Source organism: Microcaecilia unicolor, chromosome 1 (assembly GCF_901765095.1).
Source record: "Microcaecilia unicolor chromosome 1, aMicUni1.1, whole genome shotgun sequence".
NCBI lineage: Eukaryota > Metazoa > Chordata > Amphibia > Gymnophiona > Siphonopidae > Microcaecilia > Microcaecilia unicolor.
In genome coordinates, this window is record NC_044031.1 from 320387733 (window position 1) to 320459821 (window position 72089).

Genomic DNA, 72089 nt, shown 5'->3' on the forward strand with positions numbered 1-72089 from the left:
ACATTGAGCCTGCAAATAGGTGGGATAATGTGGGATACAAATGCAATAAATAAATAAATAAATTAGAAAATGTCTCTAAAATTAGGAATCTTTGTTTTCTTAATTTTTCAATAGCACATTTGTTTTCTGCAGAAATCCTGTTTCAGAAGCACTTCTGAGTCCTGGCTTCTATATATGCAAGAACATAATTATTGCTAATTGCTATTATATTTCACAGAAAACTCATCTAGCAATAGTAATGGAGGGTGAACCAGAAAAATAGCTTTCAGCTGGAATCCTTGATCACCAGTTTCTAGAGAGCTCTTCTGATTTGATTTCTATGAGGACTATGCTCTTAGTAACTTTTGCCAATGATAGAAATAAAAGAAAATGTATTTTGTGGGCAAGTTTTCTCAGATGTGGCTTGTGCTACTTAAGCAAGGTAGAAGCTTTTTGTTGCCCTGAAACTCAGACTATTTGTGACTAGGTGAACCTTTTCTTAAAGTTGATTTGCAATTGCCTGGTTACTTTCAAGGGCAACAATTATAAACTGATCCACTTCAGCTCCTCTAAGAAGTGAAAGTGACAGTGGATATCAGGCTGTCTGACAGCTGCAGGTATTATGGGCAAACTCAACAGAGCAGCAAGCAGGTCCCTGGATTTGTCCAGTGGTCAGTGTAGTGGAATATGCACAAGGGGACCCAGGTACATATCCCACTCTACTTTTCTCATTTGTGGTAGAAATTATGAGCCCTCCAGAACCAACCAAATACTTACTGTACCTAAATATAGGAGACATCTGCAGGCTGGAAAGGGATTGTAGTGGAGTACAATTAGATACAGTAGGTATTTTTCTGTTCCTGGAGGGCTCACAATACATCATACAGGAGTTATGGTGGGAAGTGTATCTGGGTGCCATTGTTTAAATTCCACTGCACTAACCACTAGGCTGCTCCTCTGCTCTGCAGGAACGTTTGTGTGACCATTTCTGTCAAAATGATGCCAGACAGACATTTTTGTGCCTGCTTTTTTGGCGTCCAAAAGTTGGATGTTTCACTTTCAAAAATGTTTCTTCTTTTTAGATGTTTTCAGGCTAAGACATCTCATAGCCCATTTTTAAACAGGAAGACCAGACATTTTTCCTGTTCAAAAATGGCTGTCAGATGAAGTTTTATTTGGATGTTATCGCAAAATCCATCATAAAGTAGCATAAAAGTTATGCTTATAAACTTAGGCCTGCAATTCAGTAGCTTAAGTTTACAAGCCTAGTGCTGACAATCAGTGTTAAGTTCCTAAGGGTATATGGCAGTCAGCTACTTTACAGATTTGACCACTACAGGGAGAAAAATACTTGGATATTCAATGCCAGGCCTAATCCTAGCATGGGTATTGATTATTTGGGTTATTAGTAGCTGCTGGAAATTATCAGAGTGCCACCCAATATTCATACCAATACCCAGATAGCAACCTGTAGGACTTTTTCCTGGACTGAAAATTGTCACTAAGGACTAGATTCAGTAATGGCACCCAAATTTGGGTGCTAAAATAATCCACGCAGAGCGCTATTCTTTAAATGGTGCACCGAATTGCATGCCATTTATAGAATAGCACTTAGAGCCAATTTCCATGCCAAACTTTGGGTGTAAGGATTTACACCAACTGACGTCTGATGTAAATCCTGGTGTTAGGTGTAGACACCCAGTATTCAATAATACTGCATGCATCTTTAATGAACGCCCCTGACCCACCCATGCCTCTTCCATGGCCATGCCCCCTTTTGAGTTGCATGCTAAAAAATTTGCATGCAAATATTTATAGAATAGTACTTAGCAAAATGCACACGTTAATCCAAATTGTTGCCATTTATTTATTTAATTTATTTCAAAAACTTATATACCACTTATAACTAAGTGGTTTCCATAAAAATATTCATAATAAAATAAACAAAACAAACATGTACACAATATTAAATAAACAGCAATAACCTTTTATAATCACTCCACAACCAAAGGAAAACAAATCCATGTGCAATCAAAAAACATAATCACAAACAGTTGTGTCTTCAGAAGTTTTTTTTTTTTTAACTGTGTAAAGCTGCCACAGTGGCAAAGCTGACCAGATAGTGCAGTCCTGTTAGTATTTGTTTTTATTATCTACACCAGCTCTGTACGATTCACTGTTATTTCTGTCAAGAAGAACTTGCACAGTTACTTTATGCTTATGTCATATCACAAATAGATTATTGTAATGCCTCATTCCAGGGCTTGCCAGCTAAAACCAGAATGCTGCAGCAAGACTTTTGACAAACACTGGGTTATGGGAATATATTTCACTAGTCTTTTATTCTTTACGTTGGCTCTCTATTGAAAAAAACATTGCCCGATATTTAGCCAGTGGTGGTAAGTGGTGTGGTGTCTGAGCCACTCACAGCCATCGGCTGAACTGACTCCAAAGCTGGGGCATGTGCAGCTCCCAGCATTGAATATCCGGGTCTCAGCAGTCACCCACAAGTTAACCAGGCACCAGCTGTTATTCAGTTAACTCTAGCATATAAAGTTACGACAGCCTTTTTGCAGTCCGAAGCAGTTACTTAGCCGGTTAGCAGATTGACCAGCTAAGTAGACGCTCTGTCCATGCTCTGCCCTCAGCTAACCTACCAAAGTTAAGTGCTGCTGTATGTCATGTGTAGGGTTGTTCGGTAGTGTTTAACCGGGCAGAAGTCTCTCCTGCCTGCTTAAAACCTTTTGAATATCAAGCGGTGTGTTTTTAAGTTACTGGTTTTGGCGTTTACATTTTTTCATGGTACAGCCTTGGGCTATTTTTAAGTAAGGTGCTGCTTTATGTGCCAAATTGCTTACTGTGTTTTTGTTATCCTCTGTGACTTGAACGAGCAAGATGTTGTTCTTATTCTCATGTAATTATCTTTTTGTTGAACAAAGCTCCTTCTTTCCTGTAGATCAATTGATGATCTCATGATGTTTATGGGAACTCTTAAGACTTATTTAATTACTTAGGTTTTATTTTAGGGGATACATGCTTTTTGTTTTACTGAGATTGATAATTCTTTGAGACCTTTGAGCAGCAGATTAAGTACTAATACAGATTGGTACACTAAAATGTAATGCGTTAATATTCAGCGGGGGAGGGGGAAAATTCTAGCTACCATGGCTGAAATAAAATATAGGGGGTGAAGTGCTTCAGTGTATGAAAGAAAAGCAGGACTTGGGGGTGATTGTGTCTGATGACCTTAAAGCTTTCAAACAGGTAGAAAAAGCAATGGTCAAAGCATAAAGAGAGGCATGACCAGCAGGAAAAAGGAGATGATAGTGCCGTTGTATAAGTCTCTAGTGAGGCCACATTTGGAGTACTGAGTACAGTTCTGAAGACCGCACCTACGGAAAGATATAAACAGAATGGAGTCAGTCCAGAGGGCGGCTACAAAATTAGTAAGCCGTCTTGAATGCAAAAATTATAGGGACAGGCTTCTGAACCTCAACATGTATACGCTGGAAGAGAGGAGACATGATAGAGACATTTAAATATCGCAAGGGCATTTATGTACAGGAAGAGAGCCTTTTTCAAATGAAGGGGAGCACTGGAATGAAGGGGCATATGACAAAGTTAAGAGGGAATAGGCTTAGGAGTAATCTAAGGAAGCACTATTTCACAGAAAGGGTGGTGGAGGCGTGGCATGGCCTCCCGGTGGAGGTTGTGGAGTCGAGGACTGTTCCAGAATTTAAAAAGACATGGGATAAGCATGTGGGATCGCTTAGGAACAGGAAGAATTAGGGGTTACAGAAGATGGACAGACTGGATGGGTCATATGGCCTTTTTATGGCATCATGTTTCTATGTTTCTAGATCCATATATTCTGTACCAGGAACCACTGCCACTATTCAGATGATGGCAATATATTATTCTGCTATCCAGACAGCTACCGGATGAAGCTCTTTATCTGGATGATGCCACTGAAAATACCAAGAGATGACCGCAGTCGGCGACTTATTCAGGAAACAGATGTGTCTACCCGGATAAACAGTTTTGAATATTGGGTTATTGTAGCTACTGGATTTGTCTGTACAGAGGCATAGAGAGAAACTGGACAAAGATAACGTCATTATTATTTTTATACGGGGCGGGGGGGGGGGGAGTGAATTCTGAATAAACTTTTCCTGCTGGACATCAGGGTGCTACACATGAAGGGCTCCAATGCAGATTATAAACTGGCACTGAAGTAGACTCTAAGGCCCAGTTGCACAAAGGCCCCCGTAAAGAATCCATCTGTATTTCTACCTGGGTAAAAATTACCGATTTGGAAATACAGAGTGATTCCCAAAGCGAATTGCATGCAAATCAGCTGCTCGCTGCTTTTGCGAACAGGCTCATTTGCATGCAATAGGGGAAAAGCCAGTCAGCTGAGCATGCGCAGAGCAGCCAATTGCTAAGCATGGCTGCTCTGCACATGTCACAGACAGCTTTCATACTCACAGACAAAGCTGCATGAATGAAAGCAGTAGAGGTAGCCTTTTTTTGTTTGTTTTATTGTTTTATTATTATTATTATTATTTTTTGCAAGTACAAGTGCCAGGGTTTTTGGATACAGGAGCCAGCATATTGACGGAGATGGCAGCGGGTGGGGCAGCGCTGGCGGGGAGGGCACCAGAGTGGATGTGCTGGCCACCCACTCCCTGCTGATAGAGTCCCGCTGAGCCTACAGAATGAATTCCACACCACAGTGGTGGAAAGTTACATTATACTCAACTCGTCAGAAGCAGCCGGGGCCAGCCTAGTGAAGTCACTTGCAATTATGCCTGCCACCGAGCAAAGCCTTCAAGAGCAAAGCTCTGACAGACTGATTCTTCCCTCCACTGTTTCAGCTGTCATTCTAGGCAGTACCAGCAGATCCTGACCACCCGTTACATTTTGCATTGTAAAGGTAGGAACTGCTTCTGTACATTTGCTTGGAAAATGGCTATGCATCGGTTTGCATGTACATTTGTATAGTAATTAGCTCATTATAATAACTTTGTATAGTAATTTGCTCACTATAATAACTATGCATACAAATTTTGTTAGCTACTACCATGACAGGAAAAGAGCTCCGAGGAACCTTTTGTGCATGTCTTGCTTAACTCCTTGCTCGCCAAACCAGCTAGAACCAGTATGAAAACCACATTGCTGGCTTGTTAGGTTTTGTGCATCATCTCCTGAGCTGTCATCAGGAAGGTCACAGAACAAATTAAACTTGCAAGTAAACAATTTGCTGTTATCCTACTCTAATAAACAAGTTCATACACATATCCTTACTCAAGCAGCACAAAGGATTCTACAAGACCTCTCAACAACACAGTATTCCTTAGGTAAGTCACAAGTGGAAATGCTTCTCTTGGTTGAGAGGCTGACACAGTTCACACTGATCCCTTCATAGCCATTGAAAACCGCATAATGATGCGATCTTGGCATTCTGGCAGCTGACGCTAATTAGGATTTCATGGAGTGAGAGAGCTTGAAAGCAAGGCATACCTATCAAGACAGACCAATAAACCCAATTAGTTTTCACTTAATGGCCATAAATTTTATTTTTCTTAAACTCAAGGTGTGAGTGAGTAATACAGTTTAATTTAGTCTAGACTCATAAAAAGAACTCATAAATAAAAGGAAGAAAGCACATGTGGAGAACAAGGACACTTTTATTGAAGTGAGGCAACAATAAACACCTTTTATCCTACCCCACTAACTTGTAGTATATACAAGTAAATTAGGCTTGCTTTGCTGAAGTAGGTTGTGAAAACTGTAAGGCTCTTTATAGCTATTCTGCATGTTGTTTTAGATTCTTTAATTTGTAATTTTTGGGGTAAATGTACATTGATTTTTTAGTCTTTCAAAAAGCAGATAGATTAGGGGGCACTCAAGGAAGTTACATGGCACTACTTTTAAAAAGTGTGCTTAAAGTTTAAAGTTTATAGCTTGTTGACAATAGTTTGATGGGGTTTTTCTGGCCTATGATGAGAAAGCCCAACCCCGAGTGACCTTTAGAGTCACGGGGTTTCTCGAGGCCTTTTCCTCAACACCAACAGCGGGTAGTGCGGTTGTTACTACGACTGTCATATCAAATAAGAGCACCTTTACACATATTTACTTTAATCTGAATGTTCAAGGTCCTCACCCCAAGCAACTTGTGATATTACTACTTTTAAAAAGAACAGGAGGAAATATTTTTTCACTCAACAAACAGTTAAGCTCTGGAACTCATTGCCAGAGGATGGTATCAGTAATTAGTGTATCTGGGTTTTTAAAAAGTTTGGACAAGTTCATAGTCTGCTTTAAGATAGACATGGGGAAAGTCCCTGGGATCAGTAACATGAATCTTGCTAGTATTTAGGATTCTGTCAGGTACTTGTGACTAAAGTGGCTACTGCTGGAATCAGGATACTAGGCTAGATGGACCATTGATCTGACCCTTTATAGCCATTCCTATGTTCTTATCTTTTCATTACTTTTTATTCTTTAATTTTTTTAGAGTTGCATTTTGATTAATATTTGTAGTTGTGTTTAATTGTGCAATTAAAGGTATGTTATTTATTTTTGTTGCCACTGTAGCTCCTTCTGACTAGAGAGCTGCACGGCTTCCGTCCCCGCGGGAATCCCGCGGAACCCGCGGGATTCCCGCGGGGACAGAGGCAATTCCTGCGGGGTTCCCGCGGGGATGGAAGCAGTTCTGCGGGGTTCCCGTGGGGACGGAGGCAGTTCCTGCGGGGTTCCCGCGGGGTTGGAACCAGTTCTGTGGGCTTCCAGTGGAAGTGTAAGCTGCACCTGCACCAGCCTCTCATCTACCGAATACCAATTTATTTGAGTGCTGTCTCCTCCTCTTCTTCCTTGCTTTACTAGCATAAATGTGGAAAGTCTTCCATTAAGGAGGTGGTAGAGTCACAAATGACGACGGAATTCAAAAAGGCGTGCTAACCTTAAATGGCTGCATGTGTGTGGATATGTCAAGTGACACTTAGATGGCGACTCTGGCTGTGATGAACTAGAGCTGATACCTGGCAGACTTGTATGGTCTGTGTCTCATACATGGCAATCTGGTGTAGGATGGGCTGGAAAGGGCTTAGACAGCAACTTCAGTGGCTGGAACATGAGGACAGTGCTGGACAGACTTTTATGGTCTGTGTCCCACATATGAGAACATGAATAGGCTGGAGTGGGCTTCGATGGCAACTCCAGCAGTTGGAACATAAGGTTGGGGCCAGGTAGACTTCTGTGGTCTTTGTTCCAGAAACACGAAAGAAAGACCATAATCAAGTATATAATATCACACTCGTTGATTTAATGATGAATTGATCATGAGTATGACTATTGGGCAGAGTGGATGGACCATTCAGGTCTATTTGCTGTCACTTACTATGTTACTATTAATCCTCTTTGCTCCCAGGCTGGTGCACAGACCTCAGCTCTGACACAGGCACGAGAATCAGATGTCACCTGACCTACTGGCGCATGCATATGGCGACCTCTCAGCACACACTGCCAGTGAATCAGAGACAAATCTTACATGTGCGCACCAGAGTGTTCCAAGTTCCAACTTCCGTTCCTTCCTTGCCTACAGTGCTGTGGCTCAAATCCAGAGAGAGACTGAGGGAGCTGACTGGAACTTTCTTTTATGTACTATTAAATTCTTACGGGGATGGGTGGGGATGGGCTAAATTCTTACGGGGACGGGTGGGGATGGGTTAAATTCTTGCGGGGACGGGTGGGGACGGGTTGGGATGGTTTAAATTTTTGCGGGGATGGGTGGGGATGGGTAAGATTCCAGTGGGGATGGGTGGGGACGGGTAAGATTCCAGCAGGGACGGGCGGGGATGGGTAAGATTTCTGTCCCCGTGCAACTCTCTACTTCTGACTCTGGGCAATGGAGGGTTAAGTGACCTGCCCAGAGTCACAAGGAGTGCAGTGGGGGAAAAAATAATAAGTAATATAACTTAATCCTGCAATTAATTGCAATTGAAATTATAATCACAATGTTGCCATAAAATAAAAGAATAATTGATTTAGCTGATGACACTGTAGAAGTTGAATTACAAAACATCTTTGTGTCACAAGGAACAGGCCAAACCTGTCCTATTATATTTTTGATTGCATGAACTAATGATAGTAAAATAAAGTTTATATTGCAATAGAATACATCTAGGCCTTGATCATCCTGACCCTGTAACACAGTGCGGCCCTTTTACTAAAGTGAACTAAGTATGTGCACTTACCGCACCTTAAGTGCAAACTTAAGGTGTAGTAAGTGCAAAGTTTGTGTTATTTATTTATTTATTTTATTGCATTTGTATCCCACATTTTCCCACCTTTTTGCGGGTTCAGTGTGGCTTACAATAAGTTGTGAGTGATAGAAATACAGTTCGTTACTACTCGGTTATGGATTACATTGTGAAGAGTTAATCGAGACAAACTCAGAGTATCATTAAGGAATATAACAATGGAAAAGAGCAGTTAAACATTAGGGAAACAACGGGAAACTAAAAGGGGTAGTACATAATAACAAGAAAGCATAGAGGCATACATTTTCTGTGAGTAGAAGTATGAGTGTGGTGAAATTACAGGGGATGAGAATTCAGAGTGGCTGTTATAAGTGTAAGTGGCATGCATCTATTCAGCATTTACTGCAGAGGGGCAGTCAGTTTACCACATGGGTTTACCACTGTGTTACGCTCATTCATAGATAGCACAGGTGCAATCACATTATCTGCCAAAGCATGTCAAGTGATGCTGGCCCAAACAAGAAAATAATCTGCTGTGCAGGTGAATCTGCACCCTCCAATTCCCCCTCCCCTCCACATAAACACATGCAAACAGCAATAACTCCCTTGTTCACCTCCCAACCTGATCACACCTTCCTACTCTGATCCCCCCAACCCAATCAAACCCCTTTGGTACCCCCAACCCCAATCACACACCCCATCAACCCTTCAACCCTAATAAATCCACAGCTCATCCCAAACCCAATCACACCCCCCTATCAACCTTCAACCTCAATGGATTTATTTATTCTATTTGATATATTGCCCTCCTGATACCAAGCAACCAGAGTGGCTCACAAAAGTGGTTCAGTCAATAACTTAAGAAGATCACGCCCTCATCAACCACTTAACCTTAATCACAACCCCAATCAATACCCAACCCTCATCAACTCTCCCCGGCACACCTCAATCACAGTCACAGACCCCCCCCCCCCCCCAAAAAAAAAAAAAAATATACACCAACCCTGACCTCAGCCCCTGTTCAACCCCCTGCCCTGATTAGGGTTGATCAGGGATGTTACTGGGTTGGAGATTGATTAAGAAGTTTGATTGTAGTGGTGGTGGTGGTAGGGGTTTATCAGGAAATGTAATCGGGGTTGAGGTGGAATTCATTGGTGAGGTGTGATTGGGATTGAGGTAGGACAGGGTTTTGATGAATGTTGATGGGATCTGTGGAGTTGTATGTAAGGAGTTAGCTTCCAGGGATGTAGCTGCACTACCAGAATGCTGGTAGCACAGTTTGACTTATCGTTACTTCCTGTGGCGGAATTAAGTGCAGTTATGCTATCTGTAGACTGTTGTCCTTTTTATAACTCATTTCAGCTTGGCCCACTGTCCTGCCACATCCCTTTTCTCTTCCAGTCCTATCAGCTATTTCATCAGGTACTTCCCCATTTTACTAAAGTAAGCATGTTTGAAATCCTGTACTTTGAGTTTTGTGTGTCAGCACTCTTCTTTAGTTCTTATATCAAACCAAACCATGTGATGATCAACACTGGCCAAGTGACGGAGGTTATGTTTCTTCTAAAGGAAAGATCTTTATTACTTACCAATGATAACAAGGCAATAAGGCAATAAAGCAATTAGGCAAAATAATCTGGCAAAGTAATTAGAGTAATCAGAATAATCAGAGTAATCAGACAAAGTAATCAGGTAATAACAAAGCAATCAGACAAGTAACAAATAATAAAGAAATCATGTAACAGCAATTTGTTACAGGAGGGAGAGAGGGAGACCTCTGTGATGAAGAGTCATCAGTTGATCATCTCAGCCCTCTGGCTAGATATGACACAGCAGTGCCTTATATACACTGGATTGAGCATCAATCCCCCTCCCAACTTGCAATTTCAGCTAAATTATGTGTTACATCAGCTAATTTCTGTCTCACTTTATTGTTTATATAGAATGGTACATACTATCTCAATGTTTATGGAACACCAAACAATGTTTATGAAACTCAGCATCTTATAATAAGTCCAAGGTTTCTTTTACAGAGGATTATAGACGCCATTCCGTTATATGGATTTCCCCAGCACCTAGGTCTTAACAGAGTATTATCTTAACCTTCAACACTCTTCGCTTTCAAACTGTATATTCATTCATGTGTCCTTTGTGATGTAGAAGTAGTGGCACCGGCTCTGCCAAGGTGGGGGAAGAGTGCTCCTTGCTGGGTCAGCACGACCTTGCAGCTCTCAGCAGAAAGTCAGCTTTCACAAAATACAGTTCTGAGGCATTTTGAGTCTTTATAGCCATGCAGTTCATAGGTCATAAATGACCTGTCAGTGGTCAGAAAAGTGCACATCAATTCAGCCTTCAAAGAAATGAAGCAAATTGCTGAGGCAAGACTTCCCTTGGCTGAACCCATGCTGACTCTGCCCCATTAAACCATGTTTGTCTATGTGTTCCGTAATTTTATTCTTTATAATAGTTTCCACTATTTTGCCCGGCACTGAAGTCAGGCTTAGTGGTCTGTAATTTCCCAGATCACCCCTGGAACCCTTTTAAAAAATCAGCAATACATTGGCCACCCTCAATCTTCAGATACTATGGACAATTTCAACAACATGTTTCAGTTCTTTAAGTGCCTGGGGTGTATACCATCTGGTCCACTTTCAGACTCATTTTTGAAAGAGAAGGACGCCCATCTTTTGACACAAATCGGAAGATGGGTGTCCTTCTCACAGGGTCACCTAAATCGGTATAATCGAAAGCTGGTTTTGGGCGTCCCCAACTGCTTTCCGTCACAGGGATGACCAAAATTCATGGGGGCATGTCGGAGGCATAGCGAAGGCGGGACTTGGGCGTACCTAACACATGGACGTCCTCGACCCATAATTGAAAAAAGGGCGTCCCTGACGAGCACTTGGATGACTTTATCTGGTCCTGTTTTTCTTATGACCAAGGCACAAAAAGGTGCCCGAACTGACCAGATGACCACCGGAGAGATTTGGGGATGACCTCCCCTTACTCCCCCAATGGTCACTAACCTCTTCCCACCCTCAAAAATATCTTTAAAAATATTTTGTTCCAGAGACATCGTAGGGGATTCCAAGATGGCGCTGTGAATGGATGCACCTGTGTTTGCTCCTGGAGGCTGCTGTGTTTGTGAGTTTTCCTCGGTGCCTCTGTAGCCTCGTCAACGATGGGGAAGCGGAGGGGGAAGGTAAAGGAATATCCCTCGGTTCCTGTGACCTCCTCGACGATGAAACAAACAACCCTGCAATTTCCCAGGCAGCAACCGGGTCCTCAGGGAATTTCGACCCCCTCTGCAGCTCTCGGCCCTTTGGAGTCGATCGAGAGTGGAAACGGGGCTTCCCTGAGCCCTGTGGAGCGAATTGCACCTCCCCAGCCTGGAGGAGAGTTGCTGGCTGATCAAACAGAGACAGACGCCGAAGTGGCTCAGCTGGTCCTGTCTGAGGGTGTGACTGCAGCAACGGAGATAGATTCTCAACTTCGGGAAACATTACTACAACAGGCTTCAAAGGTATTGCCTCAAGCTATTGTTTCCAAGTTAGCTCATGCTGACAGTCTATCTCAATCTCCTCCTGTGGCTAGTGGAGTGATTAGACCAGCAATTGTGACGCTGGAGTCACTATGGGATATGGTTTACAATATCCAAACCTCTATGCAAACTACTTTAAAGCAGAATTCTTCTGATATTGAAGTTCTTTCTGAGGCTGCCCTGCTTCAAGCACAAGTGACTGCACAGCAAACCCAGAAATTGGAACATGTGGATATCAAAATTCAAGAAATGGGATCTATAGAAACAGCTCTGGTTAAAGACAATAACTTCCTACATAAATGACTTGAATACCTGGAAAATCAGACTAAAAGACTTAACCTTAGGTTTCTTAATTTTCCCAAATCGCCGTTAATTTCTCCCTTGGAGATGATTAAAAAATACTTGGTGGACATTCTGGGAATGGACAAGAACTCACTCCCTCCCATTACACGGGCTTATTACATTGGGAGTACTGGAGTGGTGGTAGGAAATCCCCCTGTAATAGGGGAAGGAGTGAATCTTACCTCATTCCTAGAAAGCTCATTAGAAATAGTTACTCAGAGGTTAACTCTGCTTGTCACTTTTGCACTGGAGCCTGATAGGAATGCCGTACTACGGCTTTCGTTGAGACATTTAGAAAATCTGTTTTGTGCTCAAAGGTCCGTATCTTTCCAGATCTCTCACGGCCTACACAGATGAGACGAAGGGCCTTTTTGGAACTTCGCTCCAGGGTGGTGGCATTGGGAGCAAATTTTGTCTTGCGATTTCCTTGTTTTTGTAATGTGATGCTTGAGGGTAAACATTTTCAGTTTGTACACCCAAAACAGTTGAAAGAGTTTATTGATGCAAGAGTTGATGTGAATATAGTAAACCTTCCCTAATCAGCAGGCTGGGGTCTGAACCAGAGGAAGCATCTATTGATTGTTAATTTTTGTATTTTTTTTCCTTTTTTTTTTTTTAATTTCCTTAATCTTGGAATCAAATTTCTTTAACTTGTGGACAAACGGGCTGTAAAGATATATACTTATTATTTTTGTTTCCTAATGTTAAATAATGCCGATTGCATATTCACTTTAAGTGGTGATGTATTGGAAAATTTAAATAAATAATTAAAAATATATATATATATTTTGTTCCAGCCTGTATACCAGCCTCAAATATCATACTCTGGTCCATCACAGCAGTATGCAGGACCCTGGAGCAGTTTTAGTGGGTAAAGTGCACTTCAGGCAGGCGGACCCAGGCCCATCCCCCTCCCTACTTGTTACACTTGTGGTGGTAAATGTGAGCCCTCCAAAACCCACCAGAAACCCACTGTACCAACATTTAGGTGCTCCCTTCACCCATAAGGGTTATGGTAGTGGTGTACAGTTGTGGGTAGTGGGTTTGGGGGGGGGGGGGTTGGGGGCTCAGCACACAAGGTAAGGGAGCTATGTACCTGGGAGCAATTTATGAAGTCCACTGCAGTGCCCCCTTGGGTGCCCAGTTGGTGTCCTGGCATGTGAGGGGGACCAGTGCACTATGAATGCTGGCTCATCCCATGACCAAAGGGCTTGCATTTGGTTGTTTCTGAGATGGGCGTCCTTGATTTCCATTATTGCCGAAAATCAGAAACGACCAAGTCTAGGGACGACCATCTCTAAGGATGACCTAAATGTCAAGATTTGGGCATCCCTGACCGTATTATCGAAATGAAAGATCAACGTCCATCTTGTTTCGATATTACGGGTTTCCCCACCCCTCCACTGGGACGTTTTGCGAGGACATCCTCAGCAAAATTTGGGCATCCATTTTGATTATGCCCCTCTACATCACTCTTTTTGTCAGTTTGGTTCAGTACATCTTCCAAGTTCATCAAGATTTCTTTCAGTTCCTCCGCACCATCACCTTTGAGGTCTTTTACATCTTTTTCCATAAAACAATGTAGCAAATAATTCATTCAATCTCTCCACTATGGTCTTGTCCTCCCTGAGTGCCCATTTAGCTCCTTCATGATCTAACAGTTCCATGGATTCCCTCACAGGCTTTCTGCTTCTGATGTATCTGAAAAAGTTGTTACTATGGTTTTTGTCTCTTTGGCAAGTTTTTCTTCATATTCTCGTTTAGCTTTCTTCATCAATGCTTTGCATCTAGCTAGCCAGTGCTTATGCTGCTTCTTGTTTTCCTCATTCATCTCACTTTTTAACCATGTTTGCTCTGCTTTCCACCTTTGATAATATGTGGAATACATCTGGTCCGGGCTTCCATGATGGTAGTTTTAAACATCATCCATGCCTCATTTAAAGTCTTAATCTTTGCATCCAATCCTTTTAGCTACTTTTTAGCCATTTTCCTCATTTTTGTAGTCTCACCTAGGAGAGTTTCTTTCTTTCTTTCTTTCTTTCTTTCTTTCTTTCTTTCTTTCTTTCTTTCTTTCTTTCTTTCTTTCTTTCTTTCTTCCCTCTCTTCACTCTCTCTCTCCTCTTCCCCAAGTGTGACATTTCTTCCTCCCTCTATTCTGTTCTGCACAGTCCAATATGTCTCCCTTCTTCCCCTCCATGAGTCCAACATTTTTCTCTCTCTGCCCCTGCATGCTCTCTCTATCCCCCTCCTCACTCCCTCTCCCCTTCCCCCAAGTGTGACATTTCTCCTTCCTTTCTGTCCATTTAGTCCATCATCTTTCCCTCCACAAGTCCAACATTTATTCCTCTCTGCTTCTTGCATGCCCTCTCTCTCTCCTCTTGCCCTCTCCCCCCGATCTACCTTCATTTGTGGTCCAAAAGAAGCTGCAAATAGCAGGCATTCACATATGCTGCCCTGCTGCCATCCCTGGCATCTTCTTTCTACTGCAGCCCACCTTCTCTGATGTAACTTACTATTTCCTCAGAGGTGGGCCACAGCAGAGAGAAGACAGCAGGACCAGCGGAAAGGCAGGATATATGAATGTCTGGCGCCAGTGGCATCTTTTGGACTGCAAATGAAGGTAAATTGCAGGGGAAGGGATGGAAGGCAAGATGTTTGTTCTGGGTTAAGGGGACTGAAGGGAGAAAGACTCTCAAAGGGGGCCGATGCTGGGAAGCAGGCAGGCCGGTTGGTGGAATGATGCTGCTCCCTGACAAGTGCCACCTGAGGCCTCCACCTCAGTTGGCCTAATTATAGGACCACCCCTGGCTGTGGGGGCCCTGGGCAGCAGGGCAGAGGCCCTGAGATCAGGATGGACCTGGGAGTCACCCCAGAGAATACTAGGAGGAGGATGCAGATGGGCTGCAAGACCTCCTCTGAACCTGGTAGGTGGCCAGTGAGGGCCCTGGGCAGCAAGAGCACAGGCCCTGTGTATATCAGAATAGACCTTGGAGATACCCTAGAGAATGCTGGGAGGAACATGCAGATAGGCTGCAAGACCTCCTCAGTACTGTTATAGCATTGCCTCCTATATGTATAGTTCTCTTTGAATATTAATCCCTTACTTTTTCCCAGAGTGGAATGGAGATGGTTTTTATTTCTTACTCTCACCTGCACGCTTTCACAAGCTTACAGGCCAATATTTAAACTCTGCAGTCAGCGGTGTTAAAATTATTCATTGATATTCATTACTGCCATCCAGAGCACTGGATATCCAGGTAGAGAAGTGAATGCAGTGGCCATCCAGATATTAACCAAACTTAGTGTAACTTTATCCAGGTACAGTATCACTTCTCTGTAGATCACTGCCAGCTCTGCCTGTGCAGCACCCTGGCACTTTCTGGATAGTGCTGAAGCGATTTGTGCCACTTAATATTTACAGCTAGCGCCAGCTAAAGTAGTTATCTGGATAATGGTCACTGTCATCTGGATAAATGTATTTGAATATTTAACCCTTAATTTACAGTTACAGCTTTTTATTGGTACACTGTATGAAGGATAAGGGCAGACAAGGTTGGTAAAAAGGGAATTTAAAGATCTCTAACAAAATATATATTTAATGCTAGCGCAGTAGGACAGGTTAATCTTGTGAGTTCCATTTGCAAAAATGTTATTACTGCACCATAGTTGTATTCAGTTACTTTGTTACCAATGTGAAGTCTGACAATGTCTCTCCAAGTTTCAGGACCCCATTTTCTTTCACTTTAAATTAAGTTCTCCCAGATCTGATTTGTGAAATTTGTTATGAAAGACCCACTCTAGAGAGTCAGCAGCAGCCCCCAACCACCTTTGCTTCTTTCCCAACCTCTGCATTTCAAACCCTAAATACCATGGAAGGCTGGCAAACTACTGATTTTTATTGTCCACCGATTTCAGAAAGTTGTATCCTGCAGTGCTTACAAAGGACTTAAGAAATTAAGAATCACACTTTGTAGAGCCTCGGGAGAATGTACTCAGATTTTATTCTTTGTCCAATTATAAAGAAACGTAACTGTGCCTTTGTGAAAAAAGGAAAACCTTTTGACTACATGTTTTGCAATTTGCTAGTGGGAAAATGATACATAATGAGAATAACTCTATAAGTGCATTTATAAAGTTCATGCATACTTTTCTTTGTGCAGCTTCACTAAATTTTCAAAGTGAAAGTAACATAATAAATGACAGCAGATAAAGACCTGTATGGTCCATCCATCTGCACAACAAGATAAACTCATTTTATAAGGTAGGTGATACTTTACACCCGAGTTTGATTTGTCCTTGCCATTCTAAGGGCACAGACTGTAGAAGTCTGCCCAGCACTGTTCTTGTACTAAGTTCTGAAGCTAATGTCAATACCCCTGAAAATGTACACTCTAGCCTTTACATTTCTATTCAGTCACGATCAGGGCGTAGACCTTAGAAGTCTGCCCGGCACAGATTTTCCTTCCCAATTACCGGCGTCGCCACGTAATCTCCACTAAGATTCCGTGGATCCATTCCTTCCAATCAGGATTCCTTTGTGTTTATCCCATACATGTTTGAATTCCATTACCGTTTTCATCTCCACCACCTCCCGCGGGAGGGCATTCCACATAACCACCACCCTCTCAGTGAAAAAATACTTCCTGACATTACTCCTGAGTCTGCCCCCTTCAACCTCAATTCATGTCCTCTAGTTCTACTGCCTTCCCTTCTCCAGAAAAGGTTTGTTTGCGGATTAACACCTTTCAAATATTTGAACATCTGTATCATGTCACCCCTGTTTCTTCTTTCCTCCAAGGTATACATGTTCAGGTCAGCAAGTCTCTCCTCGTACAGTTTCCAACACAAATCCCATACCATTTTTGTAGCTTTTCTTTGCGCTTCTTCCATTCTTTTTATATCTTTAGCAAGATACGGCCTCCAAAACTGAACACAATACTCCAAACTGGGCCTCACCAACAACTTGTAGAGGGGCATCAACACCTCCTTTCTTCTGCTGGTTATACCCCTCTCTGTGCAGCCTAGCATTCTTCTGCCCATGGCTGTCGCCTTGTCAAATTGTTTCTTCACCTTTATATCCTCAGACACCAACACCCCAAGGTCTCTTTCCTGAGTCGAACTTACTAATCTATGTGTATATGTGTGTATATCTGCTTTGAAAATTACTCCAGGGAACACTAACATTTACTTCTGCTTTTTAACACAAACAAAATTCCTGTATTAATTTATGCACAAGTGGTCACATTTTTACAAGTATGCATGCAAATGCAAACCCCTCTCCCCCAATCCCACCTCAATGAACACCTCTATTCAGCCCAGGTAAGCACAGGTGCATAATTTGCCCACAAACCAGTGGCTAAAGAGAATCCACGTACGTGGAGAACTCAATAGATCCCATGGCACGTAAAGTGTAAACAAAAAGGTGGGAATATGAGCCAGGCTATCCAATAATTGGACCTAAAGTTACGTTTAAAATAAACAAAATGTAATAATATTCAAACAAATAATAATAACAAAATTCCACATTAAAAATGACTTAACTTCAGGTCCAATTATTGGATAGCCTGGCTCATATTCCCACAAACCAGTGGAACATTTTATAAAAAGCCTACTTCCATGGGTAAAGCTCTGATTTTACTCATAGAAGTGCTTTTGAAAATTACCCTCAGTGCAGACAATTGTTAAGATCTTTTCACATATGCACAATATGGCTCAGGGCTAGGATGGAGAAGATTAGTCTTCGATCTAATAGACCAGGAAGGGAACTTGAAGGGAGAAACTTGACTTCTGTCTTTGGCATCCAGTGTTGGATGCTCCCATAGTAAAATATCTGCGGCAGTGCTTCTAGCACCTAAAGGATCCAGCTCTGGGTAGAAGAGTGACTCCATTTTGATGGGGTAAGTCTTTCCCCCTGGGTTTGCCTCTTATGGAGTGTGGAAACACTCAACTGATCTCCTGGAGGGAATGAAGATTTACAAAGGGGTAGTGACAAATGTGCATCAGATGTGTATCCTCAGGTATCCAGAAGTGTAAAGGGAGCAAAAGGAGAGAAAACTGTCCAACTGCTACTCTATCCAGAAGTCCAGAGGAGAAAAGGTGAAAAAGGAGTTAAGAGGAGATGTTCAAGCTTTGGATGTTAGCGGTATGAAAAGTCAGAGAGCCCAACAGAGAAGGGTGTAGAAGAAACGATTAGACCCCTATTGTGCCTTTTGAATTTGTGTGTTGTCATGCTGCAAAGGCACCTGTAATCATTGGGTCGATATTCAAAATCATTTAACTGGCCAGAAATGGCTGCTGACTGGTTAAATCATTTGTTCGGGGCTATCCGCAAATTTTCTGTGGCACTTAACCGGCTATCTCAACTGAAAATTAGCGGTTAGCACCTACGTGAAAACAAGCTATTTTGGGGGCGTCAACACTTAACCAGCCAGGGTAACCACATAAATAGAACTGCAAAAAAAGCTATCCTGTCCTTATGCAGTGCCCCAGAGCCAGTAAAGTGGCAAATATTGACTTAACTGGCTATAACTGAGGAACTGAGTTTAATTCCCACTTCAGGCACAGGCAGCGCCTTGTGACTCTGGGCAAGTCACTTAACCCTCCATTGCCCCATGTAAGCCACATTGAGCCTGCCATGAGTGGGAAAGCGCGGGGTACAAATGTAACAAAAAAAATGTGTTAGCCAGCTCCGGAAAACCAGATATTCAATGCCGAAGCCCGGACGTGACCCGGCATTGAATATTCAGGAATAATGTCAGCAGTGGTCAGCAAAATGCCACCGGCTGAATATTGACCCCTATATGTACTGTTTGTTCTGGAGTAAATATTCTCAGTAAAGGCTTTTGATTTGGATCACCACTAGTGTGTCTAAAGTGTCTTCTTTAACTCTCAGGCCCTCAAGTGAAGAATATGTAGTCCTGGGTTTGTGTGTCACCTAGGCAGTCACCTACTGCATTCTCTGAGTGGTGAGACCCAGGTACAAAAACAGATTTATTTGTTGTTGGGACCAGAACTGAGACTGGAATAATCAAGAAAGCCAAATAAGCAGTCCTCAGACCTTTAAAACACTCTACTCAATAACTCAGGTGACTCCAGATATTGTGTTCTGAACCAGGTGTTTACTAAATCACTCAGGGCCAGATGCACTAAACCTTAACGACCCTCTAACAACCCTTTAATGAAGGAAATTCCTAACCGTTGCATGCATTAAAGGCCTTTTTCCGACGAAGCAAGCAGCTAACGAAAACGGAATACAAAAGAGTAACTACCATTGTAATGTGGACGATTCGGGATGCACTAACAATACCGACAATTACACCGAATCATTTACCATGACATATTAAACGTATGGTCGTCAGAGCAGTCGTAAAGGCCTGAGCTGTCATCTCCCGGCTTCCCCCTGCACCTTAAAATTCCAAGCTGGCATGTTTAAAAAGAAAAGTGAGATAAACAACACCTCCCCGCTTCTCTGCTCTCCTCTGAAGGTTCTGAAAACAACTTTAAACTGCTCAGGTCAGGTCCCCCTCCCCCTCCCTTCCTCTGTTTCCCCAAGCCGGGGGGGGGGGGGGGGGGGGAGGGGGGGGCGGGGGCAGGCTCAGGTCTCTCTGCTGAGCTAAAGGGAATCACAGTGAAAGAGGTCTTTTGTTAGAAAAGAGGATTTATGAAGGACGTCCTTTTGGAGTCTTGAGGAGGACCTCTTCAACTGCACTCTCCTGCTAGGATCACAGAGCTAAATCTTCACATGTCCTGATCCCCCCCCTCGCACGCCCCATCTGATGTAAGCAACCTAGTAGGTTTAATACGTTTGTGTTGAAGTTTGTGGCTCTACGCATGTTTTAGGAGCCAATTACCGACGGGGATTACAAATCTGTAATGCATTGTACTTTACAATACCGCACCGAACATGTGTGACTTGTTTTTTTGGTGCATTCTTCGTTTTTTCAAATTCAGTAAGCACTTTTACGTTTTAGATTTTTTTACGTTTGGTTGATGCATCTGGGCCTCAGAGTCAATCACAATGTTGGAATGTGGCAGAAGCAACCACAAATGTGCAACTATAACAAACTGGTATTTACAAAGTCTTGGTTAGTTCTCTCAACTTCCTATATCAAGTGTTTTAATATCCTTATCTCTTCACAATGGGTAGCAAGGTTAAAAAGAACAGTCCTCCTTATCTTTATTCCTGCTGCCCGAGCAGTCAGGATGGTTAAAGCAATGATAGGATTTACTTACAGTTCTGAGGATACCAGCTATGAACCTCAGTGACATCTGTGCTCGTGTACTGTTTCAGTGATTAGGATTTTATTAACAGTGGTTTGGATCCTCAGGAATCCTGTAGAGGTGATAAACCATGCTATCCTTCTGCATTAAGATGTTCCTGAACCACAGGTGTTACGGTCAGAGTGCCTTGATGAAATGCACATTGATAGCCCAGTCTCTCTTTCTCCTTTGTGTGGACAGAAGGGGTGCAGAGGGGCCCCCACCTTCTAACATCCAATAGGTCAATAGCATTATAGGTTCTGGTTCCTGTGGGCTTCAGTCTCATTCAGTGTTGCCAGGTTCACCACCCAATTGGGTGTTTTTTCTAAATAGCCTGAGGTCAAATTGCCTTGGTTGCGGCTAACAATTTATATGGGCTGCTTTCTTGCCCGTGTGCGGCTTTCTGGGCGGCCGCTGCCACCACAGTTATTGAAGTCACTGGCTGGCTGCTCAGAGCAGGAACTAAGTTTTGCATTTCAAATTCAAGCCTTGTTCTGGCTCCACCAATTGCGATGCCTGCTAGTTAAAGAACATGTCACTATTGGTGGAGCCAGAATGAGACTTGAATTTGAAACTGATGATTGATTACACCGTTGAGCAGCAGGCTCCTGCCAGGTCTGATGCCTGTGTATATAGTGTATCTTCCGAGTCTCAGAAAGCCCTGCAAGCTCTACTATTACCCATGGCTGAATACCTCAAGCTTGCAGTTCATCTCTGAGCTTATAGACAATTAAACTAACCTCGTCTCCAAAGTTCTCAACTAGGGAGAGGAAAGAAAACTAAAAGGATTTTAAGACCCTGTAACAGACAGATGGTAAGTACAAGTTACTAGATGTTTATTTAAACCCAATTTGGGGTATAGAAAATGTGGTGTTGTTAACACATTAGGTTCAGATAAGTATTAACCAAAGTATCTTATTTGCTCTCTCTTCTCTATAGTTATAACTTTTCTTTATAGTGTATATCTCAAGAATTGATTCTTTTTGAACTAATTTATGTCTTTCAGGTGTGAACACCTTGATCCAGTCTCTAGAACAGGTAACTTAGATCAAACTCAGTGACTTTTCAGTGTTTTTTCTTTAGCTGTGCATAGTAACAAATAGTAACATAGTAGATGACGGCAGAAAAAGACCTGCACGGTCCATCCAGTCTGCCCAACAAGATAAACTCATATGTGCTACTTTTGTGTATATGGTATACGCTTTTGTATTTTTATTCCAAATTAACTTCAATTAGATCTGCATAAAGTATCAAACCTGACCAAATTTTTGAGCTACTGCCATTTTGTTTAAGAACTTGCCAAAAATTAGACCTCATGTCTATACACCCTTATTGCTCTGCTTTTCCTTCCAAGCGCCCTCATTTACTCTGAGTTGGCATGGTAGTGCAGATTTATCTTTGGTCTTTCTTGGAGCTTCTTTCTTCTCCTTGCTTGTACATTGGAGCTCAAGTTCTTTTCTTCTAGTTCAGGAACCTAATGGCTTACACTTTGAAACAACCCTAGCTGGGATTCAGGGATAACTGTGGCTTTCTAACTAATAAAATAAATAAATAAATAATTTTGTAACCTTAAATAGTTTTTCTATACTTTTACTGAGTACCCTAAGGAAGGGCACTCTTCATTGAATCCTGTAGTCATACTGCCTACAGCAACTCGGTCTCTCCAAAATCATGCAATCTTCCACACTAGCACACCAGCAGATCATGCAGAACACACATGCTGCATGCCCAACCTTAAGCTTTTGAGACCAGTTTTCCCAGTGGCTTAACAGGGATAAATCCACTTACACAAACTTGTTTTACACAATCATGCATTCGGTCCCTCTACCTCAGACTTAACTGCAAAACTTTGAAACAGCACACGAAAAACAATTTTAAAAAAATCAGTTTTAGTTCTTTTTTTTCTGTGCTGAAATCCAACACCTTTCACCTCCTGCTCACTTCACCTGCACTCAGTGCTTAAACACTTGCAGAAAAACTCACTTTCATGAAACTCTTAAAAAGTACACAAAAAAAAGTTTTAGAACTTTTTTTCTTTGCTCAGATCCAACACCTTTCACCTCCAGCTTACTTCACCTGCACTTAGTGCTCAAACACTTGCAGAAAAACTCACTTTTCTGGGGGAAAGTGACTGAATATCACCATCTATATTCAGCACCACCAGCTATTGAAATAGTGGTGCTAAATATTAGTGATTTTTAAACAACCCAGCTGGCATTACAAAAAAAACAAAACACTTGTTAGTAGGCAGATATAGTCCCCTAATTATCTGTAAGAAAAATAGTGCATATGTGTTCAGGGAGGGGGTTACATTTGAGGAAAAACTGCAGACATTAATGCATACTTAATGTGTCCATTTATGCTAAGGTTGCAAAAACCTCAGAAAGGTGGTATATCAAGTCTCATTTCCCCCCTTCAGGTTGAAAAGATTGGTCTTGAAAGTCTAAACTTTGTTGTTGTTTTTTCTCCTTTTAATTTCCAAAAGATTTCTAGACATTTTAAAAATATAGAATAATGCAATAACTAAGAGCTTTTTCCCTACAAAGCCGCACTAGCGATCCCCATGTGGCAAATGAGAGAAAGCAAATAGGAACTGAATGGGCTTCCTCTCATTTGCTCCTCAGGAATCGCTAGTGCGGTGTTGTTCAAGAAGCCCTAAGCTTTTTATACAGTGATCTCTTTTGACTTTTGTGAAAAGCAGAACTAAAAGACTAATCCCGTCATGGTGAATAGCTGGATTAGTCAATAAATGTAAAAAAAATAATAAAATACTGCGTAAGCTAAATGGTTAAACTGTGATGAATAAGTACAGCAAGACTAATTCCTTGTTGTTGCATTATCAGAGACCCCACTTTACACTCACTATAATGTTCAAGAAACCTCTCTCTCTCTTTCTCCCCCTTTCTTCCAGGGTTTATGTATTTACAACCTATGAGAAGGTTTATATGGTTTCTATATACAGTGGGGGAAATAAGTATTTGATCCCTTGCTGATTTTGTAAGTTTGCCCACTGACAAAGACATGAGCAGCCCATAATTGAAGGGTAGGTTATTGGTAACAGTGAGAGATAGCACATCACAAATTAAATCCGGAAAATCACATTGTGGAAAGTATATGAATTTATTTGCATTCTGCAGAGGGAAATAAGTATTTGATCCCTCTGGCAAACAAGACCTAATACTTGGTGGCAAAACCCTTGTTGGCAAGCACAGCGGTCAGACGTCTTCTGTAGTTGATGATGAGGTTTGCACACATGTCAGGAGGAATTTTGGTCCACTCCTCTTTGCAGATCATCTCTAAATCATTAAGAGTTCTGGGCTGTCGCTTGGCAACTCGCAGCTTCAGCTCCCTCCATAAGTTTTCAATGGGATTAAGGTCTGGTGACTGGCTAGGCCACTCCATGACCCTAATGTGCTTCTTCCTGAACCACTCCTTTGTTGCCTTGGCTGTATGTTTTGGGTCATTGTCGTGCTGGAAGACCCAGCCACGACCCATTTTTAAGGCCCTGGCGGAGGGAAGGAGGTTGTCACTCAGAATTGTACGGTACATGGCCCCATCCATTCTCCCATTGATGCGGTGAAGTAGTCCTGTGCCCTTAGCAGAGAAACACCCCCAAAACATAACATTTCCACCTCCATGCTTGACAGTGGGGACGGTGTTCTTTGGGTCATAGGCAGCATTTCTCTTCCTCCAAACACGGCGAGTTGAGTTCATGCCAAAGAGCTCAATTTTTGTCTCATCTGACCACAGCACCTTCTCCCAATCACTCTCGGCATCATCCAGGTGTTCACTGGCAAACTTCAGACGGGCCGTCACATGTGCCTTCCGGAGCAGGGGGACCTTGCGGGCACTGCAGGATTGCAATCCGTTATGTCGTAATGTGTTACCAATGGTTTTCGTGGTGACAGTGGTCCCAGCTGCCTTGAGATCATTGACAAGTTCCCCCCTTGTAGTTGTAGGCTGATTTCTAACCTTCCTCATGATCAAGGATACCCCACGAGGTGAGATTTTGCGTGGAGCCCCAGATCTTTGTCGATTGACAGTCATTTTGTACTTCTTCCATTTTCTTACTATGGCACCAACAGTTGTCTCCTTCTCGCCCAGCGTCTTACTGATGGTTTTGTAGCCCATTCCAGCCTTGTGCAGGTGTATGATCTTGTCCCTGACATCCTTAGACAGCTCCTTGCTCTTGGCCATTTTGTAGAGGTTAGAGTCTGACTGATTCACTGAGTCTGTGGACAGGTGTCTTTCATACAGGTGACCATTGCCGACAGCTGTCTGTCATGCAGGTAACGAGTTGATTTGGAGCATCTACCTGGTCTGTAGGGGCCAGATCTCTTACTGGTTGGTGGGGGATCAAATACTTATTTCCCTCTGCAGAATGCAAATAAATTCATATACTTTCCACAATGTGATTTTCCGGATTTAATTTGTGATGTGCTATCTCTCACTGTTACCAATAACCTACCCTTCAATTATGGGCTGCTCATGTCTTTGTCAGTGGGCAAACTTACAAAATCAGCAAGGGATCAAATACTTATTTCCCCCACTGTATGTAAATAGCAGCTTTTACACAAGTAAATGTGCTCCATGTGTAAATGCTGATTTTACGATACCAGTATTTACACATATATAAGCTGCGGAATGCACAAATTTGAAGGTAGCATGTTCTGAGCATGGTATAGGCGGTCCAATAAATATATGGGTATTCCTATTTTACTACGGGAATTCAAGTATACCTTTTAAAATTCCCCCATTGTATAGGGGCAAGATTATGCTATTTTTAGGATTTGCAAGATTCTGTCTTACTGTAACCCAAGGGTAATATATATTTTTTCCTGGTCTGAGTCTATAGGCCAAAATCAGGTCAAACTCAGGCCCCAGAGGTATTTATACACATATTCTTTTTTTTTTTTTTGCACTTTCTCATTTCCTCGTTCATTCTGTCCCTCCTTTTTGGCTCTTTCTCATTCTCTTGTTCTTTCTATACCTCATTTTTCCTCTTAATAGGTCCCTCATTCTTTCTATACCTCCATTTTGACACTTTCTCATTTCCTCATTCTTTCTATACCTCCTTTTCGCTCTCTCATTCCCACGTTCTTTCTATCCCTCATTTTTAGCACTTTCTCGTTCTCTCATTCTTTCTAAATATTTTTGCTCTCTCATTCTATCCTTCCTTTTTGACACTTTCTCATTACCTCATTCTTTCTGTTACTCATTTTTGCTCTTTCTCATTCCCTCATTCATTCTATACCTTTTTTGGCATTTCCTCATTCCCTTGTTCATTATGTTCCTCCTTTTTGGCACTTCCTTGTTCACTCATTCTATCACTTCTTTATGACTCTTTCTCATTCTATTCTTTCTAGCCCTTCTTTTTGGCACTTTCTCATTCATTCATTCATACTTTCTATTCCTCCTTTTTGGCTCTTTCTCATTCCCTCATTCTTTATATTCCTCCTTTTTAGCACTCTCAGTCCCTTGTTTTTTCTATCACTCCTTTTTGGCAATTTCTCACTCCCTTTTTTCTATTCCTCTTTTTTTGGGTATTTCTCATTCCCTCAGTTTCTGTATTTCCTTGTAGGCACTTTCTTGTTCATTCATTATTTCTATCCATACTTTTTGACTCTTTCTCATTCCCACGTTCTTTATAGTCCTCCTTTCTTGGCTTTTTTCTAGCTCCCTCATTCCTTCTATCTTTCATTTTTAGGTTTTTTCATTCCCTCATTCTTTCTATCCCTCCTTTTTTGCTCTCTTTCCCTTGTTCTTTATATTACTCCTTGTTGGCACTTTCTCATTCCCTCATTCATTCTATACCTCCTTTTGGGCTTTCTTGTTCCATCATTCTTTCTAACCCTGCTTTTTGGCAGTTTCTCATTTCCTCATTCTTTCTATACCTCCTTTTTGGCACTTTCTCATTCATTCACTCATTCTTTCTACTCCTTCTTGGCTTTCTCATTCCCTCATTCTTTCCATATCTCCTTTTTAGCACCCTCTCATTCCCTAGTTCTTTCTATTCCTCCCTTAACATGGGTGCTGAGCCCCCCAAACCCACTCCCCACAACTGTACAACACTACCATAGCCCTAAGGGGTGAAGGGGGCACCTACATGTGGGTACAGTGGGTTTCTGGAGGGTTTTGAAGGGCTTGCGTTTACCACCACAAGTGTAACAGGTTGGGGGGATAGGCCTGGGATGACAACTATCAACACATTGCATGTTTTTGCAAAAAGGGGATGTCAGCTGTCAAAATATAACACGTGGATCCAAAGAATATTTTTAAAAGTGCGTAGCAGCTGCAAAAAAAGGGATGACAGCTGTGAACACATTGAATGTAGCTGCAAAACAAAGGGATGACAGCTGTCAACAGACTGCATGTGAATGCAAAGATTGTCAAAAAAGGGATGTTAGCTGTCAACACCTTAAATGTACCTGCAAAAAAGAGATGACAGCTGTCAACACATTGCATGTTTCTACAAAAAGGGGATGACAGCTCTCAAAACATAACATGTGGATCCAAAGAAAATGTTAAAAAAGTGGGTAACAGCTGTCAACATATTAAATCTGTATATCAAGATGGGATGACAGATGTCAACACATTGCATGTAGCTGCAAAAAAAGGGATGACAGCTCTCAACATTTTAAATGTGCCTGCAAAAAATGGATGACAGCTGTCAACATATTAAATGTGCTGGCAAAAAAGGGATGACAGCTGTCAACAAGTTGCATGTTTCTGCAAAAACGGGATGAAAGCTGTCAACACATTGCATGTTTCTGCAAAAAAAGGATGACAGTTGTCAACAATTGCATGTTTCTGCAAAAAAGGGATGACAGCTGTAAACCCTTTTTTGCAGCTATGTGCAATGTGTTGATAGCTGTCATCTCTTCTTGATATACAGATTTAATATGCAGACAGCTGTTACCACTTTTTAATATATTGTTTGGATCCACATGTTATGTTTTGAGAGCTGTCATCTCATTTTTGTAGAAACATGCAATGTGTTGACAGCTGTCATCCCTTTTTTGCAGGTACATTTAAGATGTTGACAGCTAACATCCCTTTTTTGACACTCTTTGCATTCACATTCACATGCACTGTCAAGATATTAAATCTGTATATCAATGTTAAGAGTGTCAAAAAAGGGATGACAGCTGTCAAAATGTAACTTGTGGATCCAAATAACATTTTAAAAAGTGGGTAACAGCTGCGCTGGTGGCAGGGGCCATTTTTCCCGTGCACCAGGGTCCTTTTCCTGCAGCAAGTAAAACCCAGAAAAAATGGCCATGCGGTGAGAACTCTCACTGCATGACCATGCGAAAGGGAACCCTTATCGCAACCCATTGAGATGGCGATAAGGGCTCCGACGCTAACCCAGAAGTAACCATGCAGCACATAGCAATGCCTGATTACCACTGTTGTGCAGGGATGTCTGTGTGGCCATTCTAAGAATGCTGCCAGACAGACATCCTTTTCCCTGTTTTTTTTCCGTTCATATGTTGGACATTCCAGTTTGTAAAATGACTGTTCATGATGGACACCCTGACATATTTCCTGTTGGAAAATACATGTGAGTTTGACGTCCTTTTGAAAATACCCCTCTACATGTGTCAAAATCTTTGTAACATCAATTCAAGTACTAGATAAGTGCTTTTATGTCTCTGATAAGACTTTTTTTCCCAATTATATTTTGGATTGCTTATAATGAGGCCCTTTTACTAAAACTTAGCAAGCTCAAGCAGAATTAGTGCGCACTAAATGCTAAGAAGCTCATAGGTATAAAATAGGCTTCTTAATCATTTAGCGCTCATTAATTCCGTTAGCATGCGCTAAGCTTTTCTTAAAGGGTCCCAATATAGAATAGTATGGAGACCAATCTCTTAACATTGTTTGCTGATAGTGTTCTGAACACAATTGTTGAAAGTCTTTAATAATGATTAAGGGCCTCTTTTACTAAACCATGCTAGTAATTCCCAGCACAGCAAATGAGAGGAAGCCCATAGAAATTGACTGGGCTTCCTCTCATTTGCTGTGTGGGAATCACTAGCATGGTTTAGTAAAAGAGACTCTTAATCATTATTAAAGACTTTCAACAATTGTGTTCAGAACTCTATCAGCAAACAATGTTAAGAGATTGGTCTCCATACTATTCCATATTGGGACCCTTTAAGAAAAGCTCAGGATCAAAGTCCACTGCACTAACCACTAGGATACTCCTCCACTCAATTACCCTTACAAGTCACCCAATTATATTAGCCATAGTTTCTGGATTAGGCAGAGACACTTTTCTGAGTGGAGGAGCGCCTAATTGAAGGTGGAAAAGCACTGAAAGGTTGAGTGATTGTCCACAAGCTACCACCTTGACAAAATCTGTGCCTCTCCCCTTCCCTGACCCATAGGATCCACACGAAGCAGGTGTCTCCTTCTCCAAGATCTGTAGCTTCTAGAGGTGCTACATAGGTCAAAGTGGGGTATAGATTTGTAAAATAAATAGATAAATAGCTTATTTCAATTCAACTCATATTTAAAAATAGTTACAGTTGGTAATAAAAAATTGTATTAATCATTAAAATTAGTGGACTGGAAAAGCAAGATGGTGTCATGAAGAGAACACTGAAAGTGGTTCCTCTCCTGACTTCCTTAGTTCTTAAAGTCTTACCTGCTCATATGCCGAAACGAAGGGGCAAGCAGCGTGTGAGCCCCGCTACACCTGCTAGACTGTCAGGTCTGATGGACCGCTTCATTATTATTATTAGCATTTGTATAGCGCTACCAGACGCACACAGCGCTGAACACCTGATACAAAGAGACAGTCCCTGCTCAAAGGAGCTTACAATCTAAATAATACAGACAGACAAGACAGTTACAGTTACGGGTGAGGGAAGTAATGGGAGCTAAAAAGCATCAGTGAAAAGCTTCATGGCACCAGGAACTTTTTCGGGGCTAACTACCTCGTTGTTGGAGGGAGCGGTGGGAGGTGAACCGCTCCCCCAGCTTGAGGCTGAGACCACATTCAGCCCCGATGAGTGGAGACCTCCAACAATGCCAGCGTTACAGCTGCAGCAGGGGCAGGAAACCCCTAGTGGCATGGACCGAGGAGAGCTTCCTGCTGCAGGGTCTGTTAGCAGCTTGGACCCGCTGGAAATAATTGTCAATGAGAAGATAGTGGAGAGAGCCAGCGTTTTGACTGACTCGAGAGCAGAAGGTGGAAGGCAACAGTTGAAATTATTGAAGAGTTAACTTTAACTATTAAGTTTTTTTTGCCTACAAAACCAGAAGTAATAACTCTAGACTCAATATGGGAGGCTCTTATGGGTCTAGAGAAATCTTTTTCTTAGAAACTAATAATGGTTACTCAAGCCTCAAAATTACCTCTAGAGAAGATAGCAAATCTGGAAACAAAAACATTTAATATCAAAAAATCAATATAGCTGAATAATGATAACGTGAAATCTCTTCAACAAACAGTCTAATTTAATTAAGGAAAATATATTATTACATCTTAAAATTGAAAATATGGAAAATCAGCTATGGGCTAAAAACCTTAGGCTGATTAATTTTCCAAAGGTTTCATCAATTGCCCCCTTAATAACATTTAAGATATATTTATCTGAAATTTTGAAGATTCCAGAACAAGTTTTTCCATCCGTCTTGAAAATATATTACTTACCATCATATAAGAAGGGGAAAAAAGATGATCAAAATGGAGGAGCAGAACTTTCATTTGATATGCTTAACTTAACTCAGATAATTCAAGAAGATGAGAAGGTGACATCAGCAACATTAATAGTGACATTTGTATTAGAAACCGACCGAGGTTGGGGTCTGAAGCAATTTTTTCGTCATAGAGATGAACTCTTTATGAATAATAAGATAAGAATATTTCTGGACATTGCCAGAATAACCCAAAAGAGACATCAATCATTTCTAAAGTTACGTCCTAGGGTATTACAACTGGGTGGTTTCTTTTGGTTAAATTTCCCATGTAAATGTGTATTGAAAGTTAACTCAGTTAGATATATTTTTTATGATCCAACTCATTCAACTTCTTTCTTAGATTCCAAGGTTGCTACTACCCCTAAGCAACAACTTGCAACACTATCTACATCTACTCCGTAATAATTATTGATTTGGTGTCTTATGTTTCTCTTCAATTTCTTACTCTGATTTAGTAGAAAATACATTTCATAGAATTTTACCTTGCTTTTCCCACTCTTGTGGACTAGAAATGGAGAAAGGAAATAATATAGACAAATGTATACTTGTTTTATTTTTCCTACAATGTAATTGAATTATTTATTTCTTACCATTTTTGCATATCAAGAGTTTTCTTGACATACTGTTAATACTTAAATTTAAAAAAAAATAGTGGACTGGACACCACTGCACTGAAAGAAGAGGGAAAGTACACCTTTATTTATTCAGAACAAATAGTAAAGTGATTATGCTGTGTCACAAGACCATTTCTTTATGAAGTCACGATTCCATCAAAGATGCAATAAAAATAAATCAGACTCAGGGTATTTGTATTTGCACCTTATCTATAGCCCTTCTAATGTGTTTCCTTTCTGTGCTGATTAAGAAATGGATTGTGTGCTGACAGAAGAGAAAGAATAACTCTTTGAAACTGTACATACACACTCAATGAAAAGAAACGTCATGTTCGCAAAGGGATCTCACTGATGTGCAAAACCAAGAACTGGTTAATTCTAAGAATGTGCAAATGGCAGACTGTTAGAGCAGGTTAGTGCAGTGGTTCCCCAACCTGCCCTGGGGGAACCCCAGCCAGTCAGGTTTTCAGGATACCTGCAATGAATATTCATGAGTTAGATTTGAATGCACAGCCTCCATTGCATGCAAATCTAACTCATGAATATTGATTGCAGACATCCTGAAAACATGACTGGCTGGGGTTCCTCCAGGACAGCTCTGGGAACCACTAGGTGAGTGGTTAGATGAGTAGGCTGTGAACCAGTAAACTCAGGGTTCAATCCCACTTCCTTCACTAATGCAGAGTTGCCAGTTACCCTGTTCCTGCAAGGAGATTTTAGGCCAGTTCTGGATTTCTGATAATGCCATGCTGATGCATTATGGGACCAGCAGCCTTGGTTTCAATGAGTAGAGTCAGAATTACCACACTACTTTGGGATATAAGTTTAAAACCAGGACGGGCCAAAAAGTCTCTCTCCTGGACCTAGGTAACTTGGTATTACATTACATTATAATCTTACATCCCACAATTACCAACAAGTTCAATGCATGTAACAGCTAAGAAATCTGAAGAATTCTCCAGAGAAAATTACAAATCAGCAAATAAATCTAAGAAAAAGAAGAATCCAAAGAGCCCTAGAACAATCATCAATTAGCATTCAAGAGATATTTTCTGAAAAGAGAGAACTTCAGAAGTTTTCTAAACTGATAAGTTCCTTATTTGTGTGAGAAAGGCAGATAAAGAATTCCAAATAGAAGCTGCTTGATATGACAAAGACGCTTTAAATGAACGCAAGGTCTTAACATTTTAAACAGAGGGAAAGTAAGAATTTCTAGAAGACCTAAAATGGCATCAGTTTAAAAAAAATTGTCAATCAAATAAGCTGGAATATCTCAATGAAAGACCTTTAAATCCAAAACAGAAACTTTAAATTGTAATCTGGCCTCTACTAGTAGCCAGTGAAGTTGTAACAAAAATGTTCTGGTATGAGCATATTTATCAGCTGCAAAGATTACTCTTATTGCAACATTCTGTTCTCTGTCCAATCTAACCTTCAATATCTTCAAACAACCAATATAAATGGAATTACAATAGCCAAGTTTTGATATTACTAAACACTGGACCAGCAGTCAAAAATACTGTTAGATTAAAATATTTGCAAAGGACCCTTAACTTCCCAAGAAGCAAAAAAAGAGCTTTTGACTATTTTGTTAACCTGAGCATGTAAAACAGTTGGCAATCCACTTCAACACCCCAAATTTTTGAGACCAAATCTAATTCAGTTCACAATTTTCAATCTTTATAACAGGATTATCTCTTTATGTCTATGTTTATTACAAGCTTGATAACCGCTTTAGTTCAATGGAGGTCAAAGTGGTTTACAAAAAATACAGTTTAAACATAAAAGAAAAGAATGCCAATCACAAGATAGGAAAGATACACAACTGAAACACTCGCAAAAAGTAATGCAAAATAAAACTACCCATAAAAATTTGGTCTTGGGCAAGTCACTTTATCATTCATTGCCTCAGGTGCAAATTTAGGGCTCTGTTTAGTTAGCTATATAATAATAATAATAATAACAATTTTTTTAGCAATAAGTTTCACACCAACATGTGTTCAAAATAACTGATTCACATGCAGAGTTACCCCTTCTTATACAAAATCAACAATGCAGCTTGCATTAAACTCATGAATTTGTATTATGCTCGGAAAGTTTATAACACATGCAGAAGTGCTGTTAAATTTTCCTGGCAGCATAAGCCCATTAATGCTTGAGCTAATGTTCCTTCAGAAGCTTCACTGCTTTTAAAGGAGTCAGTGAAAATCCAAAAATAGCCTTCCATTCCCGATCCCACATAAAAAAATATAGACACCCCCCCAGGACCTCCTCCTGTCTCAAAGCAACTCCTGGAAGTCCAGTGGGGTTGTGCTGCCCCCCAAAATGTCCTTTTGTTTAGTTTCTTGTGCAGATTATGGGACTCTATTTTGTTTGAGTCTGAATTTTTTGTTTGTTTTTTTGTTTCAGAAGCAATATTAGTTGTGTGCACTAATTTGAAAAGAGTATGCAGTATTCACAAAAGGACCCTTTTACTAAGGCATGATAGGCCTAACGAGGGCCTGCCCTATGCTAAAAGGGTATTACCACAGGATGCGCTGAGACGTCCCGCTGTAGTTTTCCGCTTGGTGCACGCTAATTCCATGCTGGAAAATATTTTTTATATTCCAGTGCAGGAGGCGCATCCTTGGGTGGAGAGTAGGCATGCCTGACACTAATCAGGTAACGCTGGCACATTACTGCACACTACCCAATTAATGCGGAAGTAGCCTAAATAGGTGGCAGTAGGGGCTCCCACGGTAATGGCCATGTGCTAATGGGGAAATTAGCACATGGCCATTACAAAAAAATATGGCAAGAGGGTCATTTTACCACCACACTAAAAGTGGCCACAGTGCTTGGAAATCTCATGTGCTGACAAAAGAGCTGGCCACTTTTTTTTTAGCACAGCTTGTTAACAGGACCTCAAAGAGTTTGTGCACACTTCTTCATCTCAAGCACATCTCTAGTGTCTAGAGGAGGAAGGCAGTGATCCCCGAGTACACCTGTCATAGCGACTCCATTTTCATAACCAGTGTCACCAGTAGTACCATTAGCGGTCAGGCTATCACTTTCTTATTTGGCAGCCCAACTCTTACTGACTGGGTGTGGAATGATTTCTCTGGATAAAATTTAAGTAGTCAGCAGGGGAAAACTTGAAACAGCAAGTTTTGTTAGTTAATGCCATTACTTAGCTGGACAAACCTTTTGAATATTATCCTAATACTTTTTAATTGCACACAATTTTCAATATGGGAATTATTTTTGAAACATCCAAAAAGTGACAAACTGGCAGATGGACTTTTTTCTCACAAAAACGTCCAAATCACTGTTTTTCAAACCCATTTTTAGATGTTTTTCTATCTGTAGTGCATCCAAATCACAAGGAGGAATGTTGGGGTATGTTAAGGGTGGGATTTGGGTGTTCCTAACACTTGAATGTTTTTCTGCCGTAATGGAACAAAACAATAATGTTCAGGGCTAAAAGTTAGCTGTTTTGGTGTAGCACTGTTTTAATAATAACCAAGCCACAAAAAAGTGCCCTAAATAACCAGATGACCACTGGAGGAATAAAGGAATAACACTCCCTTACTCCCCCAGTGGTCACTGACTCCCTTCCACCCCCCCCCCCCTCACAAAGATGTAAAAGAAACAATACATATCAGCCTCTATGACAGCTTCAGATGTTATAGCCAGTCCTATTAGAGCAGCAAGCAGGTCCCTGGAGTAGCCTAATGGTCAGTGAAGTGCACCATGGAGAAGGGGACCCAGGCCCATAATCCACTATAACTGTTACACTTGTGGTGGAAAGTGTGAACCTACCCCCAAACCCACCAAAAACCTACTGTATCCACATATAGGTGACACCTGCAGCCATAAGGGCTATTGTAGTGGTATATAGTTGGATACAGTACGTTTTTGGTGGGTTTTGGAGGGCTCATCATACAATATAAGGGGATAAGGGTGAGATGTATACCTAGGTCCTTTTATGTGAAGTCCACTGTAGTGTCCCCTAGGGTGTCCCACTGCTCTACTGGGATGTCAGTGTGGCCAGTCTACTAAGAATGCTGGCTCCTCCTATATCCCAGTGGCTTGATTTTGTGCGTTTTGTGCATCTATCTTTTTCAAAAATTATCCAAAAAGATAGATGCACTAAGGCCAAAACATCCAGAAAATGTCTAGGAAATGGCCATTTTGAAACAAAAAGATGATTTTCAGATTCGAAAATGGTAAATATATGTATACCCTGGAAGATATGACTGTTTATCACCAGGATGCTGAGTAATGGAATCTTCTGAAGTTCTGTAAGTACACAAGTGGTCTATTCCTGATTGTGATCATGGTGTGAACTAAGAACCCATAAAGGGTCAAGGGGATTGTTCAGTGAAGGAAGTGAGGAATAGCATCTAAAGACTGAAACAGTCCCTGGATATATCCACCGGTGCCTGCAGTATGAGATACTGAAAGAGAAACAGTACCTGGATTTGCTGTTTAAGCAGTGAATCCGTCTGATTGCTTTCAGATATAACCCCCATGCTTACTAGCACAGAATCACCTTGGGTGCTGTTGACAACCAGAGAAATCCAGTATAGCTGTGATGGTTCTTCTGGAATGGAGGTCTTCAGGCCACTGAGATTCAAAAATGGCACCCTGACTTCCCCAAACTCCATCGATTATAGCATCCCCCAGGGATCTTCTTTGTCCTATTTATTTTTTAACATCTACCTGAGCCTTTTGAAAGAGATTATTCATTGATTGCTAATTCCTTTTAAACAGAAAACAAACATATAAATAAATAAACATAAAACAAACAAAAACAACCCCCCCCCCCCCCCAAAAAAAATATCTTTTTGAACATAGTAACATAGTAAATGACCACATATAACTTGAATGGTCCATCTGGTCTGTACAACAGTCACGCTCATCAGTGGCGATCCAAGCCGGCATGACACCCGGGGCGGATCGCTGATGCGCCCCCCCCCCCGGGTGCACGCCACTGGGGGGGGTGGGGGCCGCGGCGCGTGCCTGTCAGCTGAGTTCGCTAACTTCGCTGCAGCTCCCTCTGCCCCGGCCAGAACAGGAAGTAACCTGTTCCGGGGCACAGGGAGCTGCAGTGAAGTTAGCGAAGTTAGCGAACTCAGCTGACAGGCGCGCACCGCGGCACCCCCCAGCGGCGTGCACCCGGGGCGGACCGCCCCACCGCCCCCCCCTTGGTACATCACTGACGCTCATTATCAATTCATGATTAAACCAACAATGAATGTGACATAAAGTACTTGATCATGGTCTTTCTTTGCCATTTCTGGGACATAGACCATAGAATTCACCCAGCAAGTACTGTTCTTACATTCCAACTACTGGAGTTGCTGTCGAAGCCCACTCCAGCATAACAGAATCTGTCTTGTCATTTGCGGGACACAGACTGTAAAAGTTTGCCAGGCACTGTCCTCACATTCCAGCTACTGAAGTTGCTGTTGAAGTCCTCTCCAACCCATTCTAAACTGGATTGCCATATATGGGACACAGACCGTACAAATCTGCCCAGCACCAACTTCAGTGCTTCACATTGAAAGTTGCCATATAAATGCCATTTGTCACATCAACACACATACAGCCATTCAAGTTTTTTTTTATGCAATCCATTTTCTAATTAGAGATCCTCTGTATTCATCATATGCGTTTTTCAATTCTGTCACCATTTTGTCTTTACCACCTCCCTCAGGAAGGCATTTTAAGCACTGACCACTTACTCTGTGAAAAAGAATTTCCTGACTTTACTCCTGTGCAGCTTAACTCAGTTTTTCAGACAGCAAGTTTATGCACTACTGTTTGGTAATGAATTCCATGACTAGGGCCTGGCAACTGTAAATATTCTATGGCGAGACTCTTCAAAATGACTGAGATGGAGCATGTAATAACCTATGATTTATGGACCTTAACAAGCATGTTGGGTTATAAATTTTTACCATCACAGCTCTAACCAATGGAGCATCAGCAATTAAAGCCTTGTAAATCAAAGTTAAAATTTTAAACTTAACATACAACTCAACAGTTAACAAATGTAACAACTTCAAAATTGGTGTAATATGACTTGACTATTGAATATTAGTTATCACTTGTGCTATTGCATTCTGGACAATTTGTAATGTGCAGAGAGAGTATTGTGGTAGCTCCATATATAAAGCATTATAGCAGTCAAGGTGTGGCATAACCATACCCTGAACCACTGTACAAAAAATTACATATGAATTCAGAAGTTTCTTTAAATGATGCAACATTCACAGACAGACAGAAAGGAATTTCTAATTTTTGAAGAACCGGAATAGCTGCATTATCCACTACAATCTCATAAATATTGCAAATCATTTTATCCCGAGGAAAACAAAAGCCCAGTCAAGACTTGTGATTTTCATTTTCCCATCTGCAGTTACAAGAGACAAAATCTGCTTATGCCAGAATCACTTCATGAGGCAAAAGGGTCTTTAACACTTTTTACCTAGAGAGTCCATTACAAAATTATTTCTGTTTAGTACAGAAATATTTTTAAGCAAATTTCCTAGTGCCATAAATTATGTTGTATACATTGTTAATCAGAAGTAAACTACATTGCAGTCTGGTGACACTTGAGGAGTTTGAACTTTGAAATGGCTTTGTTCCTTTAAGCCTTCCAGATTCAGCTGGAGGTGCAACTCAAGCAATGTGAGACCTGTTTCTAGCTAAGCATGTGAAGCTTTAATTTTAAAGGGCCAGCACTAGTCAACACTAGTCTGGAAATGAGAAAAGATAGATGGCAAAAATGTATCCCCCTCCCCCACCTGCTTTAGCATTTGGCTGGAAATGGAATACAAGCATGGAGTACTTCCATAGGATACCTTTTCCATTAGATGACTGTTAAATCTTTAAGCAGCATAGACCACTAGGGCTTTGGATGTGTGGCTACTGATATTCATGGGGATCTGAGAAGGGAAAGACAATTATGCGTTTAGAAGAGTTCATTAATCTTCTTTGTTTCCTTGTTTGCCCCCAAGAACTTTTGCTGGTCATTTCATCTTTCTTGTATGACTTAAGATCTTTGGAGGGAAAAAATGAAAACGGCCTTTTGGCTACCTCCCATTGAGAGATCTTACAAAAGAATAGTGAAGCTTAAATATAGGAAGTGCAACATGAGAGCTTGTATTCTAGAACATTCAAAGGCAGGACCCTGATCCAAACTGTAATTCTTGAATAAAAGCAAAAAAAAGAAAACTTCCTCTCTCTCTCTCACTACAAAGATGTGACTTTTACTACACACAGCATGATTCATGGCATTTAAATGATTATCCGTGATGGTGTCAAATGCCAGATGCTGTCAATATTTTTGTTCCTGCATGGGAAATGGAAAATGCTGTCAGTTTTAATTTCGATATTTAATACCATGAGAAATCTGTGTAATTTCTTTTTTCATTTCTATTTATATGAAATAAATGATACTTGTACAAAAATCAGCATGCGTGAATCCCAAAAACCTTTTTGCAAGAAACACCTTAAGAAAACAAATAGTTCATTCATTGTCTACCAGAAAAACAAAATAGTGAGATTTAAGACCCAATTCAAAGTAGAAAAAAACAATTGCCTTTTGGAAAAAGGTGTAAGAAAATGACAACAGGACCATCCTATTTAACTACAGGATTCACAGACCTCTAGAATACTTATACCAGTACTCAACCCTCTCCTGGAGGCACATCTAGCCAGCTGGATTTTCAGGAGTACTGCAATGAATATAGAGGACATAAAGAGGGGCATAATCGAACGGGGCTCCCAAGTTTTCCTGAGGACGTCCTCGCAGGGCGTCCCGGCCAGGGCCGTGCCTAGGGTCTCCGGCGCCCCCCTGCAGTTGGCCTCTCCGGCGCCCCCCCCCCCCGAAAACGAGCGCTACACTACCCGCGCTCTTCTCCCCAGATCCTTTTTTTTTTGTTTAAATTTACCTCTCCGGCGCGTGGCAGCGTTAGTGAGAAGGAGGCGGCGCTCCCCCGCCCCGACGTGTCTTGACTTCGCTGTGTCCCGCCTTCTTCTGACGTCAGAAATGACGTCAGAAGAAGGCGGAACCGAGCGAAGGAAAGACACGTCGGGGCGGCCGGGGGAGCGCCGCCTCCTTCTCACTTACGCTGCCGCGCGCCGGAGAGGTAAATTTAAACAAAAACAAAAAAAAGGATCTGGGGAGAAGAGAGCGAGGTAAGCATGGTGCGGCGGGGCGCCCCCCAGAGGATGGCGCCCTCCTGCCATGCTTACCTCGCTTACCGCATCGGCACGGCCCTGGTCCCGGCAAAGGGGCGGGGAAACCTGTATTATCGATTATGCCGATTTGGGCGACCCTGGGAGAAGGATGCCCATCTCCCAATTTGTGTCGAAAGATGGGCGCCCTTCTCTTTCAAAAATAAGCCTGAAAGTTATCTATGGGGGTAATTCTAGAAAGTGAGTGTCAACATTAACACACCAATCCCCAGATTCTATATAAGGTGCTGATATTTGGGTGTCATTCCAAGATGTGCGACCAACTAAATTGGCTTAGTGCCAAAAATTTGACCTTGCGGGCACATCTTGCTATGTGCTAGTCTATAACAATGTGTGTCCAAATCCCATAGCGCACAACCCAAAAGAAGGTGTGAACATGGGAGGTGCATGGGCAGGTCAGGGGTGTTTCTAATATTTGTGCACAGTGTTAAAGAAAACCAGGCATGTGTGCCCAAGTTGGGCACAGGAAACTATACCTGGTTTTAGTAGGTATAGGTCCTGACACTTAAATTTGGGCACTAGAATCAACATTCAGTTCTATAATGGGTGCTCATTGAGAGTTGGTTTTGTTTAGTTTCAATTGTGGAGTAGAGGAGTGGCCTAGTGGTTAGAGCACTGGTCTTGCAATCCAGAGGTGGCCAGTTCAACTCCCATTGCTGCTCCTTGTGAGCTTGGGCAAGTCACTTAACTTTCCATTACCTCAGGTACAAACTTGGATTGTGACCCCACCTGGGACAGAGAAATATCCAGAGTACTTGATGTAACTCACTTTGAACAACTACTGAAAAAGGTGTGAGCAAAATCTAAATAAATAATAAATAAATTGTGGAGCACCATTTACTGAATTTAGCCCCAAATACATACCTAAATGATTAGAATATTTAGTTGGATTTTGCTCAGACCATACTCAGTAGTAGTTCAAGGTGATTTACATTTGAGTATTTCTCTGTCCCTGGAGGGCTCATGGTCTAATCTTGTACCTGAGACAATATAGGGTTAAGTGACTTGCCCAAGATCACAAGGCGCAGCAGTGGAATTTGAACTGGGCAGCTCTAGATGTTAAGACTGGTGCTCTACTAGGCTATTCCTACCCTAGTGGTTAGAGCAGCATATATGTGTGTACTTGTGCATAGAAGCACATAAATGCCAAAAATCTGGCTAAGCACTGTTCTGTAAATATGCGCAAATCTTACATAGCAGGTAATTGACAGGTAGACATACACACGGGCAGGATTCACACTTCACACATATAACTTTTCTCCAGCAGTTAGGCAGAAGCATTTATACCAGTTCCATGACTGTGTATCCAACTTTTGGTTTTTCAAATCAGTCAGCTTTCTATAACATTCTTTATTTTTGATCTAGTAGGGCAATTAGCTAGCTTGTGTCTTGGTTTTCTCACAGACAGGCTTGCTTAGCCCTAGTAATGGGCCATAAACTTTAACAAGTGTCTGTTTGTTTGTTTGTTTCAAACAGGCTCTGAATTAACACAGAGCCATTGTCAGTGAAGATCAGAATGAGTGATAGGTATTCAAGGGACAGAGGTTACAAAGGGCAAATGATGAATATTTGGAAAAAAAACAAAAGAAACAGAATTATGTGAAGGTGACCTTAGAGGTCAGAGTTGAAAAATACCAGATAAGTAAGAGGGAAAATATAAGGCATTAAAGTGATTGGACAAAATTAGGCTTTAGTAATCTGACAAGCACAACTTGTGACAGTCAGGTTTTGTTAAGCTTCCAAAGGGAAAACAGAGAGAGAGAGATTGAGAGAGCGAGAGAGAGAGAGAGAGAGAGAGAGAGAGAGAGATTTTATTTTCCTTATGCTAAAATTTGGACTGATATAAATAGGAATTCAATTTTCTGTAATACTGGGATAAAAGAATTTTTAATGTAATCATTTATTTACTCTAATAAATTTTAGCATTATTATAAAAGAGAAAAGTAGAGAGGTGTGGTAGCCATGTTAGTCCACTCTTAAGGTTATCAATAGAAATCAAACAAAATAAAACATGGAAAAGAAAATAAGATGATACCTTTTTTATTGGACATAACTTAATACATTTCTTGATTAGCTTTCGAAGGTTGCCCTTCTTCGTCAGATCGGAAATAAGCAAATGTGGTAGCAGATAGTAAATATAAGTGAAACATCCAAGCATTAGACAGTCTGACAGGGTGGGAGGGTGGGGGTGGGTAGAAGGTATGCATGGGGACATCAAAGCATTTCATTGATATTCTAACAGGATGGGTGTGGGTAGGTGAGAGGAGGGTGATCAACTGAGAAATACTAGACGAGCTGTCCAGGTTGCTGCCTCGACTTTCTTTCATCTCAAGCTATTCTTGATCCACTCCAGTCTGGCTTTTGCCTCCTTCATTCAATTGAAACAGCACTTGCTAAAGTCTCCAATGATCTATTCCTGGCTAAATCCAAAGGGCTCTACTCTATCCTCATCCTTCTTGATCTTTCTGCTGCTTTTGACACTATTGATCACAGCCTACTCCTTGGCACGCTGTCCTCACTTGGATTCAGAACTCTGCTCTTTCCTGGTTTTCTTCTTATCTCTCTCAGCGTACTTTTAGTGTGTACTCTGGTGGGTCCTCCTCTTCCTCTATCCCGCTCTCAGTGGGTGTACCTCAAGGATCTGTCCTAGGACCTCTCCTTTTCTCCATCTATACTTCCTCCCTTGGTGCTCTGATCTCAGCCCACGGTTTTCAATATTACCTTTACGCTGATGACTCCCAGATCTACCTCTCCACACCAGAAATCTCAGCAGAAATCCAGGCCAAGATATCTGCCTGCCTGTCTGACATTGCTGCCTGGATGTCTCACTGCCACCTGAAGCTCAATATGTCCAAAACTGAGCTCCTTATCTTCCCACCTAAACCAACCTCTTCCCTTCCCCCACTCTCTATTTCTGTCGACAACATGCTCATTCTTCCTATCTCATCTGCTCGTAACCTTGGGGTCATCTTCGACTCCTCCCTCTCCTTCTCTGCACATATTCAACAGATTGCTAAAACCTGCCATTTCTTCCTCTATAAAATGCCAAAATTCGCCCTCTCCTTTCTGAACACGCTACCAGAACCCTCATCCACACTCTCATCACCTCTCGTTTGTATTACTGCAACTTGCTTCTCACAGGTCTTCTACTCAGCCATCTCTCTCCTCTTCAATCTGTTCAAAATTCTGCTGCACGATTAATATTTCGCCAAAGTCGCTATGCCCATATCAGCCCTCTTCTGAAGTCACTTCACTGGTTCCCTATCCGTTACCGTATACAGTTCAAGCTCCTCTTATTGACCTATAAGTGCATTCACTCTGCTGCCCCTCACTACCTCTCCACCCTCATCTCTCCCTACACTCCTTCCCAGGAACTCTGTTCAATAGGCAAATCTCTCCTAATTGCACCCTTCTCCTCCATTGCCAACTCCAGACTCCGCTCCTTTTATCTCGCCGCACCTAATGCCTGGAATAGACTTCCTGAGCCATTACGTCAAGCTCCATCCCTGGCCGCCTTCAAATCCGGACTAAAGGCCTACCTGTTTGATGCTGCTTTTAATTCCTAACTTGTCACCTCCTCATAATCTTTATCTTGGTCTTCCTCTCTTTAATAGTCCCCTTTTCCCTATGTGTCCTATCTGTCTGTCCTACCCTTATCCCTTATTTGTCCTGTCTGTCTGTCCTGATTTAGATTGTAAGCTCTTTTGAGCAGGGACTGTCTTTTCTTTATGTTCAATTGTGAAGCGCTGCATACGACTGGTAGCGCTGTAGAAATGATTTGTAGTAGTAGACTTTGAAAGAAGGCAGGATGATCCTGGGTAAGATAGCTTGTTGAGGCATTGTAAATCATTGTTAAACACAAGTGTATAAAAATAGCTGTTTTAGTCCAGTATGTTGGAGCGATAGATACAGCCATCATATTTATGCAGTAGTTTTATCTTCCCATGAGAAAATATTAATTGTATAAATATACTTGGTAAGTGAATAAAAATACTTTCTCATAAGCACGTAGCCTTGGTCTTTTATCTCTGCAAATTGTGGGTAACTGATATATGAAGATTTGTAGAGGTGGTAAAAAGACCTAAACATTTAGAGGGTTTAATTCATTGGTGACTTCCCGCCGTTGATTAGAGGGAAGCTTTATGGTGCTTGATTTCAAGCTGCAGGAATCCCGACACAATTTGGGTTTCTGTCAGGTACTTGTGACCTGGATTGGCCACTTTTAGAAACAGGATACTGGGCTAGATGGACCATTGGTCTGACCAAGTATGGCTACTCTTATGTTCTTATGTTATTTTCAAGTTCTGACATGTTTCATTATGAAAGTTGTTGAACATAGAGCCCTATAAGGTCCCTCTTGCAGAAAGGCACACAAAAAGTTTGAAAAAAATAGTTCTGAATCATGCTAAAATAAAATGTACTATGGTCAAAGCTGAAATCTATTGTTAGGTGGGGTTTTGTACTGTGCACACAGTTTAAACTTGACTAAGTATATTTGTGGGGCTTATCTATTCACTCAACACTGTCCTATACCAACACAATCAGTCAGAAGAAACAATTCCTTTCTTCACAGTGCTTTTTGGAGACAGGGAAGGGAAAAAAGAACAGTGCTTATTTTTAGATGCTGTAGTATGTGTAATGAGAAACATTTTGCTTCAAATGCAGTGGAATCAGGGCCGCAGAGTAATTAGCTTACAGCAAGGCTGCAGCCGAGATTGATTTTTCTGGGTATTCGCTTCCTTGCAATGAGCCTCTGATGAGCTTTAAGCACTACTGAAACCAAAGGCTTTTCTCGAGCATATCCAAGACAGTACATAGCATGCATTCTCTGTTAAACAACTGCACTTTTGTTACGGTTAACAGTTCAACCCCATCTAGAGGAACAAAAGTTTAATCAGTCTCAAATCCCAACAATTAACTTCTAATTTATATTTCTTGAAGAAATGTAAGCTTGTAACACATAATCCAGATAGTACAAACTGTAGGTGTCTATTGGATGAAGCCATTCAGAAAAATCATTCATTTACTGCCTGAGAGTATGGGTTGTCCTAGAGGACTCATTACCTTGCCTTTACACTCTCACCCCAGCACCTTTTATGGCAAAAATTAGTTACTAAAGATACAACAGTCCCTTTTTCTCTGCCTTAATATTTACTCCAGAGGTGAAATGATGGTGCAAGTCATGATGTTAACTGTGTTTTCATTAGATATGGAGAGCAGTCAGCTGGAAAACCTCTATAGTACTCTCTCAAGTCTTCAGATTATCTTCTGGACCCATCCTCTCCCCTCATGAAGAGGAGATGCACAGTGGGGTCATTGCAGAAAGTTATGTGGTAGCACCACTTACCACAAGGCTTTTACCATGAGATTTCTGCAAACATTCACTTGTGGGATTCAGTATTCAATAAGAATGCAAATTACTGGTGCATTAAAATTATGGCAGTAATTCACAGCTCAATGAAAAAGCCCATGTCAGTGCATGAGTGGTGATTGGCTCAAGTACTGACAGGTAGGGTGACAGAGGGAGAAAAAAAGGCAAATCATCAGCATAGTTTCAACTAAACTTCTTTGGTTAACTATACCTTCAATCAAACCTCCAACAAAAGAATTAAATATTGGCAATTTAAAGCTACCATAAGAATCTTCTTTCACAATTCTTGGTGTCATATTGGGCTCATCGTTAGTGTTTGAAGAACAGATTAATTCCATGATAAAAAGAGATCTTTTAAAAAATAAACTAAGAATTCACCATTAACAATATATTTTCATTTTGAGCAGTTCAAGGCTCTCATCCAAGCTTTATTTCTTCCTCAGTTAGACCACTCCAATGTGTTATACGTTGGATGCTCAGATACAATTTTGTGAAGGTTGCAGACACTGAAGAACACTGCTGCGAGTTTGATATGTGAGTCTGGAAAATATGAACGTCTCTCCACTTTTTTTCCAATTACATTACAAGGTGGAGAGCAGATATTGTGTGGTCCATCGTAGAATATAAAGTCGATGCTGAAATGGAGCATTTTGATGTAGTATCCAAACAGGAAGTCTTCTGAGACATACTTCTGTATCTAGGCAATTTAGTATGTCACCTGAAACAAACAGATGTTGTGAGATAATTGATAATTTGAGTTAAGACCCTTAGTTGTCAACAATGTAAATAAAAGCCAATAAATTAATTCTCTAATGGTAACTGAATAATCGAAAATAGCTGACAGGATAAAGAAAATGCGACTCAGGTCATTCCATACCGCGGATAAAAATAAACTGAGGCGGGTCACCTGAGTGTGTGGTATATATAGGGCCTATCAATGGCGGGAAGGCAGGGACATGCGCAGAGAGATCTATTTGAGTTTTCTCTGATATAGAAAGGCCGGGTCAGTGATGTCACCAGGGAGTCACTTCAGCTGTGTGGCTAGATGATCACTGTCCATGGAGAATGACAGACGATGAGCACATGCACAGGCTCCAGGGTCCCATACTGCTCTTTACTTTAGCTTCTGCTCTGTAGCGCACCTAGAGCGGAGTGGGCCACCCTGGGTGCCGGCAGCGAGGGGTGCGCAAAGCAGACATGCTCTGTTGGCTCTGCCCGTCTCCTGCCCCGGAACAGAAAGTTGTCTGAGGGAGAAGTGGTCCAGCAGAGCCGACAGCGTGCGCCTGCTCCACGCACTCCCTTGCTTGAAGGAGATGGGTGTGCACTGGCAGGGGGGGGGGGGGGGGGTGCCGCACCCTACCCCGGGTGCCATATAAAGTAGGTATGCCGCTGCTTCTGCTACAGATCTGGAAGACGGTGGCAGTGGCAACGGTGGCAGCAGTAGCAGGAGCAAAGGTAATGTTGCAGGAAAGTGAAGTAAGAGGAGAAACCAGAACTTGAAGGGGAAGGTGGGAGGTGAGAGGGGACATCAGAGCTTCACAGAGGGGAGGAAGGGAGAGCACAGGCAGCTTCAGGCTGTTACATGAAAGTTATGCAGATGCTGGCCAATATTCAGCGCATAACCAACTAGGCAAAGCTAGAGCTGTTGTTTATACAGTTTTACATGCCGGGTTAGCTATGCAGGTGCTGGCACTGAATATTGCTGGCTGCTGTATAAATCTCAGCTTGACACTGCCCCCTGTAACGCCCCCCTCCTGCCCACTTGTAATATGGTCAGTTAGTGCTGATATTCAGCGGCACTGCCCAGTTAAGTGCCACTGAATATTGTTGGCCAGCTACTGAGCCTGTCCTGCCCACTTAAATTGCTTTGAATATCGGGCCCTGAGAAATTCCTTTTTTGTGTGTGTGTAAAAAAGGTAAGCACATAAATACAGTATTCAGGGAAGTTGAAGTGACAGAGTAGAATGGTTTTGAAATCATGGCAATGGTTCACTTCTCAGTAGGTTAACATTTCTGCTCTTTAAACCAAATGACTCACATACAGTAGACTGTGAATTTTTCTGCTCTAAGAGGGTAATTACAGAACTGGGTGCTTCCTGTTAGGCACATCGATGGCACGTGATGAGCACCAGTTCTATAACCGCATCTGCACACCAAGATGCCATTATACACTGCCAGTATAAGTCAGAAGCAACATGCCTTCATTTAGGTGCTAACAGCAGTGTAAATATGAGCACCTACAGTAAATGCACTGTTGATATGTGCAATTTACAATATTCTGTAAGTTAAGCATGTAAAACGCAGCCCTACTTATGCCCTTCCTTGAGAATTACGTGCTTAAGCCATTTTAGCGTGTAATTATAAAATATCAGTTTATTTATTATTTATTTATTAGGCTTTATATACCGCCTTTTTGAAGGAATTCACTCAAGGCAGTGTACAGTAAGAATAGATCAAACATGAGCAATAGGCAATTAGAGCAGTAAAAATATTTGAACAACAATACAAAGTATGGCATGGTATACTACTTGCAATGACAACACAATCACGTGTACTAGAACATTATAATTGGTAGTGAAGGGTAAGGCAAAGTTGTAACATATAGATGAGTAAGAAAGTAGGAAGAATTAGAAAGTAAGGTGATTGATTTGAAGAAAGTTGCAAGTGAGGTCAGAGAGATGGTTAAATATTATCTCAGCTAGGGTAGGAGTGGATAAACATATCCCGCTGCAGTATGTGCAGCCCGAGTCAATCCTTGTGTGTGTGAGTGCGACTAACAAGTTAGTTACTTCTTCCATGGAAATACCTTTTATGCAAGAGTGCACACTTACCCATAAGAATGACAGTATTCTATCTGCCCAATATTCAGGTTGCAAGATGTGATAGCCATGCTTTCTGCTGCGGTCCACGCTAAACCTGGATATTCATTGTCTGGCCATTTCTGGTGATTGGCATGGAATATCTGGTTTGACTTTGGCCAGTCTGACTTTAACCGGCAAAGCTGATACTCAGCACTGGCCAGGTAAAGTCAGACCAGCCAAACTTACTCTACCTATTATGGCAGCCATATTGGCCGGTCTGCCTTTAAAAATCAGCAGACAGCTGGTTATAGCGTGCGATATAACTGGCTATCTTTAAGCCGCAGTGCCGGATTGCAGGCTATTCAGCGCTTAATATCACCGGATAGCTGCCTAAGCGTCGCTTTAGCGGAATTAAAAAAAAAATCAGAGGTGCTTACGTTTAGATGCTCTAACATAGAATGAGAGGGCAATGCATAATAAGAGACGGTTATTCACGTTGTCTAGAGAAGTTGGACTAGAATTTGGAAAATGTATTTTTTTTCTTTTCCTATTGTCTTATCTATATAAGAAAAAGAGCCCTACATTCAGAAAATGAATAATTATGTCAAGAAAGCCTATTCAGGAGTAGAAGATCAAAGAGGTACAGAGGTACAGAAATAAAAAGAAACACTGAAATGGCAATAAATCATTGTGGCAGACTGTTAGCATGAGGGAAAGAATGAGGACAGACATCACTATGGTTCAATAAAGCAGTAGGAAAAAAGGTAAGGGCAAAACAAACAGCATTCATGAAAGGCAGAGAGCCATAGAACAACACTTTATCCCATTTTCCAGCATGAAATATTGCTCAGAGGAAGAGCACAGCCAAAATTATTAGGAGAAATACAATGAAGCAGAAAAAACAGCTAGACAGAGCAAAGGCTCAAATGGAGGAGGTGAGTATTGTCCAATCAGTAAAGGCAAAGAGGACAAAACAAGTGAAAGATCAAAAAAGAAATAGGCTTGAAGGGAAAGACAAATTTAGGGGCCCTTTTACTAAGCTGCAGTAGGGTTACTGCATGGGTAGTGTGCACCAAATCAGCCCTACTGCCAGGGTAGTGTGGGAGCCCAGCGGTAGTTTTGTAGTTGGTGTACACAGTTTCCCGTGGTAGAAAATAATTTTCTAGTTTCTACTGCAGGGGGCATTCCTGGTGGTAATCGACAGTGTGGCCTCATTGCCCCACCCTGCCTGCTAAATAGGTGGCGGTAAGGGCACAGGCAGTAAATAGCTGCACGCTAGTTTTAATATTAGCACAGGACCATTTACTGCCCAATTTTTTTTAAAGGCCTTTTTCCTGCCATGGCAAAAAGTGGCCCAGGGTGCACCAATTGCATGCCCCAAGACTAGCGCAGGCCACTTTTTACCAGGGCTTACTAAAAGGGCCCCTTAGTGAGTGAAGATCAGTCTGAATAATATAAAATGAACACAGCTCTCAGATCTAGCTCTCTACACCAGAACTTTCACCAAGAATCCAGTCCCAAATCTCAGCCAGCATATCTGACATCACCATAGAAACATGTAGGCAGATAAAGACTATCTGGCCTCTCTGGTCTGCCCATCCATGCGATCTACTCTCACTTAGAGATCCTATGTACTTGTCCCAAGCTCTCTTGAATTCAGATACTGTTTTTGTCTCCACCACTTCTACTGGGAGGCTGTTACCACATATCAGTAGCGTAGCCAGAGTTTAATTTTTAGATGGGTCTGGAGGTGGACTGGGTGGGCACAGGCCTCGCATTTCCTCTCCACCCGCTACCACCCCCCCGTCCCCTCCTCCGCTCGCCTGCCCGCCACCGCCGCCGCATTTCCTCTCCATCCGCCCGCCGCCGCCGCATTTCCTCTCCATCCGCTACCCCCCTCCCCCCGCGACAGCCCCCTGCACATGGTCAGTTCTGGTCATTTTTACTGACCTGAAGCGCCGTTCTCCCTCCAGCACTGGCGATTCCCATAGCCAGCCTTCTGCCAGCGCACGTCGTCGGAGCCTCTTCTCAGGCACGTCCTGCCTACTCTGCAACTTCCTGTTTTCCGCAAAGGTGGGACGCAGGAAGTTGCAGAGTAGGCGGGACGTGCCTGAGAAGAGGCCTCGACAACGCGAGCTGGCAGAAGGCTGGCTATGGGAATTGCAGGTGCTGGAGGGAGAACGGCGCTTCAGGGCAGTAAAAGTGAGCAGACCACACGGGCAGGGAGAGCGGGCAGAAGAGGCTGGGTGGGCCTGGAGCAAAAGTGGCTGGACCTGGGCCCTTCCAGGCCCACCCGTGGCTACGCCCCTGCCACATATTCACCACCCTTTCCATGAAGAAGTATTACCTCAGGTTACTTCTGAGTCTATCCCCTTTCACCTTCATCCTATGCCCCGTCAAACAGCTGTGGTGGGATTTGAACCTATACCCCAACTCACTGCACTGACCATTAGGCTATCCCTCTGCTCTAAGAGGTGAAGTGGGATTTGAACCTGTGTCCCTTGGTTCCCAATTCACTTCACTAACCATTAGGCTACTCCTCAGACCACTTGAATATCTCACCATCCCCTTAACATGACCAACAAAATTCCTTACCTTTCTCCCGAAACCCACTTCTTCTCTTTCTTCTTTCTTCTTTTTCTAATTCAATGGGTGACACTACCATCACTCAGCTTGTAACTTGAGGGTCACTTTTGAAGCCTCTTTCTCCTTCTCTATCTATATCCAGTAAGGCTAAAGGGTGTTGTTTTGTTTATGAGAATGCTACCAAAATGATCGTTCATTTTCTCATCACCTCCCTTTTAGACTACTGTAACCAACACCTGACAGGACTCCCACAGAACCATTTTTCTCCAATGTAATGTATTCAAAATGAATTTACATGACTTATCTACTAAAACATCATTATGGTGCCTTTTTACTAAAGTACGGGAAAGTTTTCCAATTACTGCTTATCAGATAAAAAAAAATAACACTGTAAATGCAAGTAACTGTTGAGGGTATTCCTAACGTGTTCACATACAGTTACCACACAGAAACTACTTTAAGATGTGGTATGTGCATCCAGGCCAACTGCACAGTGACAGCACATGCTAAGTAATCATGTGCTAAGTCCACATACATTCTTCACCCATAAACCTATTCATTTCCCACCCCATAACAGGCAATGAAGTTACCATATGAATCAGTGCATACTAAGTAGCATGCATAGTGACCATGGACATAGTTTGCAGGGTCAAGGAGGGCAATCCCCCCCCCCCCCCCAATGCTTTAGGCTAGCTTTTGAAAGAAGAGAGCCATATGGGCCCTAGTCTGTCTAAATTTTGCTACTGCTAGTGCTGCCCCATTTCTGTTCCCTCGTCCCCTACCTGCCCAAAGAGCCAGCATCTCTCCTTTTAAAACTTGTTTTCCTATTGGCGCAATGAAGGCAAACCTAAAAATAGTAATGATCATCACAGAGTTTTTCAAGCTCCTGTGCCACTGAAGGACCTGCTGATCTGCCCCATCTGGCAACAGAAAGTGCAAATCAGAGGAGAGAGGATGACAGGACCTTGAATAGCACAGGAGCACAAAGGCTCTGTAATGATCATTTCTGTTTTTAAAATTTGATCTTGTAATGCCATCAGGAAAAGAGGTTTGAAAGGAAGGAGGAAATGCTGGGCTACTGGGCAGGCAGGGGAGGATGGAGAAGGAGAGATGCTGGACTTGAAGGGAGGGATGGCAGATAGGAAGAGAGAAATATGCTGGGCCTGGGTGGAGGAGAGGGAGAAGAAAAGATGCTAGACCTGAGTGTGGAGAAGAGAGGCTGGAACTGGTTATGGGGTGAGGGCACGGTGAAGAAGAAAGAGAAGGAGAGATGCTGAACCTGGTGGGGAAGAAGGGGAAGCAAATGAGAGGTGTTGGACTTGGGGTGAGGTGGGGTAGTGGCGTACCGAGGGCGGGGTGGTGGGGGCGGTCTACCCCGGGTGCAAGCTGCTGGAGGGGTGCAGGGAGCAGCCGCGTGGCTGTTGGATATGCTGGTTCCATGCTCCCTCTGCCCCTGAACAGGTTACTTCCTGTTCCGGGGCAGAGGGAGCAGGGAACCAGCAGAGCTGACAGCCGCACAGCTGCTCCCTGCAGGTAAGAATGCACCGGGGGGGGGGGGGGGTGTCAAGATGCCGCTGCACCTGGTGGGGGGTGCGCAGTAGCGATCCGCCCTTGGTGGCAGCCAACCAAGGATCGCCACTGGGGTGGGGAGGGGGAGGATGCAGGCAAGAGTGTGCCAGGAAGCAGAGAAAGTACACCAAGCAGGGCTAGTTAATGTGCCAGGGAGGGTGTGAGTGAGAGAGTAATGATTACTGGGAGGGATGTAGCAAGAGATAAGAGAATATGCCAGGAAGAAGGATAGAAAGAGAGAAGTTGTGAAGGGAGGGAAGGGAGACAAAGATAACATATAGGAGATAGGAGAGAGATAGAAGGTGGGGTTGAGGAGGGGCAAATAGAAAAGGGAAGAGAGATGGTAAAGGCAAGATGAAAAAGAGTGAGGAAGGGGGAAAAGAGATTTGAGAGGAGAAGAATAGCTTACAGAAGGGTGAGGATGAGAGAAAGGCGTAAAAGTGGAATGAGAAGGAAGCAGTGAGGGGTGGAGGAGATGCATGAAAGGTTAAAGATGAGGGAATTATGGACAGCTGCAGAAAGGTAAGATTACCTCTCTCTTCAGGTAATTATATTAGCTCCCCATCTGCTTCTGTTGCTCACCTATAGATGCATTCAGTTTGCTTCTCCTCAAATACTTAACTTTTCTTTCTCCCTAAATCCTTCCTTGTGATTTTTATTTATCTGGCAAGTCGCTCTTACCTGAACCCTTTCCCTCCATTGCTAATTCATGACTCTGCACTTTCAATCTTGCTGGAACACACTTTTTAAGTCGCTGCGTCACGCTACCTCTTTGGTCATATTCAAATCCAGACTACAAGCACCTTTTGAACGCTGCATTTAAATCCTCTCATTTTATTTACCTTCCTTTTAATTTTGCTCACTGCACTTCTACTTCTTAAAGATTTTCCTGTCCATGTAATAACGCCAAGATCAGGCTCAGGGTATTCCCGACAGACAGTCAAAATTGGATGCTTCTGTGGGCTCCGATAGTACTGCAGGGACCCAGCAGAGTAACCGTCAAGAAAGACAAGAACTGTCAGCTAATTCCATCACTGCTCCACTTCGTCAGTTGGAGTCAGCGTTGTCGACTCAAAGTAATCTCTCAGCACCAAGCCGGCATCAGCTGAGTAACAGCTCGATATTGTCGGCTTCATCAATACTTCTAGAAGCTATTCTCCTTCTCCTAGAGGAAGAAAGAGACGTCACTGTTCTTCAATCTTTTCACATAATAAAAGACGGCACAAGAGTCATCATAAGAGTAATCGATGTCGTGGATGCCGATCTTCTCGCAGCAGTTACTCGAGATCGAGACGCTCGACTTCGGTTACTGCTCCACCTTTGAATACTAGCTCTTCTTCTCTTAAAGCAGTTCTTGTGCCTTCAGTTTCAGCTCAGAATTCAGTCTCTTCAGATTTTTTTCCAACTAATGGCTCAGTTCTTGAAACAGCATATGCCAGCTGCACCAGTTACTTCAATGTCTCTTAATGAGGGACAGTCCTCTACTAATCAGCAGCCTTCCCTCCGATTCCATTGCACCACTCCTGCATCTAGAAAGAGACCATGGTCAGTCTCTCCTTCTCCAATAGTGGAATCACAATCCAGACAAGATGCTAGATCCTGCTCCAGAGCCTCTTCTCCTGACTCACCTACTTCCATGGGGAAAAAGTCTTGCCTTACAGATTTAAATGCTGATCTTCCTCACAAGGAATCTACAAAGGAGGATTGTGCATATCCTCAATTTCTGCTTTGAATGGCAAAGGCACTTCAGTTACCACACTCTACAGAGCCAGAAAATAGGTCAGTTTTAAAATATCTCTCTAATGACAAGGAGTCAGTAGTTTTCCCAATTGACAACATATTACAGGAGCATCATAAACAGATTTGGTCTAACCCATTTACTGTTCAAGCTACAAATATAGAGCAGTGGCATAGCCAGACAGCCAATTTTGGGTGGGCCTGAGCACAAAGTGGGTGGGCACAAAATTTTCTCTCTCCCCCCTCTCCCCAAAATTGGCTGTCTGGCTACCCACTGCCTCGAAGCCTCCCCCCCCCCCCAAGCCACCGCTGCAGGTTTCTCCGGCACCACCTACCGGCACCCAATGGGCCTTCTTTCCCCTCCCTCCGTCAGGCAGCGCCAGCCTAACTGTACAACAAAGCTGCACGGCACCGGGTCCGTCAGCATGCTGCCGCTAGCTCCTACCTTGTCATCTTTCGGCAGAGGTGTTAGTTCTGCTGCTAAATCTGCAGCGGATCCACGCAGTGCCAGGGCTGTCTCTCTGTACGCTGCTGCGACTGCTTCCTCTGTGCTAGCCCCGCCTCACCTCCGATACACTTTCTGAAGAGGCAGGGCTAGCGCAGAGGAAGCAGTCGCAGCAGCATACAGAGAGACAGCCCTGGCATCGCGTGGATCCACTGCAGATTTAGCAGCAGAACTAACACCTCTGCCGAAAGATGACAAGGTAGGAGCTAGCAGCAGCATGCTGATGGACCCGGTGCCGTGCAGCTTTGTTTGTACAGTTAGGCTGGCGCGTGCTGCCCGACGGAGGGAGGGGAAAGAAGGCCCATTGGGTGCTCCATTACTGGGTGGGCCTGAGCCCAAATTGGGTGGGCCCAGGCCCGCCCAGGCCCACCTGTGGCTACGCCCCTGATATAGAATCCAATCTCTTTTAGGTCATGGACTCCACCAGCTCCCACACCAGTCTGTGGTAGTGAAATCAGCCATGAGAAAACATAAGACAGGGAAAGAGAGCATGTCTCATCCACCTAATGAAGATCTAAACTGTATGGATCTTCTGGGAAAGAAATCCTATCAGAATACAATGCTGCAGGCTAGGATAGCAGTACATTCCTTCCACTATGTTCAATACTTCTACACTGTGATTGCTAAATTACAGGACATGTCAGATCCAATCTCTCTTGCTTCGCTGCTGTCTATAATGCAAGATTTAGAACTTTGTTCCCAGTTTATGATTCGTGCAGCATTTGACAATTATGAAACAGCAGTGTTCAGCAAATGCCATCTCCACAAGACATATGGCTTGGCTATGTTCTTCAGCTCTAGCTGATGATTTATTTGAAAAAGTAGCAGACCTCCCTTGCGTAGGAGATAGCCTGTTTGGTCCCAAAGTGGCAGAGACGATTACCTCAGTCAAAGATGAGTGCATGACGCTGGATACTTTGGAAGATGATCACTCAGAAAGCTCAAGGGCTGTATATAAGCGTCTTTCATATTATCAATCTAAATCACATTTTCAGGGAAGGAGACTTTACTCATCTCAGAAACCTGCCTACTTTAACAAACAACATAGACAACGACAATATGTCCCATCTAAATTTTCTCGTGATAAGAAGCAGGTGCGCAGTACCACTATCCAACAACAGAAGACAAATCCCAGTTTTTAACGAACAAGATCACCTAAGTCTTCCAGTAGGAGGGCGTTTGTCCTTTTTCAGCAATGTGTGGAAAACGGTAACAACAGATTCATGGGTGCTGCAAGTGATACAAAATGGGTATCGAATCAATTTTCTCCATTATCCACCATCCAATTCTCCGATACAATCTGAAACATTAGATTCACAAGCTCTTCTCCTACAAGCAGAAGTACACAGATTGCTTCAGGCTCAAGCTATAGAGCTAGTACCACAAGAGCAGATGGGGATCGGATTTTATTCCGAGTATTTCCTAATACCAAAGAAACTAGGAGGAGTTCGAGCCATCCTAGATATCAGACTCCTCAACAAATTTATCAGAAAGGAACAATTCCACATGTGTACTCTAGCAAACATCTTTCCATTTCTGCAGCAGAGAGCTTGGTTAGCGTCGTTGAACCTCAAAGACGCATATCTATATATCCCCATACACCCAAGCTCACGTTGGTACCTTCGGTTCATACTACGAAGCATTCATTATCAATACAGGGTTCTCCCGTTTGGCCTCACATCAGCACCCAGAGTCTTTACCAAGTGTGTAATTGTGGTCATAGCCTATCTTCGTCAACAGGGTTGCATTATTTTTCCTTACCTGGACGATTGGCTCATTGTAGATCCCACTCAGCAGATCGTTCTCCAGACATTGCACAAGACAATCACCCTCCTAACTTCCCTCGGGTTTCTAATAAATTACGAAAAGTCACTTTTGCAACCAATACAGAGTTTGGAATTCATAGGAGCATGTCTCATCACACCCATTGCCTTGGCACGCCTACCTTCATCCAGAATACAGACTCTTATCCAACTGGTACAGAACTTGTTAAACACTCAAATAATGACAGCCAGAACTCTCTTAGTATTGTTGGGTCACTTGGCTGCAACTGTCCATGTTATACCACAAGCACGGTTAAGAATGTGTCCCCTTCAGTGGTTTTTCAGAGATCATTGGTCTCAATATCACCAACCACTATCCACCAAGATAACACTGCAACAGTACATCAATTAACATAGTGGACACATCTACCTCACCTGACAGAGGGAGCACCTTTTCAGACTCCAAAGTCGACAATACTAGTGACAACAGATGCCTCCAAGAAGGGCTGGGGTGCACATTGTCAGAATCAATCAACTCAAGGGCTCTGGTCACAGGAAGAGAAGACTTGTAGTATCAATCTTCTGGAACTCAGAGCAATTCGTCTGTCAGTCTAGCATTCGCTCACCTCCTTCACAAACAAAATATTCAGATCTAGACAGACAATCAAGTGGCAATGTATTATGTCAACAAACAAGGTGGAATCGGATCCCGTACCTTATGTGAAGAAGCGTTCCAACTCTGGTATTTTGTTCTAAAGATGGGATCAGCTATAACAGCTACGTACCTCCCAGGTCATTTAAATTGCCTAGCAGATTCACTCAGCTGCAAGTTAAAGCCGCACGAATGGTCTTTGAAGACCATAATTACTCAACAGCTGTTCCAGAAGTGGGGATGCCCTGTAATAGACCTATTCACGTGCCACAGATATTGCTCAAAGTGGCCCAGTCGCACCAGGATAGCATCCGATGCATTCTTCATCAAATGGGACCAGGGACTGATATATGCCTATCCTCCCACTCCTCTCATAGCGAACATGTTGCAAGAAGTGATCACAGACTCAGCTCGCATGATCCTGATTGCTCCTCACTGGCCAAGACAGTTGTGGTTTCTAATACTTCGTCTCTATTACAGGATGCACCAATCACTTTACCCATACTGCCAGATCTAATTACTCAGAACAAGGGCACACTTCATCATCCAAATCTTCATTCCCTGAAGCTTACAGCATGGCTCATTCAAAAAATGTGACCAACTCTAAACTATTTTCGTCACAAGTCCTACAAATCCTTCAGACAGGACGTAAAGAATTGACCAGACGTTCATAAGCTTCTAAATGGCACCGTTTTGAGCTGTGGTGCACAAGGAATTTCCACCATCCATATAGTTGTTCTATTTCTACTATTCTTGTCTATTTATTGCATCTTTCCGAAGCAGGTTTATCATTTCCATCAGTCAAGGTGCATTTAGTGGCCTTATCTGTGTTACATGATCCAGTTGACGAGACCACTCTTATTCGTCACCCAGTAACCAAGAGATTTGTGAAGGGCATACTACATTCTAGGCCTCCAATAAAGACTCCAGTAACTGCATGGGATCTCAGTCTTATTTTGCATAATCTCATGAGTTCACCATTTGAGCCATTGCAGACAGCTGATTTTAAATATCTCTCGTGGAAGACTTTATTTCTGATTGCCATAACATCTGCACTGAGGATAGGGGAGAGTCAAGCATTGGTGAATATTCTCCATACTTACAAGTCCTACATGATAAGGTTTTGTTGGACACACCCAAAATTTTTACCTAAGGTTGTGTTGCCCTTCCACTTTAATCAGACCATTGTACTGCCTGCATTTCATCCCCTCCTCACAACTCAGATCATGACAGATTGTTACATACTCTTGACTGTGTTCGAGCTGTTACCATATACAGTGGGGGAAATAAGTATTTGATCCCTTGCTGATTTTGTAAGTTTGCCCACTGACAAAGACATGAGCAGCCCATAATTGAAGGGTAGGTTATTGGTAACAGTGAGAGATAGCACATCACAAATTAAATCCGGAAAATCACATTGTGGAAAGTATATGAATTTATTTGCATTCTGCAGAGGGAAATAAGTATTTAATCCCTCTGGCAAACAAAACCTAATACTTGGTGGCAAAACCCTTGTTGGCAAGCACAGCGGTCAGACGTCTTCTGTAGTTGATGATGAGGTTTGCACACATGTCAGGAGGAATTTTGGTCCACTCCTCTTTGCAGATCATCTCTAAATCATTAAGAGTTCTGGGCTGTCGCTTGGCAACTCGCAGCTTCAGCTCCCTCCATAAGTTTTCAATGGGATTAAGGTCTGGTGACTGGCTAGGCCACTCCATGACCCTAATGTGCTTCTTCCTGAGCCACTCCTTTGTTGCCTTGGCTGTATGTTTTGGGTCATTGTCGTGCTGGAAGACCCAGCCACGACCCATTTTTAAGGCCCTGGCGGAGGGAAGGAGGTTGTCACTCAGAATTGTACGGTACATGGCCCCATCCATTCTCCCATTGATGCGGTGAAGTAGTCCTGTGCCCTTAGCAGAGAAACACCCCCAAAACATAACATTTCCACCTCCATGCTTGACAGTGGGGACGGTGTTCTTTGGGTCATAGGCAGCATTTCTCTTCCTCCAAACACGGCGAGTTGAGTTCATGCCAAAGAGCTCAATTTTTGTCTCATCTGACCACAGCACCTTCTCCCAATCACTCTCGGCATCATCTAGGTGTTCACTGGCAAACTTCAGACGGGCCGTCACATGTGCCTTCCGGAGCAGGGGGACCTTGCGGGCACTGCAGGATTGCAATCCGTTATGTCGTAATGTGTTACCAATGGTTTTCGTGGTGACAGTGGTCCCAGCTGCCTTGAGATCATTGACAAGTTCCCCCCTTGTAGTTGTAGGCTGATTTCTAACCTTCCTCATGATCAAGGATACCCCACGAGGTGAGATTTTGCGTGGAGCCCCAGATCTTTGTCGATTGACAGTCATTTTGTACTTCTTCCATTTTCTTACTATGGCACCAACAGTTGTCTCCTTCTCGCCCAGCGTCTTACTGATGGTTTTGTAGCCCATTCCAGCCTTGTGCAGGTGTATGATCTTGTCCCTGACATCCTTAGACAGCTCCTTGCTCTTGGCCATTTTGTAGAGGTTAGAGTCTGACTGATTCACTGAGTCTGTGGACAGGTGTCTTTCATACAGGTGACCATTGCCGACAGCTGTCTGTCATGCAGGTAACGAGTTGATTTGGAGCATCTACCTGGTCTGTAGGGGCCAGATCTCTTACTGGTTGGTGGGGGATCAAATACTTATTTCCCTCTGCAGAATGCAAATAAATTCATATACTTTCCACAATGTGATTTTCCGGATTTAATTTGTGATGTGCTATCTCTCACTGTTACCAATAACCTACCCTTCAATTATGGGCTGCTCATGTCTTTGTCAGTGGGCAAACTTACAAAATCAGCAAGGGATCAAATACTTATTTCCCCCACTGTAACTGCAGAGGACAAATTTTTTAAATAGTCCTTTGCAGCTTTTTCTTTCAATCCAGTCAGTGCACCAACCAAAACCAGTAAAGAAATCCACTTTATCTTGCTGGATATTTGACTTCATCTCTTTCTGCCATAGGCGCCCGGTATAAGAGGCTTGGAGAGGCTAAGCCTCCCCCCTGCTGCAACAGAATGGATCAGCTGTGGAGTCCAGCTACTCTGAGGGGATTAAATTGTTGATTTACCTCCATCCTCACAGCAGAAGCTGCAGTGAAAGCCCTCTAGCAGTTGTAGAAATTGGTTTATGGTTTGTTTACCTTACTGCTGGGAAAGCAGGGGGTGTTGGCTGGAGGTGTCCTGGGTTGCCAGGGAGATATTTAACGAGGATGACTTCCTGACCTGCACTGAGGACAGATAGCAGCAGATACTGGACCAGCATGATCAGAAAAAGTCACCAGACAACAAAGGTAGAAAAGATCATTTTATTTTCATTATAGTGTTTGGAATATGTCCACTTTGAGAATCAGGTGCTCAACATTAAAAGTTTATATTTATTTACTTTTTTATGGCATTTTATCCCATATTAAACATGAATTAGGGTGTTTTGTGGCTCTGCATGAGAATTGTGATGATATGATCCCTTGTTTCATATTGTTGACAGTCTGCGTTTTCCGTATGGGTGGTATATTGGTGTATTAGGTCTGCCCAGTGTAATATTTATGGTACAGTAAGGTTCTGAGTGTGTTTTTGGACAAAGTTGTGCATAGTGTTTTGCAGTTGAGCGATTGTGGTTAGAATATGCTTTGAGCAACCACATTATTCTTTGACATATGATATATATCTAATATCTAAATTTAATAAAAGGTATTAATTGTGACTTTTATTTTTATTTATTTATTTTTTTCTGCATGTTATCAGACAATTATGGATTTAAGCTCCACCCCTGGCCCACCCCTAACCCCGCCCCCTTTAGCCTCCCCAAACAGTTGGGCCACCGACCGCCTATGCTTTCTGCTATAAACAGACTTTTCAGTCGCCAAGTGAAGACATTCCTCATGTCACTGCACACCAATTACGAGCTATGGCAACTTCTTCAGCACTCCTTCAGCGTGCTTCTCCAATGAATATCTGCCGAGCTGCAACTTGGACAACCATGCATACCTTTACAAAGCACTATTGTATTGACGATGCATCAGCAGCTGACGCTCTGTTTGGCAGATTGGTTCTGACCTCGTCCTTGTGAGGCACCAACTCACATCCTCCACCAACTCAGGTAACAGTTTCATACCTTATATTTTACTTCTGTATTTAACTGTTACAATGTTTTCAAGTCTTAGCTTGGGAGTATTCAGCTGTGTGGCTAGATGATCATACTGTCCATGGAGAAATAAAAGTTGCTTACCTGTAACGGTAGTTCTCCTTGGACAGTTGATCATCTAGCCACACAGACCCGCCCTCCCACCCTGAGTTGTTGCCAGTTTGAATATCAACTGATTTGACAGCGGGGCGTGTCCACCACTTATACTATTGCAGCTGTGTGGCTAGATAATCAACTGTCCAAGGAGAACTACTGTTACAGGTAAGTAACTTTTATATATCTGCCGGCTGATTTCCTTTCTCAGTACTTCTGCTTTTACCTCGGTTACTTTGGAGTTATGGCTTTGCTGAGGTTGCCTCTGGCTACCCGAGACCCACACTCATGCTCTCTTATCTCGACTCTTTCAACGTTCGGCTCAGGTTGTGATACTCCCCCATTGTAACAAGGTTTGTTTTCCCAAGATCTAAAGCCTTTACATTTGAATGAACAATTACTGCATATGCTGTAATACAGAACCATGCCATCCGGTGATTACTAGCTGCCCTTTTACCGCAACTTTGTTTTTACAGTGATCTGTAATTTTATAGGTAGTCTTTGTGGCTATCGTTCATGTTCATGTTACTGTTTGAAACTGTGTAATAAAGAGATTTAAACATAACTAAAAAGAAAAAAAAAGATGATTTTGGTTCAAGAGTTCTGAGTTTCCACAGTGATGTTCTATACTCTGGTTTAACCGACAGTCTAGCTTAATGTTTTGTGACAGCACTTTTGCAAGGACTGTAACACAATATCAAGGGAACTGTCTAGATCTACTATATCTGAAGTCTTTCTTGACAAATATTCTTCCTCTTCAATTTAGTTCCTATCTAATATTTGAACCAATTCTATATGTATTATTGGGGATAATGGAGTTTTAAAGCTGCTGACATCTATGGGCTGATTTAGACTTGCACATTTAAGGCACCAGTATTAAATAGTTGGGTCTTGCGTTGCTGACGATAATTATCACTACTATGACACTTGGCAATTACAACTCTGGGCCTCCGCTCCCCAGGCTGTCTGGAGCCCAGTCTATGTGCCCTTTCCAGCCACACCGTCGCAGACCCGTCCTCAGGAGGCAACAAGGCGCTAAGCCACCGTTCCAGCACGTCGCAAAGCCTCCTCCGAAACCGCCTCCAGCACGCCCACAAACCGCAAATTGTCTCTACATGCGCGGTTCTCCAGGTCCTCAAGTTTAATCTGTTTGGCCTTGACCAGCTCCGCCAGCCGTGTGAGCTCCGCGCCTTGAGTCTGTGTCCCATCCTCTAGGTCAGAGACTCTACATTCCAGCTCACCGTTCTCTGAGCCAACTCCGAGGTAATTTGCGATAGTCCTGCAATCTGCTCCGACAGCTGTTGAAAGCGCGAATCTAAAGCTCGCACCACTGATGTTGTAAGCTCTGTGATCACTGCCTCTGTGCAGGCTAGGTGTGGGGCCTGTGCGGACTCTGCCATCTTGTTGTCGGCATGCTTAATGGGCTCCAGTCCCTTCTTAGGTGATTTTGACACCATTGTGACTGGAGAAGTCAAAAATTTGTCCATAAAAGCTGATGCTTTTTATCTTACATAAAGCGCGTGTCATTTATTTGTATAATCTGCTAATGAAAAAGGATTGAGGAGCGAACCCCTGAGCAGCTCCAGACTCATATGTCTGACGCTCCTCACCGCATCACGTGATCCAACTCAAGCCCCTTAAAATTTATACTCAAGCCCATCCCTATCTATTCAGTCACGATCAGGGCATAGACCATAGAAGTCTGCCCAGCTCCCGTTTTGCTTCCCAATTACAGGCGTCACCACCCCAATTTCCGCTAAGATTCTGCGGAACCATTCCTTCTAAACAGGATTCCTTTGTGTTTATCCCACGCATGTTTGAATTCCATTACTTTTTTCATTGCCACCACCTCCCGCGAGTGTGATAGCTAGTGTGATCACTAGCTATCTACAGTTTTATAAGGGATTGAAAACTTATCTTTTAAGTAAATATCTGAATGATTAATTTTGTAAGCCTTTCTAACTTTCTAGTATATGTTTTGAATTTATGTAACCTGCTTAGACTCTTTATGGATATTAGGAGGATATAAATACCCTGAATAGAATAGAATAGTATCTGAGATTTATGTTCATTCAGAGGGAGTTTAATCAGACTACAGTACAGCCAGCACAGCATAATTTACAAGGAAATAAAATTAAATAAATTACATTGGCAGTATTACATGAAGCTTGAGCTACAAAGACATATTTTTTTCCGGTTACAGTATGGTGCCATTCTGGACCTTCTAGTTGTGTACCACTGGCATTGACCATATTTAATTAAATTACCTTTCACCAGTCTAATCCTCCTGGAGGAGGAGAAATATTCTCCGATAGGTCTATTCTGCTGACGTGCAAAGATCTGTCTGAGCAAGCTCACTGGCAATAACTCCAAAACATGTCTTATTTTTTCGACTTCACTCTTCACTTAATATCTTAAGCACTGCCCAGTCAGTTTATTCTTCTATAGATCATCCATTATATCTCATTTATCAACCATTTCAGTAACCTTTTACCCAAATGACCTCAGTGATGTTCGCCGTCCACCACCCTTACAGGATTTACGTGGCGGTTTCTAGAACATCAACCTCTTCAACGGTCAACTTTTATAGAGAATATTAACCTCCTTGTATATATATATATAAACACAACTTTTTTCCCAGTGACTTTTGCTTTACTTATCTTTTTAAAGCTTTCTTTTGTCGGACCCAGGGGTGTTACTGTCCGACATGTTTCGCTCACTCACAAGCTGCCTCAAAGACATACCCCCTGCGATCTTAACTAGCGCCAGCTCTGCATACTTTCTTAACAATCTTAGTCATATTTGAAGACATAGTAGAGAATAGCGTAACAAAATTCAGAATCTCTTATTGAGTTTTCTCTCGACGCTGGAGGAGTAGCTCATCATGAATATACTTTGCTCATAGATACGCTTTCTTAATCACTTCTTATGGGTATCCCATTTGTAGATATTGTTGACAAAGCTCAAGAGATTGAAATTTGAACTCATCTAAAGAGGAGCATGTTCTTCTAACCTAAAGTAGAGAGGTGTGGTAGCCGTGTTAGTCCACTCTTAAGGTTATCAATAGAAATCAAACAAAATAAAACATGGAAAAGAAAATAAGATGATACCTTTTTTATTGGACATGACTTAATACATTTCTTGATTAGCTTTCGAAGGTTGCCCTTCTTCGTCAGATCGGAAATAAGCAAATGTGGTAGCAGAAAGAAATTGCATTTAGATTTTCATTTTGAATTTGATCTTTGTCATTCTCTTTTACGTGCACTGCCATCTTACTTTAGGAAATATCTTACTAACACCACTACTGAAAAACCTTTGGGAGGTAAACAAGATCCAAGCAATTATAGACCCATTGCTGATAATCCTCTCTTTGCTAAAATGTTAGAGGGTTTGATTGATTACCTGGATCATTATAACATTTTTACACCCTACGCAATCTGGTTTTAGAAGGGGATTTAGTACTGAAAACTTACTAGGAATATTGATGACTGGGCTCAGAGATTTATTCTGTAAGGGCCATCAGGCTATAATTCAATTTGATCTCTCAGTAGCCTTTGACATAGTAGATCATCAACTTTTGTTAAATTCTTGGAAAATATTGGCATTAAATTCTTGGAAAATATTGGCATTACTGATAAAGTACTCACATAGTTTCATTGTTTGTTTGTTTTTTTTTTAACAGAAAGAACTTATAGTGTGAAACATTTGGAGGTATATTTTAAGTTCTGGAAACCTAGTATTGGGTACCCCAGGGTTCTCTAGGGGCCTCCTCTTTTGCCTGTATTGTTCAGTGTATTGATAAGGATTTTCGGTTTCTGGTTTTCTAATTTAAATGTCAAATATTATACTTACGCTGATGACATTATCTTGTTAATTACAACCACACTCAAAAATATTATCCCTGCAGCTACTTTCCAATCTTGCATTGATTTTGTTGAATCTTGGGCCATTCAACATAGTCTAAAATTAAATACCAGTAAAACTAAAATGTTATGGCTAGGTCCAGCTTTGACCACTCTTCCTCATGAGGTAATCACCTTTAATAATATTTCTGTCCCTATGGAATGCACTTTAAGAATTTTGGGTGTGAAAATAGATTCCACACTGGGGCTGAGAACTACCACACCCAGGGGTCCTTTTACAAAGGTGTGCTAGCGTTTTTAGCACACGCTAAAAATAAGTGTGTGCTAAACGCTAGAGACGCCCATATATTCCTATGAGTGTCTCTAGAATTTAGCGTGCACTAGTCATTAGAACATGCTAAAAACACTAATGCATCTTTGTAAAAAAAAAAACCACCAATTTGGTACGTGGCAAAGCAGCAGTACATGTACTGTTGCTTTGTAAAAGGGGTACTTAAGCAACTTCACAGAGTTAGAAAATATTTTTACCTGGAAAACTTTAAAAGAATAATACAAACTTGTATTATTTCTCAGCTGCAATGCAATCTATGCAGGGTACTCTGAGAAGATAAGGAAACAGTTACAGACTATACAGACTATACAGAATGTGTAATGCAAGTAAATTTGGTTCAGTTATCCCTCTCCTGAAGTCTTTACATTGGCTACCAGTACAAGCCTGTTCACTATTTCAGTTGTACTCACTGGTTTTCAGAATTATTCATAGTATGGCTCCATCATATCTAACGGGGCCGATATTCAGACCATGAAAGTTAGTCCAACTAACTCCGGCAGTCAGCGCTAAACCCGGATATTCAATGCCAGGCTGTTTCCAGTGATCTGCATTGAATATCTGGTTTATTTTTGACCGACTGGTTATGCTCAAACTGGCCAAAGATATTCCATGTATTCACACGGCCAAATATATCTGCTAAAGTGAGGTTCACAAATTGGCAGTTAGCCGGTCAAATTGCCTGATATAACTGGCTATCCGTTAGCTGCTAACCGGTGATATTCAGCAGAAGATAGCCAGCTATCTCTCGCTGATTAACGCCTAATAGCCGGTTAACAGACATCTAACCGGCCAGGGGCCGATCCTGGCCAGTTAAATGCTTTTGAATATCGGGGGGAACATCTTTAGTTTTTCTATTGGGGTCAGCTAGGACTCATCGAACTGTAAGTCATTTAACTTTGCATTTTCCCTCCGTAGCAAACATCAAATATAAACAATTTCATTCTTGTCTGCTTTCCTATCAACCAGCAAAGATCTGGGATACTTTACCTGTAACTCTTACATAAATTCTGGATTATTTAAGCTTTAGAAAGCAGTTGAAAACATAGTTGTTTAAACAATTTTTTGATGTTTAATTTTTGTTTTAATTAAATTAATTGTTAACTCTGTATAATTATTATTCTGCACCTTCCCAGGAATGTACCTGGTTGATCTTACTGTAAACCGCATTGAACCATTTTTTGGCCTTTTGCGGTATATAAGCTGTTATAAACAGCCCTCAGATAACCTGAGAACCTATACTAAAAAGGTGAAGCAAGTCTTAATCAATTTATTATTTCAAAAATACACTCTTGCAAGAATGGGTGTCTCTGAAAGCAAGTAGGCACACATTTCCTTAGGGTTTACAGGTTATGTGGAGGGGCATAATTGAACGGGGCGCCCAGGTTTTCCTGTGAAGGAGCAGGGAAACCCGTATTATCAAAATCACTGCTTAAAGCCCACCTCTTCAATGTCGCCTTCGGCACCTAACCACTACACCTCTACCCAGGAAATCTAGACTGCCCCAACTTGACATTTCGTTCTTTAGATTGTAAGCTCCTTTGAGCAGGGACCGTCCTTCTTTGTTTAATTTGTACAGCGCTGCGTAACCCTAGTAGTGCTCTAGAAATGTTAAGTAGTAGTAGTAGTAGTAAAACAAGATGGGCGTCCTTCTTTCGTTTCGATAATACAGTCGGAGACGCCCAAATCTCAACATTTAGATCGATCCTAGAGATGGTCATCCCTGGTTTTCGGTGATAATGGAAACCGAGGATGTCCATCTCAGAAACGACCAAATCCAAGCCATTTGTTCATGGGAGGAGCCAGCATTCATAGTGCACTGGTCCCCCTCACATGCCAGGACACCAACCGGGCACCCTAGGGGGCACTGCAGTGGACTTCACAAATTGCTCCCAGGTGCATAGCTCCCTTACCTTGGGTGCTGAGCCCCACAAAACCCACTCCCCACAACTGTACACCACTACCATAGCCCTAAGAGGTGAAGGGGGCACCTACATGTGGGTATAGTGGGTTTCTGGTGGGTTTTGGAGGGCTCACATTTACCACAAGTGTAACAGGTAGGGGGGGGATGGGCCTGGTTCCACCTGCCTGAAGTGCACTGCAGTACCCACTAAAACTGCTCTAGGGACCTGCATACTGCTGTCAGGGAGCTGGGTATGACATTTGAGGCTGGCAAAAATTATTTTTAAAGTTATTTTTTAGGGTGGGAGGGGGTTAGTGACCACTGGAGGAGTTAGGGGAGGTCATCCCCAATTCCTTCCGGTGGTCATCTGGTCAGTTCAGGCACCTTTTTGAGGCTTGGTCGCAAGAAAAAATGGACCACATAAAGTCGGCCAAGTACTTATCAGGGACGCCCTTCTTTTTTCCATTATCGGCCGAGGACACCCATGTGTTAAGCACGCCCCAGTCCCGCCTTCACTATGCTTCCGACACTCCCCCGAGAACTTTGGCCGTGCCCGCAACGGAAAGCAGTTGAGGACGCCCAAAATCAGCTTTCAATTATGCCGATTTCGGTGACCTTGTGAGAAGGATGCCCATCTTGCAATTTGTGTCGAAAGATGGGCGCCCTTCTCTTTCGAAAATAAGCCTGAGAGTCTTTCTTTCTTTGTTACATTTAAGTATCTACCCCTAAGTTTCTCATTGGATATTGATCACATTTACCCCCCACTGCATCATTGCTAATTATCATATGACAGCCCTCTAAAAATTTCCATCAACCAAGCCTGAGCCTCTGTCCATTGTTATTTCTTCTGCTCGGTTTGCATTTTCTTATCTGCAGACTTCCATGCGAATGCTCTGCTTTAGCAGTCTCGCACATGGAATGTTTCACCTCCCTTTGTTTATAGTTATCTTGCAGATGTTCAATTATGGTTTCATGCCTGGCACATAGTTCTAAGGCTTGTTCTTGAAGCTTTCCTGTGTCTCAGCATTTTGGGCTCCTTACACCCCCCCTCCCCTTTCTCCTGTCTCAGCTTCTTATCAATTTACACACATCTCTTTAGAGTAACACAGAGAAACACTGTTCCTTTTGTTCAAGATAATGTGGTGATCTCTACTAGCAGGGGCCTACACAAGTATAGTTATACTTTCATCCCTGAAATTTCCTTTCTACCAGGGCATAAGCTATATATTCTCTCTTTGCAATTATGTTAAATGAAAAAGCAATATATTTAGATATTTCTCACATAAGGTATTATATTATATTGTAGGGCTGCATTTCGATTAAAATTTTAATCGCGATTAATTGCACAAAGTTGTGTTATTTATTTTTTGACCACACTGCAGCTCCTTGTGACTCTTGGCAAGTCACTTAACCCTCCATTGCCCAGATTCACAAGAAGCTACAGTGGAAACAAAAATAATACCTTGACTTGTGGGATTAATCACACAATTAATTGTGATTACAAAATTTAATCGAAATGCGGCCCTAAATAAATTAAAGAATAAAAACTGATAAAAAAAATAAGAAATACAAAATACAAATTGAAAAAATACAATTAAAGAATCTAAAGCAGCATGCAGAATAGCATGCAGTTTTCACAGCCTAGCCCTATTATATTATATTGTGTTATATTTTTCTAGCCTTTCACTATTGATTAATTTTTCCACCTGACCCCTCCCCTCTGACTTCTACGTTTTTTTTCTTCTGTTACTCATTATAAGCTCAGTATTTCCTCTATATGTTTTCCATCTTGTCATCATCTTTCTTTTGCTTATGTTATAGGTTCCATTTCTTTTGTTTTCCCTTTTTTTTCTTATGTTTTTCTTTATCCTACCTATACTATTCCATTATCCTTTCTCTCTCCACTCTCCTGCTCTCGCATATATTCCTCTTGCTTATGGCCATTTCACACATTCACCCTTTCTCACCTCTCCATAATTCCTCATCTTTCACCTCTTTCATGTATCTCCTGCTTTACCCCTCACTCTTTGCCTCTTTTCTATATGCCAGTTGCTCCCTCCTTCTTTTTTATACTTCTGGCCCTTCCCATTCACCTCCCCCTCCTTACCCTTCTCTCTCTCAGCTCTCTCCTTTTCACTTTCATCACCTTCCCTCTCCTGTCTTTACCCATTTCCCTGCCTTTCACATTCTCACTCTGCTTTGTTCACTTCAAGTCCTTCCTCAATGTTCCCTCTAAGCTGTGCAGGAGTCCTCCATTTATATTCCTGCTAGTAAGGTGCTGTTTCAATATTAGATGTATAATAGCATGGGAAAGGCAAGTTCTGTAGCAATTCAGAGGACCTGCCTGTCCCTAGCAACTGTAAACACATTATTGAAGCACTACACCCAACTGGCAGCAATGTGGTTGGAGGACTCCTGCACAGCTAATAGGAAACATTACCCTTCCTTCTTATTTTTTCTCCTTTCTCCCAACTCTCTTCCCTCCTTCCCAAATTCTCTCTTTTACTGCTTCTTCCTGACTCCTCTCTCTCTCTCTCTCTCTCTCTCTCTCTCTCTCAATCTCTCTCTCTCCTATTCCATTTGACTCTGACCTTCCTTGGCACACTCTCTAACTCCTCCCTATCTTTCCCTAAATCCTGTCTCTACTACTACTACTATTTAGCATTTCTATAGCGCTACAAAGCATACGCAGCGCTGCACAAACATAGAAGAAAGACAGTCCCTTGTCTCTCTTCCCTTCACCCCAAGAAAACTATTTCTCCCCTCCCTGAAACTGCCCCACCCACAAAGTCTAGAATATCTCCCTCTTCTTCTCTTTCCTCTTCCCCCCAATCAGGTCTAGCAACTGTCATCTCCAGCAGGTCCAGAATCTCTCCTGCCCTCTAGCAGGATCAGCATCTCTCCATCTCCCTCCTCTTCCCCACCAACATCTTTACGTCTCCCTCCCTGGTCCAGTATCTTTCTTCCTCCTCTTAGCTGCCTCCCCCAATCAGGTCAAGCATCTCTCCCTCTCCTGTCCCCCTTGTTAGATCTAGCATCTCTCCCATTCCCTCCTCTTTCCTTTCTTCCACCACATCCATCATTTTCATTCTATCTTCCCTTCCCCTCTCCTCCTTTCCAGGTCTAGCATATCTCTCCCTCTGTCCCTCTACTTTGTTCCACCATCATTTTTTTCCTTACTCTCCTGCTCACCCCCATCTCCCAGGAGGCTCCCTTCTCAAACATCTATGCGGGGGCTGTTTTTCAGGAATACAGTGACAGCAAAATGAAAATCAGAAACAAACCCTGCAGAGCCTTCAGAGCCCTCTGCTGTGAAAGACTCTGCCATGTCCCACTACAAGTGATGTCAGAGAGGGAACAAGATATGGCAGAGTCTTTCATCACACAGGGTCATGAAGTCTCTGGGGGGGGGGGGGGGGGGGGGTCATTTTGCTGTTGCTGCTTTGCTGGAGAAACCCCAGCTCAAAAAGACATTTAAGAAGGGAACATGCTGGGAGATGGGAATCAGCGGTGGAGCAGAAAGCAAAGTGCTGGCAGCAGCAACTGGGAGGGAGGGGGCCTTAAATTTTAGATAGGTTGGGAACCATGAGGCCTTCCCCTTTCAATCGCCAGCCTCCATCCCCTTCCAATTTATGCCTAAGCAGGTAATTTATTGCCCCACCCTAACTCCTGGACTGACTAGTGCACAATGGTCACAGATCTTCAGTGGTACTATCTGGTTAAGTGGTACTGAATGTTAGCTGCAGAGTCAACCAAGGCAATTTAACCAGATTGCAGTCTCTCCTGCCTGGCTAAGTTGTTTTCCCTCTCCTTTAAGTGAATTAAACGTAATCAATGTGAAAAACATTTTTGATTGTTTCCTAAGAATTTGTGAAATATTATCTTTGCTTGACATGTCATATGTACATGTAATAATTTTGAAATTATTTTGTGCATGTTAAAATCCCCTGTTTACTTATGTGCATTGCAGTGTAATATCTAATGGCCTCACTACCATGCATATTAATATACTGTGCACTCACCCCCAGATTCTGCACAAGTTGCACAAAGTTGAGCATGCACATAAATTAATTGGCTGAATAGGTGATAACAATAAGTGCATAAGTATTGCCATACTCGGACAGATCAAGATCCATCAAGCCTAGCATCCTGTTTCCAACAGTGGCCAAAAATGCTAAATAGTAGTAGTAGTAGTAGTAGTTACATGTACCTGGCATGATTCCAAAACAAATATATGTTATGCTGCTTAGTCTAGAAATAAGCTGTGGATTTTTCCCAAGTCCATTTTAATAATTGCTTATAGACTTTCCTTTTAGGAAGCTATCCAAACCTTTTTAAACCCCGCTAAGCTAATTGCTTTTACTACATTCTCTGGCAACGAATTCCAGAGTTTAATTACACATTGAGTGAAGAAATATTTTCTCTGATTCATTTTAAATTTACTACTTTGTAGCTTCATTGCGTGCCCCTAGTCCTAATATTTTTGGAAAGAGTAAACAAGTGATTCATGTCTACCCACTCCACTCATTATTTTGTAGACCTCTATCATATCTCCCCTCAGCTATCTTTTTTCCAAGCTGAAGAGCTCTAGCCACTTTAGCATTTCCTCATAGGGAAGTCATCCCCTTTATCATTTCCGTCACCCTTCTCTTTACCTTTTCTAATTCCACTATATCCTTTTTGAGATGCAGTGACCAGAATTGCACACAATATTCGAGGTGTGGTCGCACCATGGAGTTATACAAAGGCATTATAATATCCTCATTTTTGTTTTCCATTCCTTTCCTAATAATACCTAACATTCTATTTGCTTTCTTAACCTCTGCCACACACTGAGCAGAAGGTTTCAACGTGTCATCAACAATGAAGCGTAGATCCCTTTCCTGGTCGGTGACTCCTAATGTGGAACCTTGCATTACATAGCTATAGTTCAGGATCCTCTTGCCCACAGGCATCACTTGCAGTTGCTCACATTAAACGTCATCTGCCATTTAGATGCTCAGTCGCCCAGTCTCCCAGTTTCATAAGGTCCTCTTGTTTTTTCACAATCCTCATGCGATTTAATTTAATTTTTTATTTTAGTTTTGTTACATTTGTACCCTGCGCTTTCCCACTCATGGCAGGCTCAATGCGGCTTACATGGGGCAATGGAAAGAACTTTGAATAACTTTGTGTCATCAGCAACTTAATTACCTCAATAGTTACCCCCATTTCCAGATCATTTATAAATATGTTAACAAGCTGAAGTCCCAGCACAGACCCCTGGAGAACCCCACTATCTACCCTTCTCCATTTAACCCTATTCTCTGTTTTCTATCTTTTAAGCAGTTTTTAATCCACAATAGGACACTACCTCCTATCCCATGACTTTCCAATTTCCTGCTTGAGTCTTTCATGAGGTACTTTGTCAAATGCCTTTTGAATATCCAGATACACAACATCGACCGGCTCACCATTGAGCCTGCCATGAGTGGGAAAGCGCGGGGTACAAATGTAACAAAAAGAAAAACAAAACAAAACATTTGTTCACCCCTTTAAAAAAAATGTAATAGTTTGGTGAGGCAAGATTTCCCTTCACTAAATCCACGTTGGCTTTGTCTCATTAATCCATGCTTTTGAATATGCTTTTAATATACCTAAAAAAAATTTGCTATGTGTTTTTGCCTCCAACGCAATCTTTTTCTCAAAGTCCCTCTTTGCCTTCCTTATCAGTACTTTGCATTTGACTTACCATTCCTTATGTTGTTTCTTATTATTTTCAGTCAGATCCTTCTTCC